The sequence below is a fragment of the Gymnoscopelus microlampas genome, assembly GCF_963454915.1.
Source record: "Gymnoscopelus microlampas genome assembly, chromosome: 7".
Lineage (NCBI taxonomy): Eukaryota > Metazoa > Chordata > Actinopteri > Myctophiformes > Myctophidae > Gymnoscopelus > Gymnoscopelus microlampas.
The window spans coordinates 33285315-33357403 of NC_139944.1; the positions used below are offsets into that span (position 1 = coordinate 33285315).

At 41.2% G+C, this 72089-nt stretch overlaps 2 protein-coding genes across 2 annotated transcripts; one reads left to right on the forward strand and one right to left on the reverse strand.

The window, feature by feature from the left end:
- Positions 1-12479: 12479 nt before the first annotated feature.
- On the forward strand, positions 12480-25735 carry lactbl1b (lactamase, beta-like 1b; the record flags this gene model as incomplete). The annotated part of the gene is made up of 7 exons (XM_084062145.1): positions 12480-12539; positions 15259-15424; positions 18083-18189; positions 19543-19700; positions 21211-21458; positions 24017-24122; positions 24757-25735. The coding sequence occupies 7 exons, from the start codon at positions 12480-12482 to the stop codon at positions 25733-25735; spliced, it is 1824 nt and encodes a 607-aa protein (XP_083918271.1).
- Positions 25736-27771: 2036 nt separating this feature from the next.
- nmur3 (neuromedin U receptor 3) lies at positions 27772-29328 on the reverse strand (the record flags this gene model as incomplete). Its single annotated transcript, XM_084061792.1, has 2 exons — positions 27772-28202; positions 28470-29328. 2 exons carry the CDS (start codon positions 29326-29328, stop codon positions 27772-27774), a joined length of 1290 nt encoding a protein of 429 aa, XP_083917918.1.
- Positions 29329-72089: the final 42761 nt, after the last annotated feature.

Sequence of the window (72089 nt, forward strand, 5' to 3'; positions counted from 1 at the left end):
AAGTTTATTTGATAAACTTGATAATAACAGATATAATATTTCTTAAACTACAGGTTTAGGGGCCATCTTATGGTGATATCTACAGTAGATATGCTGCAGTGCTTTAATTATGAACCCTCACAGCTTGTTTTGATGTTCTTTTTCTGTGATCATGTTTAATTCTCCACTGGATCTTTCTGACCATCACAACATCCCAGAGGGCATCGGGATGTTTATGTTTAATCTATACTTCGGCGTACAATGGTGTCACACCACCAACATAGCAGATATAAGCTTGTAGATTGGCTATCAGTATGTGACACTGGCAATGCAACAAAGTCATGCCATTGTCTCACAAATATATTTGAGAGCATCTACAGACTGGGAGCTGTATTATTTTACTCCAATAACCAATGTTTTCACCTTTGCTCAGTACCACAAGCAGTGATGTGTAGACAGCTTAATATACATTTTAATTAAGTGTGGCCCCAGACAAGCAACAAGGTGCATTAGAGAACACATTTTTGAAACTTGGGTTCTAGTGCTGTGGTACAGTGGGCTACCTGTATTTCATAAGCTAATTTAATCTATTAAAACATGCATTGACCCATAATATGGAGTAAACATAAAACAAGGAAAAAAAGAAAAGGTATTTAGCCATTGATGGGGTTAAATTTGAACCCTATGAATAAGGCACGAGCCAAAGAAAGATGAAAAGATGGTTTGGTACTAAGACCCCCCAATACCCGTCCAGCCAACACCCAAAGAAATGAGAGTCAGACACCTGGTACGTCCAAAATGATTAGTCTGTATTGCCCGAGTGTGCACACAGGAGACAGTACAAGTTACAGACAAGAATATCAAACACACTGACACACTGACATAAGACAACAAGCACTTCCACGCACAAACACACACTAATGCTTCAATAACAGGCAATAGTATTTATACACAGTTGGACTTCAATGACATCAGACATAGGTGCATCCTTATGATTGGCTTTAAGACCCTCAGACGTAGGATGGGAGTCGTAGGATGGACAGGCGTCTGGCTGTCTCAATAATAAGTTGTTGTTCATCTTAGGGTGTCCTTGTGTACAATTCTCGGTTCCATAAACAAGTTGTTCCTTCGATATCATAGGACATGTGCATGGTTTTATCTGTGACAGGATGACAGCTGACAAAAGGGAATTAGTGACGATGTCGGGTCAAACAGAGATATCGGTCATCGTACAGAGATACAGGTCATTAGGACCTTAAACACAAAACGTTGACCAAGACATGTTTTTACTGATTGGGAACATATGGAGCCAGCACCAGATAGCAAATATGGAGCCAGCTACATGGCCTTGGTAGAGAAAGTATAGTAGAGTTACAAAAGGCATGTTTAAAAGACTGAAGTACAGGCCCAAAAAGACATCACTATATTAATTTGACTGGTTAGATCGATATTTCTAGATCATATCAATCTGGTCCACAAAATATATCTATCAGTCCCCAGTTCTTTGGGGACTAGATTGGTAGATTACATTGAAAGAAAATGTAATTAATTAATTAATTCATATAAGGAGACATGTTCAGATACATGTAGACATAAATTGCCTTTTAAATTGTATTAAAGGACTATAAGGGCAAAATCTTCAAAAGGACTATGTAATTTATTCAGATATTAATTCAAAAGGACTGTATGTAATGGTTATTTATTCAATTAGGAAGCAAAACATGGTTATATTTCATGACATTTTAAGACACCACACCAAAAAAGTTTTCCCCTTGCAACTTGCAAATAACTTTATTATAATTCAAAAAAATCTCAGCTAATGTACTGTCCCAACAAACCTTTTCAAAATATGTTTAGATTTAATCAATTTTAGCACCGTTAATGACCCTTAGCCCGTTTCTGTTGATAGAGTGAGAGAAAACTAACCAGTCTGACAATTTCAAATTTGAAATCTGACAAGACACCTACGTGTCCGATCCGATTCTGTGCATGTCCAGGAATAGAAAAGTTATCCTCCTCGTGTGAAACTGTGGTCATGTGCTTTATTTAACAAGTTGACCTGTTGGTCCAAGTATTTGAGACTGGAACAATACACTCCTGATACCTGTATTTATTACATCACTTTACACTTTATTTAGGGAAAAACTCACGTGGAATGGTCTTAAAACTCAAGAAATACTTTCCGATTGCATCATGTAGGCATGGGGGCATCAAACATCTATCCAAGACATTAGTTGAAATCTGTAAGATAGATGGAAATCAAATTTACTGTTTGGCATGAGACCTACAGTTGACTATAGTATGAAACAGAGTTTAAAACAGTTTGGAATAAAATTAAAGTTTTAGCCCTGTATGTCACAATTAGCAGGTATTGTGACCTTATTGTTGTCCAGGAATTGGATTAATGGAGTGGCTTACATTCTCGTTCTAAAATAAAACAAAGACAAACAAAGCATTAAACATTTAAATCGAATCATTCATCAAACTCCCCTCTATTTGACACCCATATATCTGTAATATAGTGTGTGTCAGAGGATGAATCTGTTGATGAGAAAGAAAAAAAATCAAACTGAAAATCAAAAGAAAAAAATGAAAAAAAAATCAATTTTTTTAAAAAAAGTTATTATTAAAATATTTAAAATTAAAATATAACAATGAAAAATAAGGAATAAACATCTTTGTTCTGAAGAGTATATTAGAGTTAGGTAAAGTACACCAAAATAGATCGAAATTATTTTTTTTTTCCCAAAAAAGAGCAGATCTACCAGCTCAAAAAAATCTTAAGTTAAAATGATAAAATATTTTCAAAACTTTTTAAAAATAATTCAAAATGACTTTATAATAAACTTAATATTATAGTTAATTTTTTTTTTCCAATATTGATATTAGAACATATTGAATCGTATTAGGGTTAATTTAACTGATATGGGTTGAATGAAGTTGAACTTAATGGAGGCTAGGTCGTTGCCAAGCAACGTGGCAGTTACTAACACTTCCTGCACTTTCTCACTCACCCACACACCATAAACAACAGGCGCTCAACAGGGAGAAGAGAGAGACAGAGAGAGAGTCACTCAGTGTTCAAAGTTTTTTTTTTTCTCTAATTTTGGAAAGAGAAATATTTTATCCTGACTTGGTTCCGTATTACTTATTAGTTTAAATTATATTAAAAATATTTAAGAGAATTTGAAATATTGAGAATAGTTTAAAATGTATTATTAAGGCATTGAAACTTATTGTTAAAGTAGTCTTCTCTGTGAGCCATTATTAACTATAGCCTACTTTGTTATGAGAACAGCTCCGACCAAGAAAATGTAAACAGATAAGAAACGGGAGAAATGAGAGGAGGCTGTATTGGATAAGGGAGTGAGAGAACCTATGAGAATTTGATTATCCAATATACTTAGTAGTGGGTAAATTGACAACGAGTATTTTAGTGTATTCTGAGAATCTAACAAAATATTTGAAGATTATTATTATTATTATTATTATTATTATTATTATTATTACTATTATTTTTGAACCGACAATGAAAAATAAAATGAAGTTCCTTTTTAAGTAAATGGATAAGAATTATTATTAAAAACTGAGCAAATTGTACCAGGATTCATATTAATGTGTAAATCTTTGTTGGAGTTCCAGAGGGGCACAGGAGGCGTAATGTTAAAATGCACACCTTACCTCTGTTGTGACCCCTCTGAAATCCACTGACCTCTGATCCCAATACGGTCTTGGGTCACCCAAAAAAATCTTTACATCAGTAATTTGGATCTGAATGGATCTCGGCTGCCTTCGGGGTACCGGTGATGCTATGAGGCATAAGAGCAGAGTAGACATGGAAAAGGTGTTATAACAAATACTATAGGGTGGAATTTTAACATGAGGTCAAAAATGATGGTTGATCAAAGAAACAAAAGGTGGGATTCCGTTTATGCCAGAAACAATTTCCCCGTCGCCATAAATAGAATCCCCTCAGCTACCAAAACAAAATAAATACTAAACTATCCGCTAACGAGAAAGAAAAACATGAAACAGGTTTAACTTAAGACCAGACCATCAGAAACTGAACTAATGAATGTAAAATAGAATTAATACGTTGGTGTGCTCTGGGTGTACAGTGTATTACCTGAATGGTTCCTGGTTGGCACCTGTTGTCGGTGGGCCCCGGTCCCCCATTTATGTGCTGTTTGTGTTGTATTTAGTGACTGAATTTATAAATGAAGTCAGTGACAGCATCTCAATAAAGGTTAGCACACATGAGACCGTGTGCGTTTTCAATCATTTTTTCTACAGCCATCTGGTGGGACTCATTTCGGATCATTATAGGTATGTGAGTGTCATCATTTATCTTTACACAGAGATAGTGGAACGGGAGACCGTTCTGAGCGTTAAGAATAACTCCTCGCGAAATGTTGTGCGCCATAACGAGCGGACAACATTGGGTAATTAGATCTCGGGCCTGTTTTGCGTTGAGGTGACGCGTTTTTATCTCGGCTTTAAGAGCGGCCTGCCATGCCTCCGGCTCAGATCGAATGTCAGGCAGATTGGCTGCCGTAAGTTTAATGTCCTCGGGATACCATTTCTGGTACCCATCAGACTGTGGATAGGCAATGAATGGAGGGGTTAGTGGGTGGAGCTCTACTGGATGTTGATCAGTGTGTGGCTGTGTGTGGTGGGTTTTAGAAACCGCCTTTTTAGTGTTAACCCGACGTCCAGGTAAAATGTTTGATGTCTTACTAGTGTCAGGTAGAGGAACGTCGGATGGGGTGGGGGAAAGTCCTGAAGCGTCACCGACAGCAGGTCCAAGCAGGTCCACATCCTTAGAACGTGGAGAAAGAGCACATTTTTTTTTTATGTCGAACAAAACCTTGTCATCATCCTCACTTTCATACATTGACTTATCAAATGAAGTTGGTAGGCCTGAGTGAACGGTACCCTGCCCTTGGTTATCACTGGTGGGACCATGCCTGGGAAGCCGTTCATGCTCTTGTGATGGGGAAAGGATATTTCCCATAATGCCAATTTTCTGGTGATGATGGAAAGTGAGACATAGAATATAGGAAAAAATGAGAACAAGACACATCATGAGAGATTAATACTTGGGAAAATATAAATGTAACAGGTATCAGATTATTTCAAGATGGCCATTCATTAATACATATGAATCTCTAATTTGAATGTGACAAAAAAACTACAACATCGAGTTCTGATGTAACTGGTGTACCCAATGGGCATATATTTTGTTTGCAGTCCGCGGGGTCCAGTGAATCTGATCTCCCTGGGTCTCGAATTCGGCTGCGGGGAGGGTGAAAAGATGGTGATAGTGGCTATATATGAGAGTATTAAGTAACTCTAATATCCTCCTCTGACGTGTTGTCAGTGTGCGGCTGAAATTTACCATGGGGATGTATACCAATGCGTTTGGAAATGTGGTTTGAGCTGCTCTGTACATTTCATCTAGCTGTGAACCGTTCTGCAGGGAACTTTCATTCCGATGGTTGATACCTACAGATAAGATAACAACAGTGGCGTGGTGGTCTACCGGAGTCCTCGCTAAAAGTTGAGAGAAATGTGGATATTTTGCTCCTGGATAAGCTTGTATCTGTATGTTCGACCTGGGATGAGGTTTGGGCATTCTCGCAAGGTTGGAGTCGCCGATAATCAGTATGGGGCGATTACGTTCTATTTTCCAGGACATTTTGGGTTTTTTGGGGTGCTCCCTGGGTCTTTGAACAGGTGGCTCTGGGTTTATAGCCCGGCGTGTCCCTGTATTCTGGGGTTTGAACGGGAGCTCATCGTTTAGGTTGTTACATTTTACCCGCGTATGTCCTAATTCTCCACAACTGTAACACTGGACTGCCCTATAATCTCGACGCGGAGCCTGACATTTACTGGGTGTAGAAGGCCCAGCGGTGTGTCCGGTGTTTGGAGGGTGTGTAATGTTAGCCTGATTTGTGTTGGAAACCTGTCTAGGGGGTTCAAGTGGGCTAACCGGAGGACCCGGTATGGCCATAAGTTGCTGTTCTGGCTTTTCCATGTATGAAGTAAAGGTTGTTATTAGACTGCCCATGATGTGAAGTAAAAATAATAATAATAATAAAATATACTGTATTCGCAAATCAGCAGGCTGTGGTTTATCCTAGGAGATAAGGAATAGATATTATACCAACTGTTCCGTGCTGAGGTAATGCTGTTTTAGGGGCTGATTGGATGAGATGCTGCAGCTCGTTTAGTGATACAGAGGTTGCCTGGAGAAAAGGAACACAGGAGAAGTGAAAGGAACACAGGAGACTTTAAAGGTGGCTAGTTTCTAGAAAAATGGGAATGAAATCAAAATATTAAAGTTTAAAAATGAAAAATAATTGAATGGTGTATCTGGATTATATATTATAATAATTCCCCTCTGATTGGCACATACTGAATGTATCTGTGTGTGTCAAGGTATAACTGATCTACAAAATTAAAGTAACTGTTCTAAGGGAAAAATAATACAAATGTCCGATAAGTACGGGGAATGAGCCTCGTGATAAGGTTAATGCATTGTAAACTATCCCTCCTTTTTGATTTGACACAATGCAACAGAGTGTCAATCAATCACCCAAAGTAGTAAAGTAAAGTGTAGCAGGGAGAATAATCTCGGCAGGGGAAAAAAAATAGGCCACAGTAGCTGCAGTTTACTCCAAGGTCAATTTGATAAGACCAGGGTGTTGGGTTTAGTTAGGGAGGGAGAGAGAGTTTATATGCACAGAACGGTTGTAATGGCACAATGTAACTCATAATTCAAGACAAACAAACTAAAACAAAATGTACAAGACAAACAAACAAAAAAATGTACTGACTGGGTAAGTAAAACACAAACTTCAAACGGACTCGCCGAGAACACCCAGCTGCTCAGTCATAATGATTTATACATGTACCGAAAACCAAATGACGTGTTAACGTGGCAGAGGTACACACCATAAATCCATATGCACATATACATAATCATGCAGGGCGAAACATAGCACAATTATATATATATATATATATATATATATGAACAACTGGGAATATTCACAACGACCGATGCAGAAGTTTCTGAATTACAAGGAAGGCAACCTGGCGATGCCGTATGGGTTGGAAATTGTGTTCCAGTATGCAGCTGCCTATTAATGTTTTGTACTCGCGGACCGCTATCCGATGGGTGGTACTAACATAGAAATACAACTGCATACAAATGTGTTACCTGTAGCAGGTAATATGAAGCCAGGGGAAGAGCAACACTGGAGTACCCTTGAACTCAGCTGATTTGAGACCCGATAAGGCGGACGTTTTATGCCTGTCTATCTAAGGCTAGAACAGTAGACTAGAACATTAACCCACATACAGCCGATAGGCAGTGTGTAAAGGGGTGGCAGGGGTTAATCTTAGGTCAAATATCAGTATAGAAGGGAAATTAGTACATTAAGACGACTAAGACAACTGTACGGAACAGTAAACAGAAACTACAAGACAAACAAGATATAACAAGTACTATACTATAGCCTCCCGTGTGAGCAATACAGAACTTTCACATACCCAAAGTGTCTGGTTTCAGGGCGGCTGATAAGAGCTGTCTCACCACGCGTAGATGAACAGATCGGCCCTCTGGAGTGTCGACTGGAGGAGGAGGAGGTGGGGGTCCAAAAAAGGAAAAGTATCAAAAAAACTGAATCTGAATTCACCGCTGAATCGTCACCCAGAAGGAATGCAAAAATAAAGTAAATTTGAACGCTGATTCTAAACACACCGGTCGAGAAAAAAATTATAAAAAATGATAATCTCGGGTGGATGTTTAACCGTTTATCGAAGGACCATTGATGGGGTTAAATTTGAACCCTATGAATAAGGCACGAGCCAAAGAAAGATGAAAAGATGGTTTGGTACTAAGACCCCCCAATACCCGTCCAGCCAACACCCAAAGAAATGAGAGTCAGACACCTGGTACGTCCAAAATGATTAGTCTGTATTGCCCGAGTGTGCACACAGGAGACAGTACAAGTTACAGACAAGAATATCAAACACACTGACACACTGACATAAGACAACAAGCACTTCCACGCACAAACACACACTAATGCTTCAATAACAGGCAATAGTATTTATACACAGTTGGACTTCAATGACATCAGACATAGGTGCATCCTTATGATTGGCTTTAAGACCCTCAGACGTAGGATGGGAGTCGTAGGATGGACAGGCGTCTGGCTGTCTCAATAATAAGTTGTTGTTCATCTTAGGGTGTCCTTGTGTACAATTCTCGGTTCCATAAACAAGTTGTTCCTTCGATATCATAGGACATGTGCATGGTTTTATCTGTGACAGGATGACAGCTGACAAAAGGGAATTAGTGACGATGTCGGGTCAAACAGAGATATCGGTCATCGTACAGAGATACAGGTCATTAGGACCTTAAACACAAAACGTTGACCAAGACATGTTTTTACTGATTGGGAACATATGGAGCCAGCACCAGATAGCAAATATGGAGCCAGCTACATGGCCTTGGTAGAGAAAGTATAGTAGAGTTACAAAAGGCATGTTTAAAAGACTGAAGTACAGGCCCAAAAAGACATCACTATATTAATTTGACTGGTTAGATCGATATTTCTAGATCATATCAATCTGGTCCACAAAATATATCTATCAGCCATGGTTTAAAAGTTGTGAATGCCGTGGTCGATTGAGCTCTATACCCGCATGCTGCACTTGCTGTATCGTGGCAGGTCCACATATGGAATATCAAAAGTTACGACGGCATGCTGAGAATGAATACAAGAACGTAAGTTTTGGGGCGAGCGTTCCGGTTACCCTGAGGAATGACAGACCAGACCGAGGATTGATTGATTGATTGAATTCTTTACACAGAAATGTAAACAGCACGGTGGTACATTTAGGCTAAAAGAAACACAAAAAAAGTCCTGTTGTCCTATGTGTTCAATTAATCAACAGAGCATCAAATATTACACATTAATACATGTAAATATAAAAAGCTATATACAAAGGAGAAAAGGGGGAAAGGAAAACCTCCTTTCAAAGGGAAATAAAACTAGCTCCCCTTGTGACCTTCTGATAGATGTTTTTCAGGTCAATTTTGAGAGAAACCAGTAATACACATCCTTTAATGAATGGTGTCAGGGCATTCCACATTGTGATGGCAGAATGAGAATTTCCCCATGTTTTTCTAAATTTGGGGAGAACCAGATCGTTGGTTGCTCCCTCTGGTGTTGTGGCTGTGGGCGTCTTTTTTGAAGTAGTTAGACAGGTATGAGGGCACTGTCTCTTTTAGTATTTAGGGATATTTCACTTTCAAAGCGGTCTGGGGGCTCACAAAAGCCTGAGTAGACGATAAAATTACCAAAAGTTTTTTTGAAAGTGAAATATCCCTTTAAATACCGGACCCATTGATATTTGCTTAACCCTGTCTTCTACCCTGAGCCATCCCAAACTAACCACGAACGTTATCTGAAGCTTGCAGGCCATTGTCCGACAACTACAACTTGCTGCCTGCCCGTCTATATAGGCCTACTGTGAGCATCAAAGCAGGGCTCTGCCTCGGGGGAGAAAGCTGACCTATGTAGCCTAGACCAGCTCAAGCGGGACACTGGCTTCGCAACCGCATGAGAACTGCACTCTTGCATGGTGGATTGGGACAGCTGGAGGAAGAGGACTCTTTTTCTGGCTCATAACGTCGCTATTACCCAGATGGCTTACCCTTAGACAAGGCTGGCAGAGATTGTTTTTATCGATTCTGACAGAGAAAAGAAAAAAAGTAATAATCTCTGTCTTGTCCAAGGATACTGGGTGGCCCAGACCTGAAGAAGATGTATTGTCAATCATTATTTGTTTATTCTTTGTTCTGTGGAAAAAAAGATGAGAAGCGTCTGGTTGTGTTCTAGCAGACGAGGTTACGTGCTCATTCTGCAGCCAGATCCTATAAGCTGGAGAAAATGAGACACTAGTATGACAAAAGGGCCTTCAGCTCCTCAATATCCTACGTGAAATTGGCTAATGGGAGGGCCGGCGGGCGGGCGGGTGGGCGGACCTCTGACGTCACTCTGACTCAGCCATAACTATGGGTGCGTTCGGAAATACAGCACTGAGCGCACTGGCCAATAAAAACTAATAATAGGCGAGTGCGCTCCGGTGTGCAATTTCCGAAAGCACCCTATATAAAGGACTAGAGGGGGTGCGGTGCCCCCACACAGGTAGACAGACAGAAACAGACATGGCCATATGCTGACTGATTTGTTAGGGCCTGATGCCATGATGACACATTGAGGTTGGACAACACAGTCCATATTTAGCCGTAGCTGCATTGGAAAGTCCTTATATGTCTTATCATGGTGACATGAGCTTGACGATGTGGTTCGTCCGCCTGCCCATCCTCCCTCAAGGCAATCCCTATAGTGCCCAGTTGTCCATGTGCCCACATGTCCTTAGTGCACTTATGTCCCTAGTTCCCAGTTGTCCAAGTGCCCACCTCTCCAGGTGCCCACATGTCCCTAGTGCCCACATGTCTCCACCCCTAAGTGCCCACTCGTCCAGGTGCCCACATGTCACTAGTGCCCAGATGGTTTTGGTGCCCAGTTGTCCCTAGTGCCCAGTTGACCAGGTGCCCACATGTCCCTAGTGCCCACGTGTCCCTAGTACCCGCTTGTCCCTAGTGCCCAGATGGTTTTGGTGGCCATTTATAGTGCCGTTTTTGTGCCCACCTGACCGGTTACCAGTCAGGTAGCAAGATTAGAATATGCTATTTAGAATATGCTAATATACTATGTAGATATCTCGGTTGTAGATAGATCATAGCTATGTTATGGTCTAATAATGAACAAATGACAGAATGGAGCCTGAAGGACAAAAAGAGGAAGAGAAGAGATCTAAGACCGGCCCTTGAAAGGACATACCCTAAATATAATTTGGGATGTAAGGCTGCCCTTGTAGTCAAGAGCAAAACCGTGCTCATAGGCAGTATACTGTAACTATGTAACTACTGTAACACTCCCTCCAGTAGTCAAAAACGACACAGCTTGTTCTGCATACTGATGAGTTTATTAATGCACTGGATTACAATAATATAACATTCTCTATAATCAGTGACATGTAGGTGATACTTATGTCTATCAAATGCGCAATGCTAAATCCCAAAATAGTGGGTATAGGATCTTCAGCCAAAAATAGAGCCCCCAAGTAAAGTACCCACAAACAGACTGACAGCAATACAAACGGCAATAAAAATAATTTCATCAACCAAATGCTCAAACCCATATAACTTTTAATATTCGCTTTAGGCATTAAAGATCCAGGTCAGGAGAACATACATTTCTCCCGCATCTCCACTTCAAAGGGAGGAAGTGCAACCACTACGAAATAATTTCATCAACCAAACGTTCAAACACATATAATGTTTAATATTCACTTTAGGCATTAAAGATTCAGGACAAACATACATTTCTCCCGCATCTCCACTTCAAAGGGAGGAAGTGCAACCACTAACGTGTTCGAGTCCCAGCCATAACTTATAGGGAGTTCCGGGCATTTAACCCATTTAGACCCGAGGTTGATTTTAAATACGCGTAACCTAACCTACGTTTTCTGAAAAACATGATTTTTTCATTTAAAAATAAAAGAAATGTCATGTTACTATATACATAGCAACATAAAATGACATAGTTGCTTTCCCGGATTGAAGGGTATAAGAATGTATAGGCTTTCCAGGTCTACTAACAGGTTCCGGTACAACATAATCATACTTCTAGTAACTTAAACCAAATGTGCATAAATAATTATATAAACATAAAGAACCAAAATAAAGAAGTAAAATAATAACAAATACTTATTATGGCAGCCAAATATGGAGAGCCATTTCTTCCTTAACCACTTAACACCCATAATACTTTGTTGTACATCAAATAGTGAAAATGAAAGATCTGCAAGCTAACAGCGCGTAGTGTTGCAATATGCCTTGAGGTCTGAGAAGGGCACTGTCCCCAGCACGTGACTAAAATATATTCTGTTGTGGATCTGTAATAGGTCTTTAAACTGTAAAAATCTCTACCAGACACAATGTGTTTTTGTAAAGAGGATGTTGTTCTCACGTGTCCCCTGTTCTGTTCCTGTCAGCTCAATGTCAACCCTGTTACCATTGTCATCAAATTAATTCAACGAATGAGAGGTATAAGAGCTACAAGCTTTAGTGTTATTGGTAGAACATTGTATGATTGTGAACGTACAGTAACCCATGTCATAGTAATAAAGAGAAGTATGCTGTTATTATACCGGTGGTTATTATATTAAAATATGTCTTATTAGTTTTTCACCCGTTCTGTCCTTTTTTTACTCCTCTTACCAAAGTTGAATAAAGGCTAGTTATGCGACAAATAGTATATGATATGATAGATTAGTAACTTTAATTGATAGGTATGATAGATTAGTAACTAAAAAATGTTGTCGTTGTTTTTTGCAGCCTGTGCAGTAAGGCCATGGGCAAGACAGGAAGTAAAGTCTTCAGAGAAACGTCAGTCGATGGAGTCCAAGCACAGGTAGTATGCACTTTATGAACACTTACACTTTATGAACTTTGTGTGTGTGTGTGTGGGTGTGTGTGTGCATGCGTGCGTGCGTGTGTGCGCGTGAGAGAGTGTTTATTTGTGTACAGTCAGTGTCAGTGTGCTGGTGTGTGTTGGTGTTTGCCTTAGTGCTCTACCATGTCCTGACACCACTGAAAAGGGCCAGCTGCTGTGTTCCATGGCTATCATGGACTTACACAACCAGGATCAGCCCCAGGCTGCTTTCACACGTTATTTTGCCCATGTCACATCATTAGACCCATCCATCAATGACCTTACTTAGCCCGGGGCACATCACATCATGGCCACCATTCCTAGACCCATGAGTAAGCTAAATGACGGTGCTAATAGAGGAGTGTACTGTACGCCAGGTAATGAGCATACTGGAACAAATGGCAACAATTTTAGCAGTGTTAATGTTGTTGCCCTTCATTAAATCTTGAAAATGCAGAACGAAAATATTTCAAAGCTCTGGCAGTACATCCTTTTTTCCTCTTGCTACCTCTCATTGATAAAAGCATTGACAGTAAACCTATTTGCTACGTTTTCCAATGCCATGGTTGTATTGACAGTCAATACTGCAACAAGCAAGAACCCAACCATATCAGAATGTGATGTCAGAATCACTGGTTTACATATCTGAAGAAGTGGGTGAATTAAAAAGCACGTCAAAGAGAACATAAAAAGAGCAAGATATCTACAAGTACAAATATAAACATACACACATAGCAAGACCAGCAGATACAGTATGTAGCCTACCTAGGTTAAGCATATGGTGCGAAATTCGTAAAACATTGTTAGGTCCACATTGCGGCAGGTAGCCTTTGTATGTGCATAATTAGACATAAGGTGCAAAAAACGAACTTTACAAGTAAAAAAAAACATCCATATTGCAGGTAAAAATTTTCCAGTTGACAGGCCAGCCTGGTGATAGGCAGAGATCAGACATAGTTCAGTGCATAAAGCAGTCCTGTGACTAGCTATAAAACGCATCCCCATGAATGCAAACCTAAATGGCTATAGCACTAGATAGAACTGAGAGATGGGAGGCGAGAATTAATTTGAGTGAGCCGTGGCCTCTGTCAACATTTAAAAATCACATTCTTCTGTGCAGTAAGCATCCAGATTGACCTCTGCATGATGGACTTCACATACATTTGGTTGTCAATAGCTATAGCAGTGAATAGCGATGGACACAAATTGCGGCCCATACATTGCAGTCTGTCAGCATTGTCAAGCAGCATTGAAAATCCCTAGCCATAAACACGTGACTGAAGACTGAAAAAATACATAGAAACACAACGGGAGGTTGTGTATTTCCGGTTGTGGAGTAGAGAATTTGAAGACTGCAGTGTATGAACACTGCCGATAATATGCACAGATAATATTATTATCTGTCAATATGTAAATCCACTTGAGCCTCTAAAACGAACCCTTACAGGTCCATTTGGGTCCATTTTTAAGGAGGGGATTAACACACAATTAGCACTGATGATTTTGCTGTGTACTGTACTGTACTGTACTGTACTGTACTGTACTGTACTGTACGTTGGGGCTAAATTGGCCAATAACCCCACCGCCCGCTCAACAATAACAACATCCCGCCATTTCTTGTGTTGACTGAGAGTGTGCCACCTTTGTCAGCTTAGGTGACTGAGTGTCGGGGAATCAACAGGCATAACTGGACTGAAGTGAATTGATTTGCAGGGATTAAGTAGAGATTAAGATTTTCCCCTCCCACTCAGCTTGGGCTTTGGTGGAGTAAATCTGGGGATTATGATGTCACAGGCTTGTGGCTGCAGGAGAGGAAATTGAATTGTAAGAGACTTGCGCTGATGGGGCCTGGGATTATGGTGGCTGTCAGTGAGGAATCAGGGGAGTCCATGTCTGCACCGTTCTCCTGGCCAGGGACACCATCATGATAGACCTTCAAGTGCCCAGACATGGGATTTGCCTCCACCTGATTTGGAACGGGTAGTCATCATGTTTATTCAGTGATAGGAAAAGCATTGTTCATTGGCTTATTAGCAGTCCAGTCCACCCTCCTCTTACCTGTCAAACTGCTGTCATCAGGTGGTAAGTAGACATACCGAGCAGGTAATGGGGTACGTGTGGATTTCTAACAGACAGAAGTGATGTCTGCTCTGATGCTGTCGGGAGAGTCAATTGTTTTACATGATTGTCTTACACTATAGTGTCCTATTTGGTGCGCCTATTGTTAACCTGTATGTGCGCTGTGTACTTATGTGCCTTGTGTGTGTGTGTGTGTGTGTGTGTGTGTGTGTGTGTGTGTGTGTGTGTGTGTGTGTGTGTGTGTGTGTGTGTGTGTGTGTGTGTGTGTGTGTGTGTGTGTATGTGTGTGAGTTTTTCATTGTTTCTGTTTGCATTTGCATGCCTGTGTCTGTCTATCTGTGTGTACATGTGTAAGCACATGTGTCTGTCTGTGTGTGTGTGTGTGTGTGTGTGTGTGTGTGTGTGTGTGTGTGTGTGTGTGTGTGTGTGTGTGTGTGTGTGTGTGTGTGTGTGTGTGTGTGTGTGTGTGTGTGTGTGTGTGTGTGTGTGTGTGTGTGTGTGTGTGTGTATGTATGTTTGTGTGTGTGTGTGTGTGTGTGTGTGTGTGTATCTTTGAATGTGTATGCCTGTATGCCTGTATGCCTGCGTGCGTGGGTGTGTGACTGTCTTTATATTCCAGCCAGCTCCTGCTGTGGCTGCTCCTGCTGCTGAAACTGAAGGTCTCACTAAAACCAAGGAGATGAAGGTGAAGTGGACCCAGCTGGGCCTGGTGTTTTTCCTGTTGCTGTCTCTGGTCATGACAGGCTGCTTCCTCTGGCAGTACCAGCTGCCCAAGTTATTGGCAGGTATGCACACATTATAATAAGCACAATTATTTGAATTGCCCGGTATGTTTACACATACAAGGAATGTGTCTCGTGAGGTTGGGGCAGTCAGTATGAAGCAGTATTTCTGCTCATCATTCTATTTTGAGTAAATACAGTACGGCTACTATGTTTCTGCTTCAATGTGCTGCCCCAAAAATGCTAAATATTCTGGTGGGGTTTTCTCTCTCTCCTGAACACTGCACATGTGCGGGATGGCCCACTACAGCTATGGCCACATAGCTTGAAACTATATACAATATGCAATATACAATGTACATTTACTGAAGAGGCTAGTATAGCATCATAGGTGAATAAATACATATATTAAATATTGATTTTAGAAACGTATTTTACATAAACATTACTGATGAGGCATCAAACACATTGGTACGAACAAAATGGACCCTTCTCTAAGCCCCACCCTCTCCACTCTGTGACTGACTGGTGGTGCGAAGTTAGTCACACCCAGGCCTGGCAAACTCTGCTTCTCACCCATTGACTTGCATGTTAAACTAGAAAAAGTGCTCCTCGGAGCACAGGTCTCCGCCAGATCAGGTAGGTTATTCTGGCCTTCTGGTGGCGCTATAATAGGCTTATGTGAAAAGGGTGCCATTTATTCTTAGGTCTTTCACGGCAATCGGACACTGCATTCATGTTTTGAGGCATTTTGATCCAAAAATGTGTTTTGCTAAATTAGACCTGCTGGTGGCGCTATAACAGGCCAATGTGAAAAGGGTGGCATTTCTTCCTCGGGCTAGTGGGAATGTGCGTGTGAAATTCCACGGAAATCGCAAGCTGCGTGCATAGTTTGAGGCTTTTTGTTCAAAACGGACCAATCCTGCAAACTTTGGTAGCCAAACCATAGGCAATGAGGATGGAATATGGGAAATCGGACAGATCCGTGTTGATCACATGACTATAGAGATACTGTGTACCGATTTGCATGACGTTTGGATAAAATCTGTAGGAGTAATGTAAAATAATGGGTTTTGCACTAATCGGCCTCCTGGTGGCGCTATAACAGGCCCATGTGAAAAAATTGGGGCAGAGGTTCTGAATTGTCATCCAGGGAGTGTGTGTGCACAGTTTGGGAGCGAACGGGCCAACGGTGCCAGAGATTAGCTGGTAACACACAGACAGGACGGACGGACGGACACACACACGGACACACACACACACGGACGGACGGACGGGGTGGAAAACATACTCTCTCGACATGCCTTTCGGCCTGGCGGAGACAATGACTGCTTTCCCCTTATAAGTAATCGATCATTTCAGGATGAAGAGTTTTAAAATCTCTTCTAAGTCAACAAGGCCTGCAGTAGGCTATATGCACTGGAAAAATGTGCATGACATTATTTCAATAAACTAAAAACACATTTTAGAGGGAGTAATAGCCATGGATACACGACGGTCGACTGTCTTGTAGATCTGCTTCTTTCAAAAAAAAATTGAATATTTTTTAAACATTTTAACAACACAATTCTTGTATGGGGGTCCCTGGCAGAACATATTCTCAGTCTCAAGATTTCACGAAGACTGTCTCAGGTGAGAATGGAATCCAATTACTGGGGTTCTTTCTGCTCAGGAGTAAGAAATGGATTACTAGTTCTCAGTGTTTACTGGTGTCGCGTGACAAAAATAGCAGATCTACTGCACAAGCTCACAAGACGTCGCATTGCGACACGTTGTGAGTTTGTAGATCTGCTATTTTTGGTGGATAAAGCTAAAAACATGGCACAAGGGTATACGGAGCAGCAGTCTTTGCAGTTTTGTATTGTATTTCCCAACCCCTAAATTTGTTTATTAGTTCATTCCATAATGAGATATGCAAAAAGCATGGTTGGAATCACAATGTTATACTTAGATTTGTACATTTTTCAAGAAACAATACAAACAGGTAGACATTTTATGTTGCCAGTCACATAATCTTACATACAATGAAAAGACAAATGCTGTTCTATAATGGATACATCCTTTCTTTAATTCAAACATTGCACAAGTAGGCCTATAGGTCTCATTCTATTGTTCAAATCTGAAAAGGCACCTTGAATATAGACATTCACAACATCCCTATTTTACTGTTCCCAAAAGAATATTTTCTGAAGTTGGGTGAGCAAGCTAATTGTATCTGTACATGTGTGTATTGTGTATTGTGTACTTGTACTGTATGTAATGTTTTTGCGTATGTGCATATGACCCCCTCTAAAATGAGATGCTGCATCTCAAGGGGCTATCCTTTCAATAAATTCTGACCAATTCTGACCAATATTATTAGCATTCATATTCAGCCTCTGCATCCCACCATGGAAATCCATGGGTCATGATATTAGATCTCCTATGAAGCACTAAGCCTTCTTTTCATATTATGTGATGATGGTAATACTAATGCACATTCGTCACAGCATTCACAGCGTGTCTGGAATGAATCTCACCTTAGTTGCACAATGGCTAAACATAGGCCTACAGTGTTGTGTGGCAGCATGGATCAATAATTAATTTACCCCCTGCCCAGCACATGCATCATGTCATGCATCTTTCAATCTCAGATATAAAGTTGGAATTTCAAACAGTGCTCCACTGCTCCTCATGTCCTCTACGTCTCTTTCTTTCTTTCTTTCTCTCTCCTCCATCCAGATGAAGAGATGGGCCGTAACACCAACTCAGAGAAAATGTGCCCTCGCTTCCCTGAGCCTCTGCCCCTGGAGCATCCCATCCCCATTCTCAAAGAGGCCCTGGAGAAGGTGAGAGCGCTCCGGCTGCAGATCTGTTCCTTTTTCCTTCCCATTCATGTATCCAACAATGGAAGCGGGAAGACGTGGTGATGTATGGGCCTGGCTGGCTGTGATAATCCTTAACGCCAAATGCAGCTCCAGATGACAGGAGGAGATTAGAGAGCCAGTTGATGAGAAAGTACATTTCTGTTTGAGCGACAGCTCCGTTTCCCGTCTGGAGGGATCTCCCAACAGTGTTCACAGTACATCAGCCCACTGGAGCAATAGGAGGAATAGGGTTGCATCAGACATTTTGTGGATGAATATGCATGATGGACGTATAACCAGGGGTCATCGCCATGCTGGCTTGTGGTGGACATTTTTGTCAAAATTCTATCTTTGCCATGGACATGAAAATGTATGGAAAATTATATTACCAGAAAAACACAAACCTTTATAACTCCGAGAGTGCACAAATAACCAAATGGACCCTATGGGCAAATTGGTGCCATTTGTGGACTCTCTCAGTTATGGGGGTCCTTGAAAATAAAATGTGTCATATAGTGTCATAGTAAAAAAACAAATAATCTAAAAATAATAATCTAAAAGGCCAAGTCTAGCCACAGACACATTGATGACCCCTGTGTGTAACACGTTGCCCGTTTTATTTATCTTTAACCTTCTGATGTAAAACATGCTTAGGTTACACCAATCATTTATTTCTGTGGAGAGCGAGGCATCTGTAGGTATGAAATGTGGAGGTGCTCAAGTAATGTACAAATATGTAAATCCACCAATGGTGAGGCATGACTGGAATGGATTGGCATTTTGGCATTTTCTGCTATCGAGTAAGTGTCCTTGCTGCAGTCTTTGCTGCAGAAGCACAAATACTTTGTCATTAATTAACGTTGAGCAATCAAGCAACGCTTTGAGCTTCTAGGCTGCAGTGTATCAGGCCAAATCCATAGTAATGAGATTATTTAGCACGCAAAATAAATTGATTCTGTTGTACAATGTCTTTTGTTATCTCTGCATCATTGAAAACGAGGGACCTGCCGTGGTTAAAGTGGATAAAACGGCTAATTCACTTCATCTATCCATTTATTTTCATTATATAGCCACTATTGAACTGGCTACTGAAAACAACCCCTTTTGCCATACTTCTGTTGTCAGAGATATGAATGAGTGAAGTTAATCTCTACTTACTAAGCTGCTCCAAGTTTTAAGTTTTCAAGCGACCTTTACTTACAAATGATAACCTTTTAGAGCATCTCAGAAGGTCTATTTTAAATCTAAATTTAAAATATAAATGTCTTATATATATAGATCTTATGATTTTTACCTAATATAGTTTTCTTTATGTGATCCATTGAAACCTTTCAGGTGGACATACTACTACGTCAGACCGTAAACCCCACCAGTCTTCCCTCTCTGTCGGCCATTGTGATCTTTAATGACACAGTTCTGTGGACTGGTAACTTTGGGAAGAGGAACGCAAGTGACCCTCTCTCAGGCCCACCGAATGAGTACACAGTTTACAGGTGTGTAACATTACAGTTAAATAGCAGAATAACCTTTATGTTATTCTCTACAACTATGAAGAGTTCTTAACCTCTAGAATCTGCTTCCCTGTGTCTTCCCTCGTTTGTCGGCGCTGCTGCTTTCCTACAATTTAAACAAATAAATATATAAATACACCTTAGATCAATAAAAGGACAACTATCATTACACAGATATATGGTTTGTTGATAGCAATCAGCAGCTCTCATCAAAGAGCAGCTCTTTGATTGTGTGACCATTGAAAGCCTATAGTTTGTTAAGTGACTGAGTAACTAGGTGTAGTACGTTTATAGTTCCAAAATGGGAAAAACATCACACTATATTTATTCTTAAAATATGAAGGAAAAAAAATACAGATAAAAACAACCTTATCTCCATACCTCAGACCTCAACAATTTGGGGCAGAAATCTGATATGGATAAAGGTAGGACATTGAACATGCTGATTATGTCCTTATTATTATTAATAGTATGGCATATAATATATACTGTAGTGCATGCCTTCTGGCTGAGATTTGCGCTCTACTGACCACACCTTTCTAGTTCACTTGTGCTGACTATCATGTCCACGAATATAATAATAATTTTGTTCCCTCTCCTTTTGGCTATTTTTTGTCACTGTACGTTTGCACATAAATTAAATGTATCCATTGCATTTACCTATCCTAAATAGTAACTAGATAGATAGATTCCCAGGTGGTTTCTCTACCCATTTAGCTACAATGGCGTTTTGGGGACATAAGTTATTTTCAAATTCTTATGGGACTTTTGGCTTTTGGGGTTCCTGGGTGGTTGCCTAAACCTTTGCCAAGCAGCTCTGTCATTTTCCCTGCCCAATGGACCCTTCGCTAAACCCCACCCCAAAAGCGATTGTCCAATGCCAGCTTAGCAACCGTTGTTAGCCTGGCACAGGTCTGGCAAGCTTTCGTCACCTGTCATAGTCAATGTTATTTCACCTGCACACACACAATCATTTGCAACATAATAGCAAGAACAGGAATACCACGATAACGCAATGGTGACTATGAACCAGCAACAGATTCCACGTACCCAAAACCATTGGAGGGTTCTTTTCCCAAGCTGAAATCTGCGCTTATACTGCAAGGCTGCATGGCTGTGTTGTTGAAGACATTAACATGCATGGGTGAGAAGCAGAGTTTGCCAGGCCTGGGTCGCACCAGCAGTCACAGAGTGGGGTGGGTGGGGCTTAGCGAAGGGTCCATTCGTCACTATAGGACTACTATGTGTGAGAACCCCATAGCTAGCGAGTCAGATTACCAGTGCTGTTGCTTAGGTTTCCACTGTTCACTCCACAGACAGAACATGTAAAACAATGTTTGCACATGCAACTACAAGTTATAGCTATTCTCCATACTCCACATGATGAGTAAACAGACCCTGTCTAAAATCATATTCTTGATCACTGCTCTATTAATGTTGGTGGTTGCTTGCTTTTGGAAACATTTCCCATTCATTTCCTTATGTCTTTCAGAATTGCTAGCCTCTCAAAAATCTTCCCAACACTGATGCTGTACAGATTGTGGGAGGATGGTAAGATAGGGTCCCTGGACGACCCTTTGGAGAAGTACGTTGAAAACTTCACTATTAAAAACCCACTGGGAAGGAGGCGAGACGCAGAGCTAAAGTACGTAACGGACGGACTGATCTTTCTGGACAGTGGCGAGGCTCCAGTCCGCTCCTCCTCTGTCACCCTGCGGAGGATGGCCAGCCAGCTCTCAGGTACTGTAGCTAGCTTCACCAGTTGCCAATGAGAAGCCTAGTCGTTATTAGATGCACCAATAAACGTCTTAGTAGGCAACATTACAGATCTTAGAAAGTGCTGGGCTACTAGTCATTGCGGAAGTCATACTTGTTACTACATGCTCCAACTGCTGCCACACTTTGGCTCTATTAGAGAAACTGTTTGGAATAATTAAAATGCCCTCAGTCAGCTGTCAGCAATTGTAACTACCTGATAGACAGATTCAGGATAAATGTATGAAAGGAGACTTCTACTATGACTACAGGGATCCAGCATAAAAGTAAATTAACATTATCCAGCATAAAAGTAAATTAACATTATCCAGCATAAAAGTAAATTTACATTATAGTAGACTATTATAATAAGCAACCTTTTTTTGGTATTCATGCTCCCTATGCACTCAACTCAACCCCCACTTAACACTAGACGTGAAGTCAATGGCAGTTACTGCAGTGAAGCTACTACATTGGTTGTATATGGCGTATCTGGCAGCTCACAAATGGGAATCTATGAATGGGAATCAAGGCAGTGGAGAAAAACAGCATATTTGCCACCAAAACACGATCTGGCAGTCGGCTCACTTTGTCCAAGTTGTTTATCTGAAGAAGCTCCTCTCTGTTACTTGGCACTAAGGACTATATTTTGGAGCAGGCAGATTGGCATGAGGTCAGTGTGACTGTGTAGCAAACAGGTGAATTGACCATTTCTGGCATGGAGTTGAGTGTTTTTCACCACCTGCGTGTGTTTGGTAATTTGAGGACTCGCCTTTCGTCAGTGTGGGAGGAGAGGTGCAGTAGGGGGTGAACTGTTTGTAAATCAGCAGCACACAACTACGCTTTATGCTTGTCTGTTTCCCCTTGGTACTGTATGAATCCATCAAGCTGTAAAATAATAATAATAATAATAATGATAATGATAATGATAATGATGGTAATAATGATATTTTAACATGTTTTGTAGTCATTCTAACTCACACTTGAAAAAGGTTAAATGCTTTTACATGTATCCAACAAATATTAAAGGCATAATTTCCATATTGGTTTCTCCTTCGTAAAATGCTTACTGATTGGACAGTTTATTAGATATAGCCTACTGTTATGTTTGGCTCATGGCAGGACATCATTAAACTACTTATTAATGTGCTTAATGTGCTTGAATACTGTATAATGTGACTAGATCTGCTGTTTTTGAAAAGGTTTGACAAATTTAGAAACAAAGTTCAAACATTTGTGAAATAGGCCATTCATGATGAATACTTTTACTTTGGAATTGTTAATATATTTTTGATGACAAATTTACTCTCGTACTTAATAATTTCTAATACAGGCCTTTTACTTTATTCTCTACTAGTGTTTCTACATTGTTGTATGGCTACATTTACGAGGTAGGGTAAGTGATATTCTTTGGTCAAAACAAAACTTTTTTTGTTAAAAGGTTAAAGTCCTACTACTGTATGTTCTGAGTCCTAGTATTAATTGCTAAAGAGTGTTCGTTCAACAGGGGTCTCCCCCATCACTCCAGCTCTTTAAAAAGAAAATACATTTTCAGGTGGGTTGCAAATTTTCAACCAATCAGGTACCCATGTACCAGCTTAAATGTAATATTGTTCCAGTTCCAATTGTGTCTGCTCATTTCTTTATGTCATCACTTCCACTTGTTTATCCTGTATCTTGTATGAATGCTCTCTCCTGATTGGATGAAATTGGTATCCCGACCTGAAAATGCATTTTCTGTTTATTAAAGAGCTGGAGTGACAGGGACACCCCCATTACTGAACAAACACTCTATAGCAGTGGTTCTCAAAGTGGGGCACAGGGACCTTCAGGGTTCCAAATGGACCCTTACTGATCTGTAACTCTGAGAGTGTACAAATGGAACCAAATGGACACGTTCCATTTCTATACTCTCTGAATTATGGGGGCCCATGAAATAGAAACAAGTTTGAGAACCACTGCTGTTATTTAACACTAATTTTTAACAAAGTAATATCACTTACCCAACCTTTAAGTAAAAAATCTGAGTACAGTACTTCTTCACCACTGCGAGCCAGCTCTTTCTTCTCCCTTTATTTATTCAGGGGAGCCCATTGAGAGCAAGCTCTCTTTTTCAAGGACGCCCTGATAACAGCATCTAAAACAAATGAAATACATACATAATGAAAAACCATAACAAACATTTGAATCAAATTACGATCATCACAGATACAAATAAATATAGCGTTACATGAAACAGGTGCAGTTACTATGCAATGTGTCCTCAAGAAGTACCCTAAATGTTTCTTTTTAGACCAATCGCTCCAGTTTCAGAGAGTCCTGAAGCTCACCACTTCTCCAGTCCGGAAAATACAAAGTCTGTTGCCACTGCCATGTCGGTCCAGTTTCCCCCAAATATGCTGAATTGAAACGAGGAACAATTAGGGAGGCAAAAAACTTTTCGTGTCAAGATTTATCAAAGCGTTTGTTCACGGGGCTTCATTCGTTTTATTTTCTGAGCTTTTAATACTGGTGCAATAATCTGTATTCAAAATCAATCTCAGGTCTACCCAGAAGACTCAGGGCCACAAACCTGCTATGGAAAGGAAAAACACAATCTGCAATCAGTCTACTGCAAGATGATGTCTTAGTCGCAGACCCGGGCACAAAGTAAGATTTCTATTGTCACTATCGGGCAGAAACCTTGTATCTCCATATATTAACTTTTTTATGATTTTCATTTTTTTCAACAATTAATGCCCTGCTTTGTCACCCAAGGCTGTCACACAAAATCAGCAAAAATATACAACATAATATATAAGATATACAAGATCTGATATTTTTGCTATTATTGAAAAAAAATCTAAGTGAAAGTGGTTAAGTCTGTCTATGGATTTTTACATATATTTCCCGAGTATTAGCAATTGTGACCACATAATTACATCGGACCCATTGGAACACAGGTATTTTTTCCCATTTCCTGAAAAGTAACAGTTTTGGACATACAAGATTTTCACCCAAAAGCGACGATATGTTTTGATGATTTCAGTGTATCACAATTACCACAATTTTTTTATTGTGTGAACATGTATGGGAAAAATATACGTATGTGACCACTCCATAAGCTTTCAAAAACAGTCAGTACTGTCTCTTTGTCAGGTATAGCCATCTGGTTTATGGAGTTACAGTTTGAGCACCAAAGTATCATATGACAACGCTTCCATTTCTGATCCATTGTTATATCAATTACCGTGAAATTGTGTCGCATTTAATCTCTGTCACTCCATCTCTCTTTCAATGCTAGGTGTCACTACAGCAACCTGGCCTTTTCCCTGCTCGCTCATGTGTTGGCTGAGAGAGTGATCAGGGTTGATTACCAGCGCTGGATCACAGACAACATCCTGGACCGTCTGGGCATGGAGGATAGTGGGTTTGACATTACCCCAGGGCTCCAAAGCCAGATGGCAGTGGGAGTGTACTCTAGCGGGCAGCCTGCTCCTCTCTATGACCTGGGCTGGTACCGGCCTTCTGGTCAGATGTTCTCAACAGCGGCAGACCTTGCCAAGCTGGCCATGATGCTCCTGGGCGCCTACCACCGCAAGCTCCTGGAGCCGGACACGCTCAAGATCATGCTGACCCCGCTCTTCAGGTGCGACAAGGATTACTTTGCCAACCGCACAGGGACGCCGTGGGAGGTGAACGAGCAGCTGGGTTACGAGGTTGTGCGCAAGGATGGCGATCTGGACGGCTACTCCGCCACCTTCTCGCTGGTGCCCCGGCTGAAGCTGGGGCTGGTGGTTCTCATGGCGGGCAGTAGGTCGCAGAGCCAAGATGTGATCGCCAAGGCCTATGGTCACATCATCCCGGCCATGGAGAGGGCCTTCAGGGAGGCCAAGAAAGTCCTTGTTGCTCCCCCGAAATCAGATCCTTACATTGGCTTTTTCACCTACAGCAACATCACCTTCTATGAGATTAAAGCAGGATCAGACGGTGTTCTGATCATGCAGCAGTTCGGACCACAGATCGAGGAACTGATCCCCGAGCAGTATAGGACAATTAAACTCAACTACCTGGTGGAGAGAGTGTTCAGGGTGGTGTTTGAGAAGGAGTACCCCTGTGTGTTACGGGTCAGCACCGCTTCTGTTTCCCTGGAGGCCCAGGATGGCCAACTGTTTAACTTTTATGTGTTTGACAAGCGGGGTGTGTCCCCTGGTTTTGACGCACCGGGACTGAATACATATAATGTAGTTAGAATAGCCCGAAGGCCCTCCTTCTCGAGCTGAACTTCTGTATAAAGCCTGCCTTTAAACAGCCAAGAAATACACTGTGTGTCTCTTTGGGACATGTACAGTAAAATGACTTTAATGAATAAGAAGGATAAAACAGAAAATATTGGAGGACATGCCAGATGCAATGTATTGCATAATGAAGACCACCGGCAGGAAATGCATTCTGTTTGCTCATTTGTGTAATCTTGTGTACTATCAATACAGTACATAGATTGATTTAATTGTTAAATAATATGCTGTTTATAATAATAATTTTCATACTGATCTTCATTGACCTTTGTCATGCATGTCTTTACTGTTAAGTTATTCACAATATTGTGGCAAAGTGCTTGTCTTTCCCCAGCCTTTATATTCACAACTCTTACAGTAGGTTACCTTGTCAGACCTGTCCTGGAGCTCGTCCTTTAGGGTGGGAGAAAACAGACAAAAAATGACTTCTCTATTGCTACAGTATGTTGCAGTAAAGTAGGTGATCATTTTCATATATTTTGTTAATTAAGTGTCAAACTATGATTTCACCTTAGCTTATTTATCTGGCCTGGGATATTTGTTGTACACACGGTAAAGAAACAACATGGTTAGTTGTGTTTGTGTCACTGACTGGTGGCCCCAGATATCCCCAAGTGTTCACGCCAAAACATGAATAAAGTCTGTTTTTTTTTTAAATAGTGATGTCACATGGTTCTAGTCCAATGACAGCAATGATGCATGTACCAGTATGTGCTTTGGGTTGTCCAACAGGAGAGGATTAGACACTGTTCACAGTACCAGACTAACATATTTAGTGAACTTCGTCAATAGCAAAAAGCCTAGTTTTACTTGAATGTATGCCTTCATCCAGTTCCTTGTGTCTAAAATGTTGGTGATTTTGGAGTACTAGAGGTTCAGGCCGCTATGCAGCCCTCACACCTACAGTATACGTCGTGCCGCCGATCCAACCAATATGTCTAAGTCATAGTGTCAGGGGCAGTGCCAGCTTAAGGGCTTTAAGTGCTGAAGCACAGGGCACCAACCTTGGGGGGGCACCAAACGGCGTGGAGAAATTGAAGACAGAACTATCGCAGAAAAGCGTTATAACAAGTATATACCGTACATGTAATGCACAAGATGGGTACCATCTTTCAAACATGAAAGTAACAAGAAACAAAGTTCAGATTTGAACAAAATTTGAAATAAATTTATAATAGCAAATTTAGATTTTATGTTATGCAAAATCACAGGCTTTATTATGGCAGTCATGGGGAATAATGAGCTTGTCTGTCAACAACACAAACAAAAGGCAATGCCTTGCAAAGCTCACATTAATACTATACATTCAAGTCAAGTCACTCAGGCTAATCAGCAGTGTTGCATTGGTGAATTGGAAAGTGGTTGCACTCTGTTTTAATGACATCGTGCACGTCGCTTAACACCTACACTACAGGCCACACAATGGACAATTTAATTTGTTAATTCATGCTGGTGTGACAACCGGCGGTCGGGAGCCTTTGTTAACTTTGTTGAGGTGTGAATTTAAAGTTGTTTTAAATCTATGCATGTGCATGCGCGTGCAGTGCTCCTGTTCAAAAAGGTTGTTGCACGGCGTGTTAGGCCGTCCCATGACCAATGCAACCCTGCTTATCAGACAAAACACAGATGTTAAAATAAATGTTGCTTGTCCAACAAGGAATTCAGACAATTACTGTAAGAACCAAAGTACACTTATAGCCTACATATACACTTCTGGGATACATTCCTTCTGTAGATCAGATATGCTCATCTTACATAATAGTTTTAATAATAAAAAGTATTATAAGTATTACGAATATAAGTATTAAGAATAAAGTAATAATAGTACTATACAGAACATAGAATGAGCAAGCACTGCCTACAAGTATCACACAGGAATAATACGCCAAATGACTCAGTTTGTTGTTCAACTGCCACCACCTCATACAATGATAATTACATGTAATAATTATAATGTGTGCTAGGCCTCATCTGCTTATTAGCTTATTTATAATGCAACAACTAAATTAGTGATTCGTGGTTTAAAACGAAGAGGTTATGGAGGCAGGCTCTTCGCATGTACATGTGATGGTTGTAGCGTCTAGGCTCAAAGACATGCTAGGAGAGAGCAGAGGAATGAATGCGTTGGAGTCTTTACCCGTGACCTGGGCTCTGGTACTCTGGCCAGAGTGGCCCAGCATAATCTTGGGGAAGGGTGGCTTGTTTTTAGCCGTGTTGCTGTGTTCCCTGTGGGAGCACACAAGTTCACGGAAGCACTCCCGGAAACGTGTGGAGAGCAAGCTATAGATGATGGGGTTGACGGCAGAGCTGAGGTAGAAGAGCACACCGGACAGGATGTGGACACACTGATAGATGGAGTGCATCAGGTCTGTCCACTGGCTGATGGAACTCCACAGGAGGCGCGAAATGTGGAAGGGTGCCCAGCAGACCCCGAACACAGTCACCACAATGGCTGGGAAGAATGAGAGGAAAGGAAGGAAGGAAGGAAGGAAGGAAGGAAGGAAGGAAGAACAAATTTGAGGATGTGCTGTATGCTGTGTATACACACACTACTTTTTAATTTATCAAGTTCCCTACTTTCACACCAATGTGTACTGTCACAAACTAAACATTACAAATAGATTTAATTATGAATGCATGCAGTGCTAAAAATCCCTTGAGGGAAGGTCTTGACTAAATGGCAAATCATGTTGATCATACATAAGTATAAAAGACTCACAGAGCATCTTGGTGACTTGTCTCCTGCGCCCATGCTCCACATGAATATTAAACCTGGTGCTGGAGCTGCAGTTCTTTCCCAAGATCCCGCTTGGCTGCCGGCTCTCTCTTCTCAGGTGCACGCCCATCACCAGGTACAGTATGCTGATCACCATCATGGGTATGAAATAGAAGAAGACTGTGGTGATCTGAATGACCAAGTTGTACACCCACACAGGTTTCACCACGGAACACACGGCTGACTCATCCATTATCTCTGGCAGGTAAAAGATGCCATGCAGCGAGGTGTTGGGGACAGCACAGACCATGGACGCCACCCACACGGCGCTGATGACCCGTTTGGCGTGCTGGTTGGTGGAGAGGTAGCGGGTCTTCAGCGGGTGCACCACGGCCATGTACCGCTCCACGCTCAGGGCTGTGACGTTGAGGATGGAGGCGAAGCAGACCGTCTCAAAGAGGAAGGTCTTGAAGTAGCAGCCTCCCTCGCCAAAGGGGAACGGGTAGTTCTGCCACAGCTCAAAGATCTCCAGCGGCATCCCGAAAAGCAGCACTAAGAGGTCAGACACAGCCAGGCTCACCAGGTACAAGTTGGTGGGATTGCGCATCTTCTTGTGCTTGGCTATCACTGCACACGTCAGCACATTTCCAGACAAGCCAGTGAGGAAGATGAGCAGGTAAATGAGTGTCACGGGGAGGAAGAAGGGAGACCGCTTGGGACCCAGTGCTTGAAAGAGGAGGTCCTCAATCGATTGGTCATTGGTGTAATTGCCTGTGGTGTTTAGAGACACCATGGTGTTGTTGTGGAATGTTTCATGTGAGGTTGAGATGTTTGATAAGGAGTTCTGTAGGAGGGAATCCATGTTAAGGGCAGAAACTTTTTCCCTGGAGAGTGCAACAGTGACTGGAGATCAAAACATCTTGCAACTATTTCTGAATGCTTTCATTCAACATTGAAGACCTGTGAAGAGGAGGGGTGAGAAAAAGGCAGAACATATTGCTTGGTTTTCACTTTCCAAAAGTGAATGAAGAAAAACATATATTTTTATAATAGCATACTAAGCGACCAAGAAATGTCATGGCACTATCGAATTGTGCATGTTAATTATAGGCTATAGCCAACATGCACACATTCTTACAAATGTGCGCCACAACACCACCATGGCTAGTTTAATTAAAATGCAAATTGGTTTAAGCCTAATTAAAACAGCACACTGCTTCACACATGTCAGCAACTGTAAGAACATTTCCTAAACTTATAGCACAAGTCAAAGGTCATAAATGTTAACTTTCTCTAAAGTCAATAGCATCACATAAATTCTGAAGTAGCCTGAGCATTTGGAGAAAAAAAGTATGGACGATTGCTTTCAGTTAAATATCATAATGAACATGATTGATTTTGATTATCAAACTCTGGTTGAGAAGCTTCTTAATCTTAACCACTTAAACACCAGCATCTATTGTGGGGAAAGCTTTTGCTGAAAATAGCAGCTCGACAAGCTCAATAACAGAACACAGAAAAGACACTAGGGTTGAAGTGGTTAAATGCCAATGTTGTCTAACCAGTTCTAGCTTAACAGAGATAATCAATAAAATAATACATTTAGTAACTTGTTCTAAACAGCACCAGTACATAATAATAATCAATGTCCTCACCTTGACGCACACTTGACAGTCTCTCACTCTCACACTGAAAAGTCCCTCCGGTTGTTCTTTGACAGAACAGAGAGGCTCCACAAGTTGCAATTTTACATAAAAAATAAAAAGGTTTTGCAAAATGCACGTGGACCAGGACGTGTCAATAAAAGCTGACGAGAGCAGACCAATATTGTATATATTGATATATATATTTGATATATTAATGTATAACTATGGTGCACTGCAGACCCAACCCAACGCTAAGTGACCATAGCGGAGGAGGCTGCTGCACGCTTCTACTCAGTGTTGCCAGATGTTGTGAGAGAAATAAGCAACCAGGTCTATGAAAACAAGCCCAAGAGAAGCAAGGGCACCGCAGCACTTTAGACCTAGTATAAACATCGGCTATTTGAAAATAGCCAATCTACAAGCTCACAACAATTTTCAAAACCCTTTTTTTATGTGAACATTTTGGAATATTTTGGAAACATTTTACAACCCACATTTTGTATGGGGATCCCTGCCCCCTGCCTGGCCACAACATATATTTTTTCAGATGGGGGGTCTATGGACAAATACAAATTACTTTAGGGGTCCTTGACATAAGCAACTAAAGCCGACTTTAGAAACAAGGCCAAAAAAAATGCAACCCACAACTACCAATGTTTACAAGCAACTTTGCAAAAAAAAAAACAAGCACAACGTCGCTTACAATAAGCACACATGGCAACGCTGCTCAATGCTGCAGACAGTACCGTTGTCAGGTTGTCAAGCGCGAACATGCAGGTGTGTGTGTGACAAACAGTATCGTGAGTGGTGATGGTTGCGTAATTGAGACGTTATTGAAGGAGAAATGGGGGTGGCATTCAGTATGCATATTTCACCTTTGTTTCAGTGGTGGAAAAAGTACTCAAATGTTTTACTTAAGTAAAAGTCTCAATACTGCAATGTAGAAAATACTGTTACAAGTAAAAGTCTAGGGGGAAAAAATGTGCTTAAAGTATCAAAAGTAAAAGTACTTATGCAGAATGTCCCATTTCACACGTTTTCAAATGTATAAAACTTATACAAATTTGAAAATAGAAGATGTTACAGGCACTTTACCATGAGCTCCAGAAAAGGTATCAATTGAAGAGGGGAAGCACTGAGTTTATTAATGTTATATTCACAAATGACCTTCACATGGTATTGAAGTGAGTTGCCTGATGAACTGAAATTAAGTATATTTGCAAAGATGTGAAATATTGGCTATATATTCATGCCAATTTTCAGCAGAACCTCGGCAGATCCTCTGCCCCAAATTTTCACATGGGCCTGTTGTAGCGCCACCAGGAGGCCAATTTTTGCAAAACATTCTTTTTGACAGTAGGTCTACTCCTACAGAGTTGTCCAAACTTCTTTCAGATTTTTCATATTCCTTCCTGATTGGCTAAATTTGGCTTCCAAAGTTTGCAGGAGTGCTCTTTTTTGAGCAAAATGCCTCAAATCATGAACACAGCATGCAATTTTCGTGAAATTTTGCATGCACATTCCCACTAGGCCGAGGAGGTTGAACATAATTCGAATCAGCCTCATGGTGGCGCTATAACAGTTCGATTCGTGTTTTTATCTATAAATGCACAGATATGTGTAAAACGTTGTATGCACTCACTAGAGGCCAAGGGAAAACCTTTGCCCTTAATCTTTCACATCTGCCTTTTATAGCGCCACCAGGAGGCCAACACAGCAAAACATTTTGTTTCATTGAAAAGGAGTGACACATGCTTAATTGATTTGACCTACTTTTGTGCAATGTAGCCAAATTAATTATTGTAAGCAGCTGTAGGCCTATTACATAATATTTGAGCACGATCCTTCACTCTGTCTGGTGGGAAACGTATTCCTACTGTCTACTGTAGATCTGCCATACTGCATTATCATGCATAGTAGGCCTACATAGTTGCCTCAGTTACAAAACTGCAAGGTTTTTGATTGAAGAAAAAATATGAATTCAGATGATAGTTTTACTGCAAAACTATCTGTGAAATTATTATTAGTTATTCTGTGAAACGACGTTTTGAAAAGGAAATCCCACAGCCTTCAGGTCTATGTCAGTGTTAAAAGACTCACAGAGAAATCATGATGTCTGTCATCTCAATCAACTCAATCAAATCATTATTGAATGACAGCTCGTTCTCCGGCCCAACCCAGCTGCTGGAGACTATTTAACCACACCTACTTCACTCTTTCTGGTCAGCTCCTCACAACAAAGAATTCAACCTCCCGACATCAAAACCTCCTGATCATCACCTGTAGGCTCTATGCACAGCAGCCATATTGGGAATGAATTGGGCCCCTTCCTTACTTCCTTCACATGTGTTACCGATAATACTAATTAAGGCTCTGTTCCATTTAGTGTAGCATAGTGGTTGTCTTATTTTCAAGGACCCCCATAACTCTGAGAGTGTACAAATGGCCATTTGGGAACCAAAATGGAGTGTTTCTAGTGAGCCAACATGCACGATATCAGCACCCTGACCAGAATGAAACAGAGCCCTTCATTAGTATCATTGGCAAAATGTCAACACCTGTGAAGGAAGTAAGAAGAGGCCCAATTTCTTTCCAATATGGCTGCTGTGCATAGAGCCTACCATTCTCCCAATCTGGGAACCCATCGCCAAATAAAAAAGGAAAAACAGCGCCCTCTGCTGTGTTTTACTATTTCACTTAGAGCAGAATCTGTTCTTGAGAGATTACCATTCTCCAAACCATCAATGTGTGCGTCTACTGACAGATGTAAGTCCCTTGATCCTAACGCATTTCATGTCAAGTGGGCCATTAAGACGTTTGCTCTCCCAGCGGGGGTTAATGAGCGCACATTAGGAGTGTGTGCCACATTATATGGACTGGACTGCACATTATGTTTGAGTTGAATGCACCACTTGAGTAATTCACACCTGTTTATTTGTTTTCACCTGAGATTATAAGCAGTGCATTTGATTTATGTTTATTGCCTTTTAGTTTTATTGAATATATAATGAATTGTTTCCCTGCTTAACTGTTTATTATATTGATATTGCTTGATGCTTTAATTCATTAGGCTACATTACAAATTATGAATTGATGATTATGGAGATTTTCATTAGTAGAAGAACAGAAGTTCATTATGAATATCGACTCCCATGATTCCTTATTGTAATACTGAATATGAATTGAATTGCTAATTATTTATTTATTGTATATAATTATTAATACCAAATATTGTATTTCTGTGTACCTTTGTACAGCGCACAACAACTTCAAACTTCAGTAAATATACCCCACCGTCCGGGGTTAAATCAAGGATCAGGAGCTGTTGGTTTCCCAGCATTACCAAGCAATAAGAAGGCACTGGAGAAGCAAGAGATGTCAAAGGAGACCTGAGGGTCACATAAATCTTGGATAAGTCAAGTAGTCAACACGCTGGAAGATCATCATTGCATGAACTTACCTTTTAAAGTGAATGACTTCACCATGCCAAACTAGTGCATAGTTAAACAGCACTCTCAGCATCTCAAAATGAAGTGCAAAAGGATTAAGACCAATCTGGAGGAAGCAGACACCAGGAAGTTCCCTGCTGCTCCCAGAAGGAAGCAAGGACGCAGAAGCAAGGCAGACGTGGACTTGAAATCGTCACTACTTGCTTCATGTGGATGAGTACATTTATAGATTTTAATTTGTACAGTATGTGCCTAACTTTTCAGGCTGCATTATTAAATAGTTTGCAGAACATATGGCTTCCAAACAAAATGTTGTTCACTCCTCCAGTGCAATTACTTATTTAAATTAAGAGTATATTGTTTCACATTATTTAATGTTTGTATTGTATGGTGTTTTTTTTATTTAATCACTTAAGCGCTATTTTATACTTTGCCATAGAGATGGTGAAAGATAGCAGATCAACAAGCTCACAACGTGTCACGTGTTGTGAGCTTGTAGGCTTGTATCAGCTATTTTTGAAGATTTTAGCAAATTTTTGCCTAAACTAAGATGCCCAAAATAAAGTCCCAGGTTGAATGTTGTTAAAATGTTCCCATGATGCATCAAAACTATTTCTTATAGATATATATAGACACAATGTATTTATTAAACTAGGGGTTCTAGAGTTTCGGGTCGCTACACGCCCCTCACACCTACACTGCACCGCCGATCCGACTGATATGGGCATATATGGAGATCTCTGAGGCAACTGCTGTTGTCTTATTCGTGTCCACGCATGTGCTGTGTAAGTGGGAGAATGTGACTCATATTGCGTAGGAGCACTAATAAGTATTATGCAATAATGTAGTTATATAGGGCTATTATTGCACAATAATGTACAAATACACTGTGTATGGTAAATATGAAAGTTGCAAGCATGAAATGTAGTGTAGTGGATTTCCCATAGCATGCATTATTTGTGCATAGTGTGGAAGCAATTGCACTTTTGGTGTGGTAGAAGAAGGCGAACGGAAAAACAGTCCATCCACAAGGCAATTTTGATATAGGACTAGAGGTTCTGGCTGCTATGCGGCCCTCACACTTACGTTGCACCGCCGATCCGACTGATCTGGCCATATATGGAGATCTCTTTATCTGTTAGTCCATGTCCCTGATCCCTATTATGGGCATACATCAAAATCCCTGATGTCATTTGTATGCATATACGTATGGACCGTCTTGGGCATGACGTTAAACTGCATCCGACGGTGGGGGCCTGGACCTAGGGGACAGAATGAGGGTACCCCTAACCACTGTTACCTCCGGGCGGCCTTTGGCAAAGGCTCAGTACCTGTCAGCCCCCAAACCAGGGTTACGGTGAAGTTCTGGGCAGGTGGGGCTCAAAAGCCTGGGAGGGCAACCCGCCTAGGAGAAGGGAAACTCCAAAATGAAACCTCCACTGCCCTGTGGCAATACCCTACATACGGGATGGGCTTCGGGAGTCAACCCCAAGGACAAATCAGGAGCTGGAGTCCCTATAGGTGGTCCGCTGCTATCCTAAGCAACGTTCCGGCAACTCCTGCGACGACGTTGGTGCCAAGCTGTATTGGCTTCTGCCTCTCCCTTGGATCTCACCAGCAGAGTGGAGAGGTTGGACAGCACACTCCATATTTGGGCGTAGATGCTTTGGGAACTCCTTATGGTTATGGCTGAGTCATGGTGACATGAGTGTGATGGCATGGTCCAACCGCCCGCCTGTCCTCCCTTAAGCCAATTTTAATATAGGATTATTTTATTATTATTAGTAACTTGTATTTGAATAATACTTATAAATAACAAATGAGAATCTAGAATAATAAAACGTTTAACATATTCATTATATAAACTTTAGGATTTATCAACTGTCATTGACATTTTCAGATTCTTCTTTGAGAGCGCACCGTTCTAGTTAAGGCAATCAATCTACTTGGTTCAGCCCTTCAGTAACTGTCCTCTTGCCTTCATTTCGCATACATCGCAGGCAACACACTTGTGCTCAAATACGATTGGCTTGACACTTTGAAGTGGTTGTAGAACGCTGTGCGCGTGTGTGTGTGTGTAATGTACACACAGAAAGACGTATGTAATTTGTGCACGGATCTGCATGAGAGTGCAAACGCACACACATGTAACATGTTGACATAACGGCGACCTGTTTCTGTAGCTGTAGTGTGATGAGAAGCGCATGATGTTGGTGTTTGTTTTCTTCGTGGCATGATGATTCGTTTGTATAAGAAAATAGTGCTTCGCCAGTCCACTTGTTGTTGCTAGCATTCTTTCTTTCTTTCTTTTTATTTGTTTCAAACACTACAAGAAAATAATTACCTGCCTTTTATATAGTGCAAATAAAGCAATTGCACTTGCCCCGCCCGCTCAACAATCCAATAGCAAGTTAAAAATCACACCCTGTGTGAAGGAAGCGGTGCCTTTGATGAGTGGCCTCCTGGTGGCGCTATAATAGGGCGGGGCGGGGCTTCAGCAATTAATGCTCGTCCCTATTGGTGGTGTAAGTCCACATACCAAATTTGGACTTGGTGGCATGCTGCAAACTGGAGTTATAGCAGTTGGAAGTCCCGTGCTCATCCCGTGCTGAAACGGACGACGGACAGAACATAAGCTGGGGGTCCCTGGACCCCTCTTTGATAGCCAGTGGCACGTGTGGGCAATGAGGGGAGAGTTGGCGTAGGCAATCTCCAAGTCTGTGTGTGTGTGTGTGTGTGTGTGTGTGTGTGTGTGTGTGTGTGCGTGTGCGTGTGCGTGTGTTTGTATGTGTTTCTTCTTTGCCGTCAGGCTCATACGGACAAAGTCAAGTGTAGAGAACATAAGCTGGGGGTCCCTGGACCCCTCTTTGATAGGCAGTGGCACGTGTGGGCAATGAGGGGAGAGTTGGCGTAGGCAATCTCCAAGTCTGTGTGTGTGTGTGTGTGTGTGTGTGTGTGTGTGTGTGTGTGTGTGTGTGTGTGTGTGTGTGTGTGTGTGTGTGTGTGTGTGTGTGTGTGTGTGTGTGTGTGTGTGCGCGTGTGTTTGTATGTGTTTCTTCGTTGCCGTCAGGCTCATACGGACATACGGACAAAGTCAAGTGTAGAGCGGTTGGCACCGCTAAAAACGGGCAAGTAAAAAAAAAAAAAACAGTTCATATATTACCGTTCAGTTCATAAGTGCAGAGTTCAGGAGAATCTCACAGATCCCAAGTGCAATGCTCATAAGTTCAAGGTCTAGAGTCTCACAGCTTCAGGGAAGAAGCTAGTCTTTAACCTGATGATCCTGATACTACGCAGCCCAAAGGGAGATGGAAAAACTGACCTTGTGCAGGGTGGGTGGCATCCTTCATGATGTTGGTAGCCGCCTTGTCTGCAGCAGAGCAGCTACCATGCCACACTGCGATGCAGGATGTAAGGATGCTTAAGTTATTAAGTGTTAAGTGTGCAAAGTGTAGAACATTTAAATAACCTGGTGGCGTGCAAAGAAACAGCATCAATAGGCCTAGGGTCGACAATGTGTAGAATCTACACCAATGTTGCCACTATAACAATAGTTTATAATTGTAGATGTCATGGAAATTCATAATGGAAAAATTGACGCCCCAAAATGAAATTGGAAAAGCTCCAGCTCCCAGTGGAAAATGGAGGCCTAGCAGTACCCAATTGTCAGTATTATCATTGGGCAATAGTGGTGAATAATAATCAGAATGGGTGTAACAAGACCCTATATCACTACCAAGTCTATACCATTTATAAATAATGCTAAACTATCGCTGGGTACTGGGGACAATTTTATTGTGAACTTTCTGAGTATCTGGACTAATATAAAGAAGGCACTTTTAAGGGGGGCAACCCCAATTTCATTCCGTCATGTATTGACCCTTGGTTTAAAGAATGGCACACATTCGGAATTCAGGTGATAAATGATCTTTATCAAGATGGTACCATGAAATCCTTTAAACAACTCCAGGAAGAAGAGTACCATATGGGTTGCCTAAGATTTCTGCAAATTCTAAGTTATTTAAATTCTATATCCCAATATAAAGAAGGAAAAGGACCAGAGCAGATTGAGAACCTCGTTCGCCATCCTCGTTCTGCTGAAGAAGAGATTGTTATAATTATCAAAAATTGATTTCCCTAAGTAACGTTTGTACCATCAGCAGCAGGCAGTCATGGGAACGACAATAGTAAAAGAATATGTAGCAATTACAAGCCCCAGGAAATCCAATTTAAGATTATACATAAATTACAAACTACACCATATCAAAGGAGCAAATAGGATAAAGATTTCTCCGGTAAATGTCTAAAGATGTAAAAAATAAATGAAAATAAACATAGGCACATACAGTACGTATAATGTGGCTCTGTCCGGAAATAAAATTGTTTGGGTTGAAATTAATGTTCGAATATCAATTATCATAGGCGATAGGACTGAACTTAATCCTTTACTGTTTCTCCTAAATTTGCACCCAGCTATACCTGAATTAAATAGTTATAAGGGAATCCGTATTTTATGGTACTTTGCAAGGTTATCAATAATACAGTGTTGGCTCGATGATGTCATACCATCTCACACATGTTCTCCAAGGAGACAATGAGTGAGTTTTTCTTGGTCTGGGGTCCTATTGTGGAATATATTGGAGAAGACTGATGCTGAAATATTGTTAAGGGGTTTTGCGAACTTGGGAGCCAAGTGAAACCCACGGGGCAGAATCCCCACATATACAAAGGTTTTATGATTTTGCTATATTGAGAAGATGATGATGTATGTATGTTAGTTTGTTTGTGATGTAGGATTAAATGTTGTCTGTTTTATGTGTGTCATGTATCAGTTTGTGGTAATGTGTGAAAAACGAAAATGATTGAAAGGAAATGCATAATGTATTTTATTTTTGTATATTTGTGTCCCGGGGAGAAACCAAGCTGACGCACGCTGAAAAAGTATGGCAACCCCTGGTATAGATAATGACTATAGACCTGCATGATAGCCTTAGCCCTATACAATTTAGAGGGGATCTGAGGGATCACTCATCACCAGTACTGATCTAAATAAATTAGCACTCATAACACAGGTTACTTAGGTGGAATATACTGCATGTTGCAGCCAAAAAGAAAGTATACAGAATGTAGATTACTAGGGCGCCCGGCCCGCTAGCCGTGCACGGGGCTCTAGCGAGGGCGCGCTTATTTTGGGGTACCAAAATCGTGGGATAAAAATTTCCCAAAAAAAAGTAAAAAAATAAAAAAATATATATATATATATATACATGGGGGACCCCCTGGGGGTCCGCGGACCCCCTGGGAGTGTTGGGACCCCCGCGAAACATCACGTACCCCTTCGGCTGGGTTTTTTTTTCATGAAGGTGGTTGCTTGTTTCTGGCGCACATCTGGCAACACTGACCTGTCTGCTTGTCTTTTCCCAACAGACAACCCAGATGCCGACTCGTGTGTTGTTGTTGTGGGGAGATTACAAAAGCGGCTGCGTGGTGTTGGTTGTCTTTGGGATGTACATGGCACGTGAATGACGGACATATTACCGTGAGTGTGGTGTGATAGAGACATGACTAAAGTGACAGCAACAGCGCGGGTTGAAGCGAAGTGGTCGCGTGTGTTGTTGTTGTGGGGAGATTTCAATAGCGGCTGCGTCGTGTAGGTTTCGGTTTCGCTCGGCGGTGCTCACGATAAAGGGAACAAAATGGTGTACCCGAAATGTTGTCAGTTTGTGCTGTTCGCAATTAATTATGCTCCGAGGAGGCAAATGTGTGGTGAGCAATGAAAAGTAGCCTACGGCACGTGTCAATTAATCGCGCACGTTGTGGCTTGTGTGGTTAGTGACAGTGATATGTTGTGGTTGTGTTAATGGAAGGGAAACAATGATAACGGAAGTGAATGAGTGAGTGAATGAGTGAATGATGACGGAAGATGGGACTTATCTGCAATGTATTATAGGATACAGAATATAAATTGATGAATAATTTACCAAACAGGACATATAGAATATACATTCATGCAGCTGAAGGATGACCAAATCCTGCAAATAGCAGTAAAATGATGTGTTGAACTCGAGCAATTCTAAGACACAATCCAAACAATCTAAAATGTTTGCACAAAGATGCGCAAAGACATTTGTCAAATGAATAATACTTAATTTGGTTGGTGAGTGACAGGTTAACGACTTAAACCCTCTTTACTTAGTAAACTTGACCATGCTCCGTTCTGTACTTGCTCTGCATTTTCTTTTTCTCTATCTCTTAGCCGAAAGTAGCCGATATAGAAGCTCATAACGCGTTGCATTGCAGCGCAGTGTGATCTTGTATATCAACTATTTTTGGCAAATCTTCCCCCCAGAATAAGGTTTCTAAATTGCAGGCTGTTGTCATGCTGCTTTTATCGATTGAATGACAAGTAAATCATATCAAATAAATAATCTAACAATTCACATGGATTCAGCCGCTCTAGCCATTAAATGGTAAATGGTGCATTTATATAGTGCCTTTATCCAAGGCGCTTTACAATGATTGTGTATTACATTCACCCATTCACACACACATTCACCGATGGCGGAGGAAACCATGAAGGCACCAACCTGCTCATCGGGAGCAATTACGGGTTCAGCGTCTTGCTCAAGGACACTTAGAACTGACTCTGCGGGAGCCCGGGATCGAACACCCCACATTACTTATGTGATTGAGGAAGTGTTCCTATTATATGGCCACTGATGTTGTGTGTGCTTTGTTTATACTTGTTTTCAACCGTAACCCATTCTAACCCATTACAGCTGTCATGCTCCAAGTTCTGTTTTAGTAGTTTTGTTTTATTCTACCCATCACCAAACACAAGAGGCAGATGACTAATACCAGACACCTACAGTACCAGGCTGAGGCAGATGACTAATACCAGACACCTACAGTACCAGGCTAAATTGGACATACAATTTTTTGTTTAAATAATCTGCCTGTTAGATGAAGGTTAAATAATAAAGAAAACTATAAAATATCTAGTAGTATTATTCACAAAGAGAATGAAACCATAGTTTTCCAATAGAGGGCAGAGTATATTCATATTGTGTCCAGATTAAGTGCTACACTATATCTCCAGTCTCCACCCCTTGTGTAAAGAGCAGGTCACTTTAGGCAGATTGTGACAGATTGTTCAACAGATCAAGGAGAGTCTACCGTGAGGGTAATACCATCTTCCAAACATTAATTATGCCTGTTTTAAGTGCCCCATCCATCAAGTATAGGGGCATTTTGCAGCCAGGCATGCAAACTCATTCCCCCTCTTATGTCTTGATCGCATTAACTGTGTGACATTCACTACCTGATTTGCGGCACATCAAACTGAGACTGATTATTTTTGCAAGGAAAGCACAACTCCCCTCTTTGGATGAACAGTTAAGACCTGAACTGACAAACTGGTGCTACTTTTTAAGTAGGCTAAATTGATGATACATAATTCATCACTTCCAGCACCGTGTTTGATGGGGATAATCCACAACCTTCTCACAACACGTTGTACAACTTCTGCCAACATTGTAATACTGAATAATGAATAGATTTGGTGTAGAGGGGATGTGTAGAGGGAAAAAAGGAGGGGGGGGCACTCTAGTTTTAGTGTCATTTCATGTTTAGAGGGCAAGAATCTCATGAATGTTCTCATATTTATTTTTTATTTATTCAGTATGACTGATTATTTGTCAAAAACATCATACCTTTTTACAGGACACTATTCACTATTCAGAGATATGTTGTAAATCCTTTTTAGCTAGTCATTTATATGTATGGTTTGATAGAAACTGCCTTTGTTATAGTGTAACATTATGAGTCATTGTGTCTTGGGGCATGCAGGCACAGTACTGTAAACGTACTGCTACAAAAACAATGGATGGAACTCTCAGTGTCCAATGACATCTCATTTGATAATCATTGGTAAAGTTTTGCATGCATGCGTAGGCGGGTGGCTGCGTACTGTTGTGAGTGCGTGCCTACTTATTTGTGTGGGTGGGTGGGATCACCATCATCTATGATTACTATGGTAAAATAATTGGCTCATTGACCTATCTTTTTCTGCTCAGGCGAGATTGTAGGTCGGATCACCATTACACATGCACCGGGTGAAACATGAACACATTCATCTGTAGGGTTTCCAAATAAAACAAACCCAAACATATTTTCCTATCTGTTTCATCTCTTTGAATGTGTGGTTGTCGGTGGGTTACATCATTTTAAACAATCTGATAATGATATGTTACCTCTACCTCTGGTGAGATAAAGACTCCAGTGATAATTTGGTGCTAGGCAGACACCAGCACAACAAGACTTTTAATTCCCACATTAGGAGATTAGATAAGATACTGTACAGTTTATGTTTATACAGTGTAGTTGCAGTTTCACAAGAGTAACTGGATTTACCACGGTCCGATGTACCACTGTTGTGTTTCCAGACGCACTGCAATAAAACACAGACAAAGAAATCACTAGCAGTCACACCATCCTGGGCATTTGTGGAGACCGGATAATAAGATTACTTTTGAGTTAATATGATTTATGTAATCTATTACAGCTCTATTGAGGAAGGAAGGAATTAAATTCATATTCTGATTACTGAAGTGATAAGACAGGGGACATGAGGTGACGTGTAAACAATGCATTACAGTTCTCTCAGCAGTCTGTAGTCAAAAATATGTTGCTGTCTGATTCCACATCAGTTGTACTTTTTGGACACTTACAGTGTGGCTAATTTATGTTGCGGTACAGGAGATGGCGTGTTGCATTCACAAAGTGGTTTCCTTATTTTTTTTCGCAAAGTGGTTTCCTTATTTTTTTTGGTCAGGTACCCATCACGAGATATGATGACACCCATTTTCCAGTCCAAATAAAACTCACTGATTTATTAGTAAGGATTAAGCTTGTTCGTCATAACTATACCCCATCCATCTTCTATCTGTCTTTATGGCTTTGAAGTAAAAAAAATAGAAAAGTAAAAAAAAAAGAGGGGGGAAAAAAGCCATCAAAAACTCACACCTAGGTTGTGAGCAGTCACACCAACGGAGGAATTTCACAGAGGTCATGGATATAACTGCTGTGGCCCCTCAGTTTGGCCTTCTGCCCTTCAAAAAATGAGTGAGGAATAAAATAAATCTATACCTGAGAACAACCATCTTCCATCCTTGCCACTATGTCCACTGTTCCACCTCAGTGGCTTTTAAAGGTTCTATGACATTCATTTTCACTTGTTTTTATTTATGTTTTTTGGGGGGTTTAATGACCTTAATTACACCCCAAAAAACTGAACTTTGAACATTCAGTGGATTTTCTGTGGTCTGGGGTTTTCTGAATAATTGGGATGAAAAGTAATCTGAGATTGGCCCTTGGATAGTGAAGTCACAGGCCATTAATCCCACCCACTCTCCTCCTCGCCCCTCCCCTATCCTTTCCTTGGGGGGGGGGGGGGGGGGGGGGGGGCAGAGGTGATGTTTTCATTGCAGTTGAAAAGGCTTTAGAAATGTGAGAGAAAAACACCTGCAATGGCTCACTAGAGTGGAATTTTCAGTTAAAACTTTTTATACACGTTTGAAGGAGCATGACGAAGACTTTTAATTTGTTGTAAAACTGAATGTCATAACAGATTTTGCTGGGTCAAAAGTATGTATTTAAATAAACGACTGTCTGTGTCTCAGAGGAAGGCTGTGGACAAACCCACCTACCAGTGACATCATCAATGGGGAATCCAAGCTAATAGAAACTGCAGGCTTTCTATTCCAAAGTTTGCTATAATGGAAGCCTTTGTTCTCACGTTAATAAAAAACAAAATAATACATTTTTTAATCTTGTTTGAAGTGTTCACAGCCCTCTAATGAGACACAGACATTATTATTATCTTTTACCATTTTATCATGAGCAGCATTAGTAAAGACCAATTATATGAAGAGAATTGGTGAAGTCGTCCTTTAAGTGGTTAACCTGCGGAACCAGGACAGTGTTTATGAGAGCCCTTATGGTGTTGAGACACATCAAGTGTTAAAAGAGCTATTCATCAGCTGTTGAAGTTCCCTTTATTGGTCATCTTATGACATAAGTCTGTTTGACATAGATGATTTGCTCAGTTTACTACTTTGTTTGACAATAATAAAGTCAGCTTAACAGGTCCATATAGGCTCAGATAAGGAAAGGTCATATTGAATGTAAAAATCATGACATCTGGAACATTTGACACAGCATATGCTGTATCTGTCATTGTCCCACAAAATAGGATACATATGTATCCTATTTTGTGAGACAATGACAGATACTGGTTTGGTACGTCCAACTCACAGTTTTAGTTTGAAGGTAAACAGTGCAATTAGTGCATTTGCTCAAGTACTGACCTTAACTTATTACTTAAAATTGTCTTGAGTATTTCCATGTTTCAGTATTTAATAGGCTACTTCTACTCAACTACACCTCAAAGGCAATCCACTATAGTTATTTATTTTTTTGTTACAAGTTACTTTGGAGATTTTACATACATACATACATTAACCAGTAATACTCAAGCACTATTTTATACTTCGGCTATTTGGAGATAGCAGATCTGCAAGCTACGTCGCCATATGACCTTGTAGGTCAGCTATTTTTGAAAAAGTGTTACACCAATTTTGAAAAATATGAGTAGCCTACTTTTACTTTGGTATTTTAAGTATGTTTTGATGGCAATACTTATATAAGTATTTTTATATTGTGGTATTGCTACTTTTACTTGAGTCAAAAAATGCGGAGTTCTTCTTCCACCACTGCACCACCAATGAACATTTAAAAAAAATCTGCACGTCATACTACGTATATAGCGTAACACGGTAGAACCGATATATTATAACTATGGGCAGAACGCACCACTGGTATAATGCCTGCCAAAAATCCTGAAGGGGGCGTCAACAAGTGTCATTTGGTAGCGGCGGACATCTTTGTGGGGTATAAACAGGTTGACTTAACATTGCCCCCCACCAGTATGTCTGCAGCTACTATGCCACGCCCCCTGTGGTGACAACACACAATTGCCTGTGTTTGTGAGAGTGATGGTAAGCCATTAAGCTAAAGATGGATCATGTCCTTGTCCATGCAATAGCTACCCCTGCTGGTTGGTTGCGGCAGTGGTGGTTTTATATTTTTTAAGTTAAAAAAGTGGCAGTACCACAAGGTAGAAATACACTGTTACAAGTACAAGTCCTGTATTCAAATGTTACTTGAGTAAATGTATAAAGTATGGGCATTCAAATGTACTCACCAAAAGTAAAAGTACTCAAAATCCTTTAAAAAAAGCAGATCTACAAGCTCTCAATACTTTGCATAGTGATGCGTTGTGAGCTTGCAGATCAACTTTTTGTCAAAGACAAAGTTTAAAAAACGGCTTAAGGCGCAATGTACGTATGTTTTATTCTAAATCTAGAAAGTAAGTATAGTTAGACCCTCCAGAAAAACACAGGCAAAAATCCTTGATTATGCGGACTAAAACTCTTGATTATGCGGGCTAAAATCCTCGATTTTGCGATGAAATATGCAGGTTTTTTGCAATGTTATGCAGTGAAATTGCGGGAAGTTACGAAATATGCACAAAGTCGTGAAATATGCGGCAATATGCAAAATATTGAAATATACGAAAAGTTGCGAAAAATGCGAAATATGTGAAAAGTTGCAGAATATGGGGAAATATGCGATGCGAAGCGCATATTATGTGTTGCGATTCGCATATTATGCGATGCAGCCTTTTTGAAAAAACATTACCCCCGCATAATTATGCGCCATTTTGCTGATTATGCGGTAAATTATGCGATCGCATAATCACATTTTTCTGGAAGGTCTATATAGTAACAAACGTGTTATAATAAGTGTAGTGGAGTAAAAAGTACAATATTTGCCTGTGAGATGAGTACAAGTCTAAAGTATTGAAAAATAGACACACTCAAGTAAAGTAAAAGTACCTCAACATACTTAGGTACAGTACTGGTAAATGTACTTAAGGTTACTTTCCTCCACTGAGTTGGGGTGCTTGTTCAGCGGGAAGGGGATCTGAGGCAGAAGGCTTGAACCTATCTGCATACACTTTCCCAGTAAAGACCTCTTGCTGTCTGGTGAAGACAAGAGGCATAGACTAAACAAAAAAAGTGTAGACTAAACTATAGTAGCTAGTAGGCTATTTAATAGCTCTGGTCCATAGCGTTAGAGGGAGTTCTCCTTCTAACATGGACCAGAGCTAGTAGGCTAACAGGAACCCTGCTGGAACCCTGCCTGTTGGAAATGTAGCTGAGCAATCAATGTCTGATCATCCTGTGTTCATTTTAACTTAAGAACAGTACATACTGTGTATACTGAAATTCACTGTAGGCCAAAATCCTAATAGGTGCATTCTCTTCTATTACAAAGCATGGTACAAAAAAAGTTAACTTCCACAATCCAGTTACTGTCTATTTTTTTATGACTTGTAGAAGCACAGAACAGGGATGACATGCAAAGTCTAAGCCCCCCCAAAAACAATATTTTTGTGTGCAAACAACCCTCAATTACATCAAAAACAGCAACAATAACTCTGTGATGTCTGTCCAGAGCCTGATGATGTGAGACAACATGGGATGTAGCTCTGCTGTTCAACTGATTGGAGTCACGATCCCTCTATTCCCACCGCAGCCAATGTGGTGTTTTGGATAATAACTGTGCTAGGTCTGAGTCTGCTCTGACAATCAAGTGTCATCAGGGTTCGAGAAAAGGGGGGGGGGGCCAGGGGGGCATTTTGATAACCTGTCATGAAAATCCCTACAGTCTGTTGCACAACAAATATTGAGCTGATCTATACAGCCGATCGCCAAGCTCACAATGCGATCCGAGGTGTTATCGTTTAAAAAAATAATTACAATATATTTTTTTAAATGTTGAAAATGTTTGAGAATTTGCCCACAGTAGGGACACCAGGGTTAATGTTGACATACATTTCTTTTATTAAATTGTGATATTATCAAATATAAATGTCAAACATATCAGACGGTCTACATACCCCAAAAGGAAATGCATGTATTTAAATCTAAACTAACTAACTATTAAAACTTTGCATCACATAGAATTCTGCTTCAATTGAATGGTCTAGCTAAGAAGGAATAAGCTACTTTCACTCTTTCTGATACTGGCCAATTAGCAACAATTGTGATAAACTGTGCATTTCATGATTGTATGAACTTGAAAGAGAGGCATCAACACCTGCAGGTATCCATGGTCATTTCCACCCCATGTGTATGAAGGCACATGCTGAAGGCACATGTACTGCTTAATACATCGTGATAAAGCTACAATTATATTTCATTGTGTAGTTGGATATACTCTAGCTTGAATGGAAGAGAGCATGGTCAAGGTCAAGGTTGTTTTTCCTCCCAACATGCAATACAATGCGCATGAGTCACAGAGTATGAATGTATATAACACGATTCATGAAAGCCAAACACTTTAATTCAAAAAGAAAATTGCGAGGTAGTGAATCTGAGATAAATTATGATTCCTCTGCCGTCTTTTCCACATTTGAGTTGAAATGATCTACTTCCAAGATAAGACGGGCACTGCACATCTAATAATATATTATTTCAACGAGACAGATTGGTCTGAGGAACAAAATCCATTAGTTTTGAGGGAACCTATTCTGACACCTCGAAAAATGCTTTCAAATCTAAACGCGGGATCAAACTCGTACGATGTGGCAACAGCCTCCTCATCTTAATTATGTGACTCACTTACAATAATTATTTTGTTTTAAAAACAAAAAATACAAGTAATGAATGCACAAAAATATCCAAACACTGTCAAGTGAGCCATGTATTTCCAGAGTCAGCAGCACTAGTATGTATAAAGGTTTAGCTTATGATGAAGTCCCTGATTGCAATCTTTCAGTGGGCTTAATGCTCAACTTCCATCCAGACTGTCCAATCCCAGTTTGGATGAGAGTGTGGTCAGTGCCAATCCCTCGAGCTATTGTTGTAAATAAACATTTATTTATTTCCTTGTTCAAAAGTGTTGCATTTTGTTGTAACACAGCCAACGTAAAGAGATCCAGTTCAATATAAATACATAAAAGATGACACTTTCTTTCTAGTAATCAGTGTACACCAGCTCAGACTGCTATTTCAGTCAACTATTACTGGCTGATGATTTACACCACTCTTGTCCAAATGGTTGCCATTAGTCTTGCTTGTCTGAAACACTGCCCTTTCCCATGACTTGCAGGCTATTTCTCACTTCTTGACATGGCGGCGCACCTGTTTTGATTACATCTATTGACTGCACTATAAGAATGTTGATGACACTGTAGCCTACAAGTAGTAGAGTAGTAATTCAGAACTGAATTACGTCTATTGCCTTTAGATGTTTTTGATTACCATTGTATCGAACAAACAACTTCTACAGCAATCCAAGCAATGTTACCTTTCATTTTTAGGTTGTGTGGGAAGCAAAGTATACTGTACAAGAGGACTTCATTCATCACCTGGATAAAATTGGTATCCTGAACTGAAAATGAATTTTGTTTACTAAAGAGCTGGAGAGACGGGTAGACCCCTGTTACTAAACACACACACTATATTGGAGATTCTCGAAGTAGGGTCCAGGGACCCTGAGGGTTGCATTTTGGTCACATTTCTATAAAGCCCATGTCTATAATGCATTATAATTATGTTTATAATGGATTATAAATCAGCTTCATATAAAGTGTTACCAGTATGGTCTTATTACTCACCACATTTTCTGCGTATCGGTCGTCAATTTCAATTAATCCGATTAGGTTTCCTACATGTAGCCAAAGACAAAGCATTACACACAACTCCTTTATCTGGATTATCTGGATGCTATTGTTTCATTATTTTTTTAATCAGGAGGGTCAAACTACAACAGGGAACAGAATAGGGCTGTGCAATAGAATAAATACTGGTCTTTATTGTGTCAGTAAACACAATTTTGCCACGCATTACATGATATTTAACCTGTCAATTACAGTATGTAGTTCCAATTAGCAAATATTGATACATTGTTTCACTAACATGCATGAGACATTATTCTCGCCCACACATTTCCGCTGGAAAGCTTCTCCCATTGTGCCTGGATTGCAAGTTGTATGAGGCATTGCCTGTCTGATGCAAACGCTTTACAATGCAATGCCTGTCATTCTGCCAAGAGTGATTTGTCGACTTTCCTGTGTGATGCATACAGTATATCAATATTTGATATGATAACAATCCACACCTTTATTGTTGGAACCGCCTCATATATTACACTCACATGTGGCTGAGTGCATCACAGGATTTTAACTAATCCATTATGAATTCAGGATGTTTTTTATCTTTATCTTTGCCCAGAAGAAGCATTAATATCTAACATATATGGGAGATCATTCCAGAGGGTCTCAAGCTAGGGTTTACCACTTCAGGAGTTAGACAGTCAATGAAGTAGTTGGGGAGCAGTTCCAAACAAGCCTTAAAAATGGTTAAAACACCTTAATGCCAATTCTAAAGTGAACTGGCTTCCAGGGTAAGGATGCAAATATATAAGTTATGTGATCTCTTTTTTCCCTGACCTAATAAGAAGTCTTGTTGCAGTGATGGGCGTCTGGGTGGCACAAAGGTAAAACATCCGGCCACCAAAATCTGGGTTTGCCCCCTGGTAGCGATGCCCTTGCTTTCAGAGGTAAAGCAACAGCTGGTGACTCCATGTGTATTGGAGGATGCACATGGTTGACACGTTTAAAAAAAATAAAATCAAATTGACTTTCATTATAGGACATGGACACCATATCAAATTATTCATATGAAAAGTTGCTTTGGCTTAAGTTAAATAAAATTGTCTAATGTCAATTGGCGATGACTCTGTTATTTTGATGATAATAATAATAATGATTTTATTTATAATGCACTTTGCATTTGGGTAAATCACAAAGTGCTACAATAAGCACTTGCATAAAACCGTCTCACCTGTCCGGGTGAGTTCAGAGGACCCAAAAGCAGTACAACAAACAGCAAGGTTCAGGAGGTTCATTTTCCAATTGAAACTTCCCATAAAATGGGGCAGACAAAACAATCAAGGACTCAACATACAGCAACAACAACATTTTATGATGATCTGATTAAGAACTGAGCACACAGGGCCATATATATAGACATGGACTAACAAAGGTGAACTCAAATTACAACTAGAAAAAGTGCTCCTCTGAGCACAAGTCTCTGCCAGGTCAGGTAGATTATTGTGGCCTCCTGGTGGCGCTATAATAGGCCAATGTGAAAAGGGTGCCATTTCTTCTTAGGCCTTGCACGGCAATCGGACACTGTATTCATGATTTTAGCCATTTTGTTCCAAAAATGTGGTTTGCTAAATGAGACCTGCTGGTGGCGCTATAACAGGCCAATGTGAAAAGGGTGGCATTTCTTCCTCTGCCTATAGTGGGAATGTGCATGCATTCATGATTTGAGGCATTTTGTTGCAAAAATGTGTTTTGCTAAAGTAGACCTGCTGGTGGCGCTATAACAGGGCAATGTGAAAAGGGGGGCATTTCTTCTGCGGCCCAGTGGGAATGTGCGTGCAAATTTTCACGGAAATCGCACGCTGCGTTCATGATTTGAGGCATTTTGTTCAAAACGGACCAATCCTGCAAACTTTGGAAGCCAACCTTAGCCAATGAGGATGGAATATGGGAAATCGGACAGATCCGTGTTGATCACATGGCTGTGGAGATACTGTGTACCGATATGCATGTTTTTTGGACAAAATCTGTAGGAGTAATAGCAAAAAATGTGTTTTGCAAAAGTCGGCCTCATGGTGGCGCTATGACGGGCTGATCTGAAAAATGTGGGGCAGAGGTTCTGCTGTGGTATCCAGGGAGTGTGTGTGCACAGTTTCACAGCGACCGGGCCAAAGGTGGCAGAGATTAGCTGGTCGCAGACAGAAGGACGGACACACACACGGACGGACGGACGGACGGACGGACAGGGGGTAAAACATACTCTCTCGCCATGCCTTTCGGCCTGGCGGAGACATTAAGACCAAAATCTAAATAAGGATAGTCAAAGTCCATGGGCCGAGGAGTGGAGCATGATCTAAGAAACAAACAAAACATTACAAACATGGCATAGAGCCTTGGGGTACAACCAGTGTAGCTAACACTCGGGTGGGCAGGGAGGGCATTCCACAGTCAGGGGGCGGCTGAGCTGAAGACCCGGTCGCCCATGGTACGTAGGTTGGTCATGGAGGTTATGAGGAGGTTAGTGTTTGAAGAGCGGAGGTTGCGAGCCGAGGGTTATGGGGAGACTAATTCCTTGAGGTAGGAAAGAACGTTGCCGTGGATGCACAGATGAGTTAACGGTCATATCTTGTATTCGGTCCAGGAAGAGTGGAGTGAACGGAGGATGGGTGTGATTTGTTCGCGTTTGTGCACTCTCTCTCATCAGGATCCTAGCAGCACTGTTTTGGATATACTGGAGCTTTTGAAGGCTCTTGCTAGGGATCCTGATGAGAAGTGCGTTGCAGTAGTCCAACCTGGAGGAGACGAAGGTTGGACTAACGTGGACAAGTTTTTGTAAATCTGCCAGACTGAGTGTGGGGTAGGGCATTTCTGAGTGTGGGTATTTCTGAGGCAGAAGGAGGTTTTTCACAGATGTGGGCCTCAAAGTTCAAGTTAGGGTCCATTTTCACCCCCAGGTTAGTGACAGCCGGTGAGAGGGGAAGGTCCAGTCCAGAGCATGTAGCATGTCCAATGTGAACAAAGTGGGACCGAGGACAGATCCTTGGGGAACACCACAGGTGACAGGCTGGGTACAAGATTTAGAACCTCCCAGGGAGATGTACTCTGTCCAGCATCAGCCGCCATCAGGAGGTCATTTGTGACCCTAACCAGAGCGGTTTCTGTGCTGTGGCCGGAACGAAAACCATATTAACATTTTTCACAGAGTTTGTTGAGGTCGAGATGGTTTTCACGCTGTGTAGCCACTACTTTCTCCAGTATCTTTGAGAGGAATGGGAGGTTTGAGATGGGCCTGTAGTTTTGTTTTTTGTGATCAGGGGGACTTATTGCACAGATGTTGGATTTGACTAGGGCGGTGGGAAGGGGGTCCAGGGCACAGGTAGATGGCTTCATCCTTTTGAAAATGTTCTCAACCTCTTGCTGTGTTGTGTCAGTGAAGCAACAGAGGAGGTGGGAAATCCCAGACTGTGGGATGACAGTTGGGACAGGTGGAGTGACGGGGCCGGAAAGGAGAGAGCGGATGTTGTCTACCTTGTTTCTGAAGAAATCAAGGTAGTGTTCACTGTGTTTGGGAGTTTGTGGTTTCAGGAAATGGGAGTTTGTGGTTTCAGGAAATGGTTAATAGTAGGAAATAGTGTCTTAGAGGGTGAGTAATAGTGTCTATGAACAATGAGCTCCTCTGGCCCCATCATAAAGGCACCTTGTTCGACTCAGGGTTACTGTTTAACCTACAGTACAGTATCCCCGTCTGAGGTGTGATCACCTCTCAGACACAAAGTAAGAGCAATATCTAGGGAGCCATAAAAGCATCAGATTGTTGATGAGGTCAGAGCAGGATTTATGGATCTCCTTTAGTGACGCAGTAAAAAAAACAATACTACGACTACTCATTAACCTGTGAGAAAAACTTGACAGCCAATGAACCTGCGGGCCAGAAATGTTTAAAAGGCTGTTCGGAAGTTAGAGAAAGCAACGATTGAGCTGAGCTGACCTGCTGAGCAACACCAACACCAGCTATCAAAAAGAGAAAAAAAGCTCAAAGCAAACCAAGCAACATGAAGACCAACATGCTCTCTGCTATTGCTGTCCTACTCCTGGCTTTCACCTTGACTTCTGATGCAGTCCAGGTTCAAGTAAGTGCAGTCTTCTAACTTTGGTTCAATTCATATTTTTAAAATAATGAAACTAGATTCATGATGGCCATGGGCCAATACTTCAGATATCATTGGAAACATGGATTGGCAGGGATGCTAAATTGCACACTGTACATGCACTGTAATAATGGCATGTGTCTTTGTTTACCACTGAATTGCAACAGTCACAGACATAATACATCTGGATGAGCCATTGCTATTGGGTTCTCTCTGTTGGCTCACAGATTGATTGTGGAGCTCTCACCCCCCAGTCTCTCTCTCTATTTGTCTAGGAGGGCAACTTGTCATTCTCACTGGAAGCTGTCAAACAACTCCAAGAGCTGATAGACAGCAAGGCGGCAGAGCAACAAAGCCCCCGGCTCCGGACCAGCACTGTCTCTGTCTGCGCTGACCCTGCTCTTCCAGAAGAGTTCCTGCCCCTCTGCCAGCAGAGAGGAGCTTCCATGTCTCTATCCAGGCTAGGTGAGTTATCAGTGGTGGAAATTACTAATTAGTCAAGTACTGTACCCATTACAATTCTGAGTATTTTTACTTTATTTGAGTTTGTCAATTTGCCAATACTATTGCCAAACTACTCGACTACATCTCAGAGTCAAATACTCTACTTTGTAACCACCCTCCTTTTGTGGTTTGTGTATGTATATTTTGTCCTGATGAACGTCTAAGGACCGAAACGTCATTTTGTAATAAAAGATCTTTGCAAGTTCTAGACAGTGTGCGAGATCTTTTTCGTTGTTTGCATTTGGACCTTCCTTTTGTCCTACACACCAGCCCTCAGCTTTTTAGTGTGCACTGTGCATTAACCTTTTTTTTCAATTTTGATCATCTATTCAAAAATACAAGCTTATAATGTGTCGGGACTCTTTGTGTTATTCAGTTATTGCTACCTTTACTCCACCGTGAGGTATTACACTTGGAGCGACAGAGGATTCACAGATCATCGTTTACTGTGCTAATATATGAGCAGCTATTTGAATACTGAAGCTTGAATCATACATTCATCAACATGTCCCAAATGACAGTAATCGAATGGGTTTTTTGAACTGTGTCTAATTTGGGTGTCTTTACTGTTCCTACAGCAATGATGCCCATGGATGTCTGTGAGATCTGTGCCTTCGCTGCCTGCACTGGTTGTTAAACACTACTGCCAACCCAGAAGGAAATGGAAAGCCATTTTTGCCATGCTCAAGACTCAGATATTTTGTTTTCTATTGTTATCCTAACTATTAGTAACCTGGTAACCCCCCCCCCCTTCCGGAAATCCCTTTTGCATTAGTTTTCAGGAATTGGGTCTGGCCTGAGGGCTTATCTGGACGTTTCTTTGTCGTCCACAAAATGGACTAGCCAATCACCGTCCTCAAGCGAAAACAAACAGCGGCCGTTTTAAAACTTCAAAACGCTCTCAAACGTATTTTTTTATGGCACGGAATTTACTTTTAAGATATTTTTCGGATAGCATTTAGTTGTTTAACTTCATATACAGTATGTGGTCAATTAATCATGACAGAGCCTATTTAAAAATAATAATTCAGAAAACCGGCAGAGGCGGGCAGTGATACTCTTCTATCTGTATAAAGCAACCTATTTTCGGCATGGCCCTTTCAAAAGCCCCCTTGCGTCACGTTGCTCTGTGGTGGTGGTGGTGGAACAAACTGCTAATTGGCTGAAGGGGTTGTCAGTCAACGGTACTGCTCCCGCCCACAGCCAAAAATCCAAACAGGCCCTCATGCCAGACTCACTCCTGAAAACAAATACAAATGAGATTTCCGGAGGGGGGTTTTACCAGGCTAAACTATTAGATGCTGAGTTCATGTTCCGGCTGCAAATTCACTGACCAAAAGAAAAATGTCCCGAAAGTTACATCTATGGCAACGGTTTTCTCTACATACTGTTACTTGTAGCATACTGAGCACTTATTTTCAGGTCCCCTTTTCAGTGGTAAATTTATATTTGAAATTTAATTTGTTACAGTTCTGTCTCACAAATCTTTTTACACTTTTATTCTTTTGTATTTTTCAATTAAAAAAGCAAGTCTTAACTAAGTTGTTTTGTGTGTGTGTGTGTTCATACCAACAGTGAAAGACATTTATTTTCCAATCATTATAATATTTACCCGGGGTAGGTTTTGCTGGACACAGTTCTCAGCAAGGCCCTGCAACATATAATAGATTCTGAAGCTGCTGCTGAGTTTACAGTTCTACTATAAGCACTATAAGCAAATAACTTTATTGACATTGTCAACCAGTAGGTTACCTACCCTAAATTTCTCAATGGAAGAGACATTTCCCAAATACTATAGTATTCATATATTGATATAATACTGTATTTACTAATACAGTATTATATTAACATACTCTATCTTACAGATTGGTTAAAATCATTATTTAGTCATTAAAATAAGTTCTGGATGGTAGCTTTAACTTTCACTTCTGCACACTCTCACATTAACTGTTTGCAAACATAAGGTTGTTAGAGTTTATTATCATGCCACATCTAGCAATAAATGGAGAGGTCTATAATGTCATAAAAATGTCTTCACACCAGGCATTATTTATTTACACAGTTTCACCTGCCTTTGTCTGCCTCTGCACAATACATCACTTTTCAGGAATCTATGCTCTCTAAACTAATTTCTTCATACATCTAATATTTGGTTTATTGCACTCAATGCACTACTGAGCACCTACAATATCCACCTATGATGCAATACCAAGGCACATTGTGATTTAATTGTGTATAACTGAGTGAAATGTATGCAGTCTGTCAGTATCTGTATCTTGCACTATACCTTACAGCTAGAAGTCCTGTTGCCCATATGTGTTAGTACTGTAGCTATGTATTCTGTTATTATAGCGAGAGTGGTTTTCTGCATTTTGTACATTTACTATTTCTAAATTCAAGTGCCTTGTTCCCAAGGGCACTTTGACTGTAGTTGTCAAGGAAGGAGGGAGCATTAATTCATTCATGTATCTGATTCAATCAGTCACTGAGTGGAGAGAGGGGAAAACGCTCATTTAGATTTGGAGGAGCAGTAAACTGGAACTCACTCCCTCAACAATAAAGAGCATCAGCAGCCATCTCCTTTTTCAGAAAAGGGTCAAAGAATGGCTTTTAGAAAATGTTGCAGAATAGTATGGTCACTTACATTTATAATGAGATCCTTTTTATTTATGCTGTTAGTAGTGTATCTCTGGAGTGTTTAATTTATTGTTGTACTGCCTGTATTTGTTGTAATGTATTGTTTGTCTCAGACCAAGGACCACAATGGAAATAAGTCTCACGACTTTGTTGTGTTTACATCCTTGAAGTTTCTACGATAAACATGTAACATGTGTTTTTTATTTTACTACTTCTAATAAAATCAAAATCAAGTGATCCATCAACATCCCAGTGTCCAAGAAGCCGAGCATCACCTCAACCACCCCACTGGTTGCACTGACATCAGTCATCAGCTAGTGCTCTCCCACTCAAATCTACTCTCAAATCTACTGCTTCACAATTTGGCAACCTTGCAATTGCTGTACCAACTTAATCACTCAGTGGAGGATGCCACCAACATGGGCCTCCACCAATACAACACCTGGACAACCAGGACGGGTACGTCATTGGAATAACTAGAAAAGGTAGTTCCTGCAGAAACTGCATGGGCTCACTTAAATCACCCGCAAAGTATATGATGTTAGATGAAGTACAAAATGTATTTAAACAGAATGCGCATTTGAAGGTACAAAAAGTTTAAACAAAATGTTCAGCAATTACAGTCCCCATGGGTAAAACTGAACACGTTGAAGTTTGAACAAAATTTCTAGCACAAAGTATGTGGATAGATTTTAGAAGCCGGAAAAAGTGGCGGAATAAATAGATAAATATAAAGCGGGAAGAACATTAGTGTGCTCGCTCTGCAGCGAGCCCACAATGACTTCCTAACCGATAGAAGGCAGTATGTTAGGTTGGGCTCTCACCTGTCTGGCCCCCTCTCAGTGAGAACCATGCACCACAAAGCTATGTACTCATGCCCATACTCTACTCCCTGTACACCAATGACAGCACCACTGTTATATGATACAAATTTGTGGACAAAACAACTGCTCTGCATATTTTCACTGTCATACACGGTCTACATACTAAACCTGTTTATTAAACCTTTGGTTCACTGTTACAAATCACCACCAGGCATTTGGTTAAACAGCTCAACTTAGTATATCAATAACCTGCATGAAATCAATAATTACCTCTGTTGGAGAACACACTAAATCAGCTTGTATTTGGGCCTTTTTTTCCCCTTATCTTTTAAAAGCCACATCATTTTTGTCTCCGCCAGGCCGAAGGCATGGCGAGAGAGTATGTTTTACCCTCCGTCCGTCCGTCCGTGTGTGTGTCCTTCTGTCCACCGTTGACCCGGTCGCTCTGAAACTGTGCACACACACTCCCTGGATGCCAATTCAGAACCTCTGCCCCAATTTTTTCACATGGGCCTGTTATAGCGCCACCAGGAGGCCGATTTGTGCAAAACCTTTTTTTTTTTGCGGCGCTAGCCGCTCTATACCTTTAGGTATAGAGCGGATATTAGCCCTCTATACCTGGCTTTTGCGTCAACGTTCTAATTGGTCAGGCTCGCCAAGGTTCTGATTGGTCAGGTCCGTCAACGTTCTGATTGGTCAGGCTCGCCAAGGTTCTGATTGGTCAGGTCCGTCAACGTTCTGATTGGTCAGGTTCGCCAAGGTTCTGATTGGTCAGGTCCGTCAACGTTCTGATTGGTCAGGCTCGCCAAGGTTCTGATTGGTCAGGTCCGTCAACGTTCTGATTGGTCAGGCTCGCCAAGGTTCTGATTGGTCAGGTCCGTCAACGTTCTGATTGGTCAGGCTCGCCAAGGTTCTGATTGGTCAGCTCCGTCAACGTTCTGATTGGTCACTATTCATGACATCACTATGTTACTATTCATGACATCACTATGATGTCATGAATAGTGACCAATCAGAACGTTGACGGACCTGACCAATCAGAACGTTGACGGACCTGACCAATCAGAACCTTGGCGAGCCTGACCAATCAGAACGTTGACGGACCTGACCAATCAGAACCTTGGCGAACCTTGGCGAGCCTGACCAATCAGAACGTTGACGCAAAAGCCAGGTATAGAGGGCTAATATCCGCTCTATACCTAAAGGTATATCTGCTACAAAAAGCTACGAAGATAGAAGCTGATATAGTGGGTACCTAAAGTTTATTTTTTAGGTACCCACTCTATCAGCTATGACAGATCAGTTTTTGCCACTTACCTTGGAATGCATTTGGTGATTCGCTTCCAATGGCACTATTTAGTGCCACTGGAAGCCTTTTAATATTGTTTCTCTAGTAGAAACACATATCTATGACAAAATACAGTATATCAAAGGCGCCGCTACCTTCACACAGGTGTGATTTTTTACATTACTCCTACAGATTCTATCCAAACGTCATGCAAATCGGTACACAGTATCTCTAGAGTCATGTGATCAACACGGATCTGTCCGATTTCCCATATTCCATCCTCATTGCCTATGGTTGGCTTCCAAAGTTTGCAGGATTGGTCCGTTTTGAACAAAAAGCCTCAAACTATGCCCGCAGCTTGCGATTTCCGTGAAATTTCACACGCACATTCCCACTAGGCCGAGGAAGAAATGGCACCCTTTTCACATTGGCCTGTTATAGTGCCACCAGCAGGTCTAATTTAGCAAAACACATTTTTGGAACAAAATGCCTCAAATGCAGTGTCTGATTGCCGTGAAAGACCTAAGAATAAATTGGCACCCTTTTCACATTGGCCTATTATAGCGCCACCAGGAGGCCAGAATAACGTACCTGACCTGGCGGAGACCTGTGCTCCGAGGAGCACTTTTTCTAGTTTCTTTTCTTTTTCTCTCTTTATTTTCTATGTTTATATAAAATTATAAATCTACAGCCAAAAAATAAACGGCATCATATCATATACAGTTAACAGCACACCAAACTTCAATTACACAATGAATGAATCACTTGGTTCTAAAATGTCATGACGTTTATATGATATTATCAGATTATAAATCAAGTGAAACAGCACACTAAGGTCGATATCAGGAACATTGCACAAAGTCAATAATAGGAGGTACCCTGCAGCGATCAAAACAACAGCGCCCACAGGAACGATATATAGTTCTGTCCATGGAATTTGGATGCATCATTAATAATCAGGTCAGATTCAGAGACAGGGACAGACCAGGGTGTGGTTTGGGTCAGAATGGCCTTCCATAGAGCTATAAGCAGTGGATTTTCGTTTTCTTTTTCTTAATGACTCTTCAGTCCTCGGGCACATTCACCTGCACCTGCTTTTACTTCCAAATATATCTTTATAATTTGTGCAAAGCAACAATTTTTAATCCTTAACTTGACTACAGAGTATATTTTGTATTTTAATCTCTGTGGAACTTGGGATTAGTGTTGCCTCACAGAAAATGACATATTTTATTCATTCATTAGAGAGCAGGGCATGTGGTAGCATGATGGCAAAATATTCTGGCATATTGTGTATATTTCATGAGTGTGATGAAAACTGATTTTGTGTGTTTTGAAAAAAAGGGAAGAACATAAAATTGTCATCTAAACTTCTCACCCAAAATGTACTTGTGTGACACCTGGAAAATATCATCATTGGTAAATATCCTGACTATTTAAACAAGTGCTGTTAACCTATACATATTGCCATTTACTGCATAATATATCAGACGGTCGATAGCTAATATCTGTGGGAGATGGATGAGTGATGAGATTTACTGTGGGATGTTGGAATGTGAGGTGTGTAAGTGTGACGTCAGATTGATGTCACAAAACAGAAAAAGAGGATCTCATGGACATCTTGGCATGGGATGCCCACACTACCTTACATAAAAAGGCAGATCTGGGTTCCATCGGTTATAGAAGAGCCATCTCTGAATCCTGTGGCATCCCAAGTCGACACTGAGCCTGAGAAATGAGAGCATTGATTGTTGTCCTTGTGTTGATGCCATGTGTCCTGTGGGGATCTCTAGGTGTGGAGGTTAAGGTGAGCATTAGAGTACTGCTTGATTGATGTTTTTATTGACAAAAAGGAATATACATAACCATTATATTTGTACATATCTGTCAAAAGTATAAAACACGGATAAGCTTGAGAGCTTATTTCCTTTGTGGCCCTTTTAGTAAATAATTGGTGCTTGTTAAAAACAAAAGAGTCACATGTGCAGCCTTCTGTAGAAATTAATACTGCTTTTAAGGAAAGGTAATACAGTACACTCAATCTTCATTAAGATAGATAGAAATCATAGCCTTGTTCCCTCATCTTCATGATTGCACCTCTTATGATTTCACACCGACTCCAGAAACGGAAAGATCCTACGATATTCAGGCCTGTGCGAAGGAACAAATCAGCTAATTCGTGAGACGTTGATGCAGTCTCACAAAATGTTTCCTTTTTTCACCAGGCTGGAGAAAAGAGCTTCCCTCTCGAGGCGGTGAAGCTGTTGAAAGAGCTGATGGCCTCTGACGTCCATGAGAACCCTAGTCTGGTCGAGACCAGCGTGGCAGCTGTCTGTGCCAACCCTGCATTGCCCGGGGTTTTTCAGCCAGTGTGCCAAGAAAAGGGGGCAGCTGTGATCTTCTCCAAGCTTGGTAAGTAATTTGCTTGTTTGCTGTATGGGTAGTTTACTAAACCATACTATGATCAGACTACACATAGCTGTGTGTGTGTGTGTGTGTGTGTGTGTGTGTGTGTGTGTGTGTGTGTGTGTGTGTGTGTGTGTGTGTGTGTGTGTGTGTGTGTGTGTGTGTGTGTGTGTGTGTGTTGTAAACATTTGCATACCTCAGTCCTACACTGCAGATACTGAATAGGATTAAAACACATACAGTAAAAGAAGGTTTTGAGCATTATTTACTTCATACTGTTGGAACAGTACAACAAAAATTACAGATGCATCAGAGAAGAGACCAAGCTAGTGTCAATAGATGTAGAAGAAAAAAATCCTGCACACTGTCTTCAAGTACAAAAGAAAATCTATTTTTTAGGGAATCACGATTCGGTCCTGCAACCTGCATCAGGTTAAAACAACCTGATGAAAAAACATTGTGATTCCCAATAAACAAACAGCATCTGAACGGTGTGCAGGAGTTTTTTCCCCCTCTACATCTATTGATATAGACATTAACATGACATTGATCGATCTATACTGTTTCTCTTAAAGGACTACAGAGTAAACAATAATTTATGATCCATCGAGATTTCCTGAACATCTGTTGTGTGTGGAAACTACTTAATAGTTTCCACACACAGTGAAAGTCAAGTGCTATTTGATGGGTTTTTACACTTGATAGTTCAAGTGTTTACCATCTTATTATGTACATCCTGTTGCCGCCTAACCTCCAGAGTGACTGTGGAATAGCACCAGACAAGAGGCCTATGAAACGCTCAGCAAATAGTATCCAGGGGGCCATAAAGCATTTAGACAAAGACAACATGAGGGCCATGATAAGAGGGTATGATATAAAAATATGACTAAGACATTGTGTTTTATTTGTGCCATATACAGTGGATGTCATCACGGCCGTGGATCCTTGTGAAATCTGCGCCAACCCCTCCTGCACTGGCTGTCTGTAATGAGAATCCCATCTGTCAGACATGCATGAAATTACCTGAGAGTCATCTCCAGGGGGCCCATGTTTTTTCCTTCATTGCTCATCCTCCCTCCCATAGTATTGGTGGTTGGTTTGTTGTCAGTACTGGTGCTGTGATCTAGAGCATCAGAACTCAGTGCTAAAATCAAGGCTACTTCAGATTTTTGTTTTGTTTTGTTACAAAAAGGATTAATGGATTTAAACTGTGTGGTGAATTTACTGCTAATAAGTAAAAGGCTGTGACTCCCAAACGTTTCAATTTCAAGGACCCCCCAGTTTACTGCCTATGCATTAGGCCACAGACCCACATACAATAACCCTGAGAGTGTACAAATGGAACCAAACCATTTGTACCCTCTCAGAGTTACTAATCATTAGGCTGGGGTTCCCCTGGAACCCCCTCAAGGAACCCTGGGGGTCCCCAGACCCCACATTGAGAACCACTGGTATAAGGTGTCCCATGAATATCAATGACATTTGCTGCACTGTACTAGTTTCTGAATATTAATTCACCATCATGTAAGATTTTCATCTGGATAATGACAATGTTCTATTTTGTGGCAACTTCTTAATAATAAAATAAGATGCATCTAAGCTGCATCTTTGCTTCTTTGAACGTATATTTTAATGTTATACTCATTAAGGAGTAAGAGATTCAACACTGTGTGATTGTTAATCAAAACAGTGTCCAATTTCAAGCAGTATCTGAATTTTGGCTGCCCTCTAGTGGTATTAAGATGAGACAACAAGTATTCATGTGTGGCCATAGACTGCCTAGAGTCACAGGGTGAATTCCAACTTCCCAAAATGATTAGATCAGTACAGTACAGTACAGTACAGTACAGTACACTACACACACACACACACACACACACACACACACACACACACACACACACACACACACACAGACACACACACACACACACACACACACACACACACACACACAGGCACACACACACACACACACACACACACACACACACACACACACACACACACACACACACAGACACACACACACACACACACACACACACACACACACACACACACACACACACACACACACACACACACACACACACACACACACACACACACACACACACACACACACACACACACACACACACATCCTCAGAGACCATATTCATAACATTGTGAGAGAGTGTGGGGGGCCGGGGGGGGCCTTATTTTGGTTTGGCTATCCATTGAGCTGGAGGATGAGCAGTGGAGAAGAGGCCGAAATTACATCTTACAGTATATGTATTTCATGAAGCCTTTTAGCTCTGATGGTTGGTTACTCAGTGTTCACATTGTAATGTACATCATATCCAGCAGGGGTCAGCCTTCACCAAGATAGATCAATTGTTTCATTACACTCTGCTCTATCATATGGCCCTCTGTGAGCCACTTGGAATTCTGTGCACTGATGACAATATATCTCAATGGAAGTGCAGTATTTGCTAAATAATAACTCTATAGTCGAATTCTTTGAACTTCTCACTATCTAAATAATGGATGTAAGGTACCTTCTATATTCTACAGCATTTAACAGATCAGGTCTGTCTATTTTCAAAGGACTGTTATGGTTTCAGATCTTAACATTTTTTACCATGTTGATTTCAAAATATTGTTATACCTTTTAAAGAAAAGGGTTGGTGACAAATTTACAAAGCACAGTGCGCTCAACAGTGCGCTATGACATTATTTTGAAGATCACAGTAACCTTTATTTCCTGAGGAGTAGCCATGAGGAATAGAGACTGCAGGGCTGAGATCATACAGCGTACATTAACAAGGTTATTCATCTTATTTCACATAAAACCAAACAGTTGTTTTACATGGGAAGTGGAAAGCAAAAACAAGTCAAACTGTTTGGACTCTTTTTGGCAGGGCCACAAAGGATCCAGTCGTAAGGGCTGTGCAAGAGAGACAATAAAAACTAATGAAATGTTGTCATATTGACATTCAAGGTGTGCTGACTGATTCAGTGCGCACAATACAGACAGTTTTAGAAAAACAACACACATCCACAAATAGAAACACATGACAGAGCATGAAGAGTCATCGATAATTACAATTGTTGCAATTCGTAAATTACTTCTCTAAGTATTGCTCTTGCAACTACATAATTAAAAAAACATACATATCAACAGCTTAACCATGTTATGTGATATGCTACTTCTGTAGGCCTACACATTAACAACTGGGACCCCTACAGAAAATTGCAGATCATCATATCCCTCTAGCAACTAATTGCCAGCAATTCACACATTGCCTTCAAGGTCCAGTCATACTGGGTATTGACCCAGTCTTACTACTGTTTACGCTGAAGCCCTCATTAAATGGGGATGATAACAAATCTGGGGACGGTGCTCTGAGTGAGCCATTATCTCTCGCCTCATCAGTGGGGGTCATGGTTGGGTGGTCCACATTACACATGTCATTACTCCCTGCACCCCCCCCCCCCTCCCCCCCTCCCCCCTTTTTTCTCCTCTTTCCTTCATTTCTCTTTTGCAGACTCCTTTGCCAGATTAGTTGTGTCCTCCACGAGAATTGGAGTGTCAATGAACCCTTTTACGGCCACATTCTGCTGTCCTCATAGTTTGAAAGCCTTTAAATATAGATTCAGGTTCACAAAATTTGCTGGCTGTCCCTGACGCATTTCAATGGGAGAAACCATAATTTGGCTCATTAAAACGGACATACTATTCAGCCATGGGCCATGGCTATAACATCAAAATAAATAGATACAAGTAAAAAATAGGAACACATATTATGAAAAGTCACATTACCTTTCTCCAGATCGGTCAGCTACTGTCTTTTTTGGGCCTTCCGTAACACATCAAGTAATGAACCTCATGTGACCTTTATCCCAAAACAACAGTACTCAGTACTCTTTAATTAAGTCCTGGGCACCCAGTTTCAGGGGGGTGAAAAACCCACAACGGGACACCCCATATCCAAATAACCAGACAAAGACAATGGCATGACAGAATAAACAAACATTCCCATGTTACTGGAAATGTTTATTGTTGTGTCCCATGTTTATTTATGAAGGCTGCTTCACTTGACTGGCTGAGAGGTGCCATCACAGAGGGTCATGCAACTACAGTACAACACAAGCATTGTTCTAACTTCCAATGAAAACACAATACTGGAACATGTACACTGGAAGATTCCCAGAAAGAGACACTAATTCATTTTCTTCACTTTCCCAGAAAAACTAGTAACACATGCATCCGCTCTGTTATTTTGGAGAAAAAGTGGATCAGCAAATCATGAGTTTTCCATCTGTTGATGAAGTTGTGTCTCGCCCCCCAATAATCACAGGTACTTTCCCTTGTCTTCTCTTGCCCACTTATGCCCCGTCTTTGTTTCTGCCTCTGTATTTCTGTTTCCTGTATTTTCAGTCTCTGACCATCTCTCTTTCTCACCCCTGATCCTGGGAAGGAACCATTACAATTTTCAGTCTTAGTATAACCTGACAATGAAATCTACTGTTATATAAGCCTACTTGGGAAAACACTTGAATGCAAACAGATGTTTGTAAGAGCTTACTCTGCTTACAGAGCAACATACATCAAAGTGTTTTCCGCTTCTGGAGAATTTAACACAGCCTTTCACAGTACAGCCACCTTGAATGAGCGAATGAATGAATGAATGTGAATGAATGAATGGTATTACAAAAAATGCCCCCTCTTTGAAGGTTGCTATATAATGATGCATGGGCCTCTCTTATTGTGCTTTAATTGGGTGCATTTTCAGGAGTAGCAGCCTGTGGGGGTAGGGGTGATAGGATTTCGGTTCACCAGTCAGGTTAATTGGATATTAACTGTACTTGGCAAGACGTGTTCCACAGTGGTAATTAAATGAACATGCCAGTCTTGAAAGATCAGCCCAAAATATGATGATGTGACTGAGGCTTCCTCTGCGAGAACAAAACCTCTGAGAATTCCTCCATTTTGTCAGTCCATAAAACAGATGAAACTCCTGTCATGATCAGAAAGGCTTGTTATCAACAAGCATTATGTTTAAATGGCTCACGCCAGATCATGAAGATGTTACCCGCATTAGCTGGTCCCCTTAATTCAGAAACACCCATCAGGTTGTGGCTCAAAAGGACACTAAAGCCAAATTCATAAAATAGCCAACATACAAGTTAAAAACATGTTGCAGATGCAATGCATTGTGAGGTTGTAGGTCTGCTGCTAGTTTTGGTGTGTGACGGTGTCCTGCAACTGAGTGTCATGATTTATGACCTTCATCTGCTTGACCCAGTACACACATAGCAAGCATATTGATATCCGTGATACGATGTCGATGACCATCAACTACTTTATCAGAGAGACTGACGTCTGTGCACAATGATACCAGATGCATGTTCTATTCCTATTCCTATCATGTGTCCACTGTACAATACTGTATATATTCTCTATGTGTGTATTAAACTTCAGAGCTTGTCGTGTGATACTGCCTGGTGTCATCTGGTTCTCCGCGCGTGCGACTCAACAGAAACCTTCACTCACCACCACCCTTAGGTAGATCATGGAGACTCTTAGGGACCATGTTGGTCAACCGAAATCACAACACTGAGCAGACATCATAATATGATGCATAATGTTGTACAATGTATATCATTATGCTGTAGTATTGAACCCATAGGAACGTATCATTGGATACGAATAATCTTAAATCTTGCCTTGTAAACTTATTTTTTCAGATCTATGTATCATTGCGAACACGGAACCGCCCAAGTGGAGCCTACTATGAAACTCGGCTCGGTTTGTGGCTCTGTGTGGGTACATACACACATGTCCGTTTGCTGGCGTGAAACGGGTCGCTATGAAACGGAAGCTCTTGTTCCGGATCCGGCAATTTTGTTATGTATACAATTGTGTTGTGGAAACCGGATGTGCTTTTTCCGGACCGGATCGCGTCCGTCTTTCCGTTTTTTTTTAACATGGGAGTGGATGGGACTTCCGGCCGTCCGTTCGGTCGCAAACGGAATAGTGTGCGCCAGAGTGCACTACTACAGTGGGTACATACACACATCTCCGTTTGCTGGCGTGAAACGGGTCGCTACGAAACGGAAGCTCTTGTTCCGGATCCGGCAATTTTGTTATGTATACAAATGTGTTGCGGAAACCGGATGTGCTTTTTCCGGACCGGATCGCGTCCGTCTTTCCGTTTTTCTTTTAACATGGGAGTGGATGGGACTTCCGGCCGTCTGTACGGTCGCGAACGGACATGTGTGTATGTACCCAGTGTGGCTGAAATATAGCAGCTACAGTCAAGCTGCGTTCGCTTCCAGCGTTCACGCGTCTTACTTGTTGTATATAGACTGGTGTATAAGGAAGGACTACACCACACTGTCTTCTTCACTTGAAATTAAATTATATGTATATAGGCCTACATATAGGAACGACTTTGAGTCCTTATATAGTTTCCACCATTATTGAACAAAACTATTAATTTAAACGTGATTTCACAACTTTTGGCAATGTTGACTGCTTTCAAGTGTACTTTAGCCAGCTTCCTGCACATCTCTAGTGCTTGTGTTACTCTGGAAGCAGTAAAGTATGAGCAGCCAGACACCATTACTCCAGACTCCCTGTGGTCAATGTCTTCCAACAAACCTCCCATGATGTCTGAGGTCAAGTTAGGGCCACATCATGTATCAGCTCCACGAACAACATACTTCTCAATAATATTGAAAATTGTGTGAACAGGAATGCCAAGGTCACTGAATATCACATTGCAGCCTTGCTATTGCTTATGTTTGCTGATAGCTTTTCTGTTGTTGCTGTTTTTTTTTGTTTATCTAATATCTTCACATTTACAACATAAAAGGACATTTGACTGTTTTCTCACATATCATTGATTTACTTACATGATACCACATAGACACCTGTCACAGGTGTATTGTACTGCTAACAATCATTTTCTTATTTTTTTGTAATTCTTATTGTTTGTTTGTTTGGTGTAAAACAGATGAACATGTTGAGGGGTTCGTTTTTTTTTGGTCAGAGCTGTATGGTGGAGGAGGGCCTGACACTGTGGATGCTCATTCAGTGTCCACTCCCAAACATTTGTTTCCAATCAGCCATGGGTGGGGAACAGGGCACAGCGTCTGGTGGTCCTGTTTCAGCTGTGTGGGCTTCATATATACCAGAGGGAATTGAACTGGACTGGTGCCTAATCCCCTCACTATCATATTTCCTTCCTCTTGTTTTCTTTAGGAAAAAAGGACCCAAAGAAAACAGCACGGCAACCTCCACAGACTTTATATCTATGTATCTATGTATCTATCTATCTATCTATCTATCTATCTATCTATCTATCTATCTATCTATCTATCTATCTATCTATCTATCTATCTATCGTGTCTATCTGTCTGTCTGTCTGTCTGTCTGTCTGCCTGCCTGCCTGCCTGCCTGCCTGCCTGCCTGCCTGCCTGCCTGCCTGCCTGCCTGCCTGTCTGTCTGTCTGTCTGTCTAATTATCTTTCTCTTTTATTCTCTCTCTCTCTCTCTCTCTCTCTCTCTCTCTCTCTCTGTCTCTCTCTCTCTCTCTCTCTCTCTCTCTCTCTCTCTCTCTCTCTCTCTCTCTCTCTCTCCTTCGTTTCATGGCAGTATCTATATCCTCCATAGATATCCTCCCTCTGAGTTGTCTCTCTCCGGAAGAATGTGATGAGAATAAAAAGGATTATCAGAATGTTCCATTACAAATACAAGGGGAAATTATTTATATGTGCAGCATACTCTCTCTCTCTCTCTCTCTCTCTCTCTCTCTCTCTCTCTCTCTCTCTCTCTCTCTCTCTCTCTCTCTCTCTCTCTCTCTCTCTCTCGCCTCACACTGCACGTGCAAATAGAGCGTTGTCTTTCTCAAGAACTTACTCACTCTATAGATCCCTTAATTCTTGCCACCTTTATTTCCATTGATGGTCGTTTACTATGCAGACTATGCATTAGCTTTGTTTTTTTCTCAACCACAAATGTTACGAATGTGTTTTAGATGTTGTTTCAAGACAGATGCTAGGTCATGTCGTGTGTTCGACTCCCGAACCCGACGACCTTTGCTGCGTGTCACCCCCCCCTCCCCATTTCCTGTCAGCCTACTGTAATCTATCAATAAAGGCAAAAAGCCAAAAAATAATAATCTTAAAGACAGATGCTAGGTTCATTGTGTACCTGATATCTAGTTTCTTTGAGGCAATACATTCTTCTCTCTGCACTATACATAACAGCAGGGGTTCTTCAACAGGGGGTCCGGGACCCCTAGGGGGCTGACAAATCTTTGTGTGATAGGAACCTTTATTTACATTAACCACTTGAACCCAAGAATCCCTTTTCTGAGGGAAACAATAGCCAAAAATAGCAGATCTACAAGCTCACACCGGCAAAGAGGTTTGGTTTGGGGTGAAAAAATATCAGACCAAGTACTAGTTTTCTAATAATTCATCTCTCTCTCATCTAAGGGGTCCTTGGCCTAAAAAACGTTGAAGACCCATGCTCTACAGTATATACATGTGACTATTTACTTTGTTGTTTATTGACTAAAGTTAATGCTTACTCTACTTATTCTGCTTACTCACACTTGCAAGTCCCTCTGGATAAGAGTGTCTGCTAAATGTCTAAATTGTAAATTGATGGTCTTTCAATTACATAAAAGCCTTTTTACACAAAAGATCAGCCTGCCACACCAAGAGAAGAGAAATGACAGTTAATCTGACTTGTCATCAAGTGACACTTTCTCCACTGACAATGAAAGGGCAATTTACTTTTTGGACACCATGACAATGCAGTTAAGTAGCTGGCAATACAGGGGGGGGAAATGAAAGATACAGTCTGATCATTTACAGGCACAATTTAATTCAAGACATGTTTTAGTTTAGACACATTGACCCCTCTGCATCATCTCCGACAGAAAAATCGTTGAGTAGACTCAGGCAGCAAGCCAAGGTTTTCTGACAATGACAGACTCAAAGCCAAGGAAAATACCAAATACCACAACGTGGAATAGAGTTCAACTGCTTCAGACCCAACTGCTGTGAGGACACAGGATTGAAGGTTAAATGTGTTTATTCATTTGTTCAGTCAGATGAAGTCCTGGAATAAAAACCCAGAGAAAACGCAGAAAACTGTCCTTGTTCGAGTCGACGGCGAACCCTTCACCGCTGACCACGTGACCTAGGACTGCCGCCTTCTTTTTCAAGCAGGTGTCACTTCCCCGGGTGGAGACAGACACCTGCTTGGCGAATGGCCTCGATCACCTCCTGTAGATTGGCCGCAGTGTGGGCGAGGAGGTCATCCACATAACTGGGGGATGCTGGTCAGGACTCCCTCCCTCAGCTGCTAAGGTAGTGGGGGTGTTGCAAAGGCAAAAGGGCATGACTTTTACGCATTCAATCCGGGAATGCATCTGCGTCATTTTAGATTTCTTTGGCTATTCAAAAATAGCAGATATACAAGCTCATAACGAACATTTGTAACTTAAATATTTGCTTCTGGGGGTCCCTGGAACAAAACATTTTGAGATGGGGGTCCGCAGCCAAATACATATACTTTGTTTTTTCCTAAATCCTAACAATATGTTGCTATGCCAGTGGTGCTCCAACTTTTCCATGTCAAGGACCCCCAAAATGATATGTATTTGGCCACGGACCCCCCTCTCAAAATATGTTGCTCCAGGGACCCCCAGAAGCACAGACGCGGAGTTAAACATGTTCGCTTTAAAACATATAGGCCTATATATACATATATAAAAAAATTAGCAGATCTACAAGCTCATAGCGTGGCACTCGGTGCCGCGCTATGAGCTTGTATATCTGCTATTTTTGAATTGCCAAAGAAATCTAAAAACGTACACAGATGCGTTGCTGGTCTTAATGGGTTAAACTGCCACAGTCCTTGACCGATAGAGAAGGCAGTCTTGGACTCGCTGCAGAGCCTGTGATGAGGTCGAGTCCATCATCAGGCTCAGACGACAATAATCCAGACAAGACTGTCAGCGGTAGGGGTTCGGGAGGTAGAGGTTCCTGGTTCGATACCTGACTCCTCCTAGCCGCATGCCGAAGTGTCATTGAGCAAGACACTGAACTCCTCACTGCTCCCAATGAGCAGGTTGGTGTCTTGTATGGTTGCCTCCACTGTCAGTGTGTGTGAAATGTGTACTACACTGTAGCAAGTAATGTGTAAAATGTTCTGCCGTTGTGTTGTGTGTGAATGGGTAAACGTGAAGTACATTGCAAAACACGTTAGAATGATCGGAAGACTAGGAATAGTGCTATATAAATGCCATCCATTTAACTTTATTTACCATTTACAGTTTCCGCTGATGGAACCAGGCTTGGTGGTGTCGGCTGGACCATGGCTGGACCATGGACTAGGGTTGTGGTCACCTTATTGGCTTGCATAGCGCTCTGAGATGCTGGCACTCTGGCTGGCTGGGAGCACAGATTATTTCTGTTGGCTGAATGCTGGCATAGTTAGCTCTTCCCCCTTGGTGACGCTGGAGGGCTATTGTCTCTGAGCCAAAATAAAGGCTGAGTATATCGACAATAGCTCCCCGGTGATCCCATAGGTCCAAACCAATGATGCATGTATCTTGGATGTCAGCCAACCAGAGCTCGTGGTGCAGGTTCTTACTGCCTGGCCACAGCTATCCGGAGGTATCACTTTTCCTTTTAACGGGGCCCGCTCCCTCGTCACAGTTTGAATATGTTTCATCATCCCACGACAGAAGTCGTGGGTGTCCCTGATCCGTTCATGAAGAGAGAAGCTCCCATGTCAGTCAGTGTATGGCTAAGCACAACATTCAGGACCAATTCACACGCATGCATGAAACCAGGGACCAAGGAGGACCAAATGGAATGATGAACATTAAACAACATTAATTATGATGTAAACATGCAAAACCATTCCCCAAACAAAATTAACAAGCACAATTAACAGCAATAAAACTAAGCATTGGTGTGAGCCCCGAGGCATGCCAGGATGCTACATTACTTCTTTTTTATGACAATGGGGCTTGTTAGGTATGTGTTGCTAAAGCTGCTCTTTTATGTGGGATCTATTGTGCCAAGTTAAGAGCCTGGTTTCATATGCTTGTAATTAGAATGTAAATTTTGCTGAGTATGTGCTTCACTGCCTTAACTACAAACTTTCTGTCTATAGGATTGACCGCTATGGTTAGTCTCACACTCAAGTTCGCACAACGTCTGCAGCCTGCAGCTTCCAAAGCATTACAGGGGAATTTTAGGACTCATGGGAGACTCTATAGAGGATAATTACGGAAACCAAATGGAAAAATGTGCAGTCCAGTCCTTATTCTTTCTTCATTAGCCAGAGAAGGATTCTCTTATGTCATGAAGAGTATACAAGTTGGCTCCAAGTAGCCCCCCCCCCCCCCAGCTGAATAATTGAAGAAAATGAAATCATGTTGGACAGAGGGTGGATTGGGGGTTATTGTGAGGGGGGCACAACAACCCCAAATCAACCCCCTGCTCAAACATTATTTCACGTTTTCTTTTTTCTTCAATTATTGAGCTGCTCTGCTGCAGGCATGCACAAAATCAAAGGGCTGAACTTCTCAACCCCGGCCTGGAAAAAGATGGTCTCTGATATACAGTACCGTACGGACGAAGAAAGAGAGCTTGATTGATATAAAACATCATCTGTCTAAAGAAAAAGTGGTTGAATCAAAGGGTGCAGCGAGGGATGCAAGGCAGAGAAGGCGGGGGGGAAGGCGGGGGGGAAGGCATCAAGCTGTCACACGCTGCCCTGAATGATTGAGGTGATACATTTGATGCCAGTCGTGTCAGGGTGAGTGATCCTTTGATGATACAATCAGAACATTTCAGGATCAATTATGACCTACCTCCACCCCACAGAAGTTTTTCTATTTCTGTAAAAGTGCCGACTGAGTAAAAGTTAGTTTCAGAAGGAAGGTTTTCAAAAGAGACTTT